This window comes from Nyctereutes procyonoides, unplaced genomic scaffold (genome assembly GCF_905146905.1).
Source record: "Nyctereutes procyonoides isolate TBG_1078 unplaced genomic scaffold, NYPRO_anot_genome, whole genome shotgun sequence".
Taxonomy (NCBI): domain Eukaryota; kingdom Metazoa; phylum Chordata; class Mammalia; order Carnivora; family Canidae; genus Nyctereutes; species Nyctereutes procyonoides.
In genome coordinates this window covers 21,277,628-21,349,261 of record NW_026575146.1, presented here as the reverse complement: position 1 = coordinate 21,349,261, position 71,634 = coordinate 21,277,628, and the positions used below count along the sequence as shown (strand labels likewise).

Here is a 71,634-nt window from a genome sequence, read left to right as displayed (position 1 = left end):
AGTGCTCATCCCGTCAAGTGCCCCCCTCAGTGCCCGTCACCCAGTCACCCCCACCCCCTCCCTTTCCACCACCCCTAGTTCATTTCCCAGAGTTAGGAGTCTCTCGTGTTCTGTCTCCCTTTCTGATATTTCCCACTCATTTTTTTCTCCTTTCTCCTTTATTCCCTTTCACTATTTTTTATATTCCCCAAATGAATGAGATCATATAATGTTTGTCCTTCTCCGATTGACTTACTTCACTCAGCATAATACCCTCCAGTTCCATCCACATTTAAGCAAATGGTGGGTATTTGTCATTTCTAATGGCTGAGGAATATTCCATTGTATACAGAGACCACATATTCTTTATCCCTTCATCTTTCGATGGACACCGAGGCTCCTTCCACAGTTTGGCTATTGTGGACATTGCTGCTAGAAACATCGGGGTGCAGGTGTCCCGGCGTTTCATTGCATCTGTATCTTTGGGGTAAATCAGTTTGGGGTAATTTGTTATGCAGCAGCAGATAACAAATAAAGAAAGGTAGAAAAGCATTTCTTCTCCCATAATCCCTGAGTCCCCAGGAAAACATGGAGGGAGGGCACACAAGTAAGGGTTAGGGTCTTAGCATTTCAGGTAGGTGTGTACATAGTATTTACACATCTGTGAAGCTTCTTCATCTTCTATTATCCTAGAAATCCCCAAAGTTGACAGTGAGAAGCAGAACCAGAATCCCTAGGTGTGATAGAGACAAACACTGACCCTCAGAGCACTCCTCACCCCCATTTTCTCACCGTGTTTTCCTTGCACTGTTGGCAGAGGCTTTGGCGTTGTCTATTACTTGGAAGATAGCAAAACCCATCAGGTGTAGAGATTTTGCTATGAACAACTCCTTTCCTTATTATGTCACGAATTTAAGGTTGTGATCTGCTTCAGAGAGACATCTAAAGAGGCTGTGGTGATGGATGGGTTTCAAGAACTATCAAAAACTTACATTTATCCTAAAGCCTTTTGTAATAATTTGATAGCAATACGTATTTTATATTCTGGGATTCTGATATATGGTTCTACTCTCAAGTACTGAAATGGCAGTATTTTTGTTGATATAATCATATCACTATTTTTAATTTTTTAATTAAAAAAATAAACTCTGAATTCTTTGCATTTCAAATATTTAAAAAAATGACATTTATCATCAAAGGACTTTTCTGCTTGCTCTTTCTGGCAATGTCCTCAGTAGACTCTCAGCTTAGTGAAAAGAATCTGCTTCTGAATCAACTTCTTTTCTGGTTGAATCTGGCATTCCAGAACATCCTGAACCCCCACTTGAAATGATCAGCAACTGTTTGGCAGTGACGGGGGCTGCTCTGTGCTTGTCAGCCCTGGTGTGGGGACAGCTCAGAGCCTCACACTCGTTTGAAGAACAGAACCCTGGGACGCCTGGGTGGCTTAGCAGTTGAGCATCTGCCTTCAGCTCAGGGCATGATCTGAGGTCTGGGATTGAGTCCCACAGCGGGATCCCTGCATGGAAACTGCTTCCTGCAGGGAGAGTGCTTCTCTCCCTCTGCCTGTGTCTCTGCCTCTCTCTTTCTCTCTCTGTGCCTCTCATGAATAAATAAATAAATCTTAAGATAAAAGAAGAAGAAGAGGAAGAAGAAGAAGAAGAAGAAGAAGAAGAAGAAGAAGAAGAAGAAGAAGAGAGCCGGAAGCAAGTCCTTGGTTCTGGCCAGCCTGCTCCATGATCCTTACAATAGCCAAACTGTGGAAGGAGCCTCAATGTCCATTGAAAGATGAATGGATAAAGAAGATGTGGTCTATGTATACAATGGAATATTCCTCAGCCATTAGAAACGACAAATACCCACCATTTGCTTCAACGTGGATAGAACTGGAGGGTATTATGCTGAGTGAAGTAAGTCAATCGGAGAAGGACAAACATTATATGGTCTCATTCATTTGGGGAATATAAAAAATAGTGAAAGGGAATAAAGGGAAAGGAGAGAAAATGAGTGAAAATATCAGTGAGGGTGACAAACATGAGATACTCGTAACTCTAGGAAATGAACAAGGGGTAGTGGAAAGGGAGGTGGGCGGGGGGTTGGGGTGACTGGGTGATGGGCACTGAGGGGGGCACTTGGCGGGATGAGCACTGGGTGTTACGCTAAATGTTGGCAAATTGAACTACATAGAAAAAAATTTAAAAAAAAATAAATAAAAAATACCCAAAACAAAGCACAGACACACACACACACACACACACAAAATGAAGATGACCTGCTCAGTTCACTTGTACTAAGGTGAACAATGGAGGACAAAGTCTACTGCTACTCTGTTCCAAAATATCAATAGCTGAAGATCATACGATTCTCTGCCTAAACCTAGGTGTCTCTTTCAGCCCCAGGAAATGGGAAGCACCGTGAAGAGCTGTGAGAGGTCCTGGTCTCGAATTAGTTCTTCTTCCAGAGGGTAGTGGGCATGGAATCATTCCATGGCAGTTCCTTGACTGTGCATCTCAGGACAAGTTACTTACCTCCCTTGATCCTTACAGAAGGAATTTTTTGTTGATTCAGTGGGACAGTGTATAGAAAGCACTTGATATTTAGTAGATTTTTTGAAACTGCTAGTTCTCTACCTTGTTGTTTTTTTTTTTTTTTTATGGCCCCAGTTTCCCTCTTCCTGATTAAGAATTTGTAAGTAGATGAGATCTAAAGCCTGCTGTGAAATTCTATTTAGGGCTTTTGGAGAGATGAAGCTGATTAATGCTTTGGGTCTGCAGATGTCTTAGAAAGAACCTCAGTCCCAGGCGAATGGAATGGGATCAGGTTCCCTGAAAGATCCCAAAGCAAGCCTGTGGGGCATAAGTCCAGGTCCCCCTTCCATCCCCCAAGTAGGGATGGGACAGACCTCTTCCTGCCATTTCTCCCTACCTTATAAATACTGTTTCAACACAAAAATGAGTCCCCTCACTCCCTTCCTAGGCATTTTTAGGTGCCTGTGTGGCATAGTCTGGGTGCAGAGTTGTGGGTGCTTATGGCAGAAGAACCCACACTCAGTTGTGGCCATGAATGGGAAATGGGCAGTATCTGTGTCATGACTCCCTTTCACTTTTATGAGTTAAGGGCAGCATCACTTCCACACGTGACATGGTACCCCTGAGGCCTGCATCCCCCTGAGACGTCTGTCCACCTTCCCCTGCAGCATCCTACTGTCTTTTCTCCTTGTTCATCCTTTTCTCCTGGAGACCAGCATTGCCCCTGCTGTGGCTCATCGTCATGCTTCTGCACTGGTGTGACGTCTCCTCCTAGGGGACATTTTTGGCATGGCGTTGTGTTCTCAGGGGCCTGGTGGCAGTGGTGGGGAGCGGGATGCAGGATGCTAACTATCCTGTCGCGAAGAGGATATTCCTACGGGTGGAAAACCTGCTTCTAACTGCACGCACAGAATGGGAGAAGATATTTATTTGCAAATGACATACCAGATAAAGGGTTAGTATCCAGGATTTATAAAGAACTTATCAAACTCAACACCTAGGAAACAATCCAATCTTGAAATGGGCAGAAGACATAAACAGAAATTTCTCCAAAGAAGACATACACATGGCCAACAAGCACATGAGAAAATGATCCACATCACTTGCCATCAGGGAAATACAAATCAAAACCACAATGAGATCCCACCTCACACCAGTGAGAATGGGGAAAATTAACAAGGCAGGAAACCACAAATATTGGAGAGGATGTGGAGAAAGGGGAACCCTCTTGCACTGTTGGTGGGAATGTGACCTGGTGCAGCCACTCTGGAAAACTGTGTGGAGGTTCCTCAAAGAGTTAAAAATAGATCTGCCCCAGACCCAGCAATTGCACTGTTGGGGATTTACCCCAAAGATTCAGATGCAATGAAACGCCGGGACACCTGCACCCCGATGTTTCTAGCAGCAATGTCCACAATAGCCAAACTTTGGAAGGAGCCTCGGTGTCCATCGAAAGATGAATGGATAAAGAAGCTGTGGTTTATGTATACAATGGAATATTCCTCAGCCATTAGAAACGACAAATACCCACCATTTGCTTCAACGTGGATGGAACTGGAGGGTATTATGCTGAGTGAAGTAAGTCAATCGGAGAAGGACAAACATCATATGGTTTCACTAATACAGGGAATATAAGAAATAGTGAAAGGGATTATGGGGAAAGGAGGGGAACTGAGTGAGAAAAATTAGAGAGGGAGACAAACCATGGAAGACTCCTAACTCTGGGAAACAAATAAAGGGTTGCGGAAGGGGAGGTGGGCAGGGGGAGGGGGTGACTGGGTGACGGGCACTGAGGAGGACACTTGATGGGATGAGCACTGGGTGTTCTTCTATATGTTAGCAAATTGAACTTAAATTTTAAAAAACGTAAAAGAGAACTGCACAGAATCAAAGCCTGTTTCCCACTAACCACACTCTTCATGCACGACCTTAACATGCTTTGAACAGACCTGGAATGCACAACCACCTGAATTGAAGGCAGGTTGCAGTGGGCTTTGTTTGGAACTTCCACTAATGTGCGTTATGTGAGTCACCATGTGATATCTTGGTGTCAGTCTGCAACTTTGATTACTGTACCTGGCGACCATTGAATCTTCTGTGTTATTGTATCCAGGTGTTCAGCTATAAAAATGCACATTATTTTATTGAAGTATCACATAAGGTTCTCTGGAGAAATTGAACAAATAGGGTATAGATCAAGCTATCCAGGAGAGGAGATTTATGAGAGGCGTTGGCTCACGTGGTCCTGGAGGCTGAGAAGTCCCACGACCTGCCGTCTGGAGACCTGGGGCCAGCGGTGGAACCCCCAGCACGAGGGCAGGAGAGGCGGAGAGGAGAAGCCCCAGTGCCACAGCCAGGCAGAGGGAGAGGGAGCATTCTCCTCTGCCTTTTGTTCTCTCCAGCCCTCATGAGGTTGGACGAGGGCTGCTCACGAGGGGGAGGCCATCTGCTTCAGCGACTCACAGATTCAAATGCAAGGCTCATGGGAGAACACTGTCCCAGACGCAGCCAGAGCCAGGTCTAGTCTGGGTGTCCACGGACTGTCAGGGTAACGCCAAACCTTAACCACATTTACTTTCCTTCTGCTTCTCCTTCATTTAGAAATGAAGGCATTAGGTTGCTTTTTTCTTTTTATTTATTTATTTATTTATTTATTTATTTATTTATTTATTTATTTATTTATATTAGGTTGCTTTTTAGAGAGGCGTGCTGTCTATGAATCCATCCGAAGATCGTAAAGGAGCAGCGTGACATATTTGTTGTGGTGGAGGCGTGTGAGTCCGGTGAACGTGGACAGATGGCTGTTCACTGAGTCCCTGTCCTCGGCAGCAAGGCCGTTTCTGTCGGGACCTCTTAAGGACAAAAGCTCAGGGGAGCCTGGGTGGCTGTTGGTTTGAGCGTCAATTCTTGGTTTCGGCTCAGGTCATGAGCTCAGGGTCTTTTTTTTTAAAATATTTTATTTATTTATTCATGACACAGACACACACACACACACACACACACACACACAGAGGCAGAGACGCAGGCAGATGGAGAAGCAGGCTCCACGCAGGGAGCCTGATGTGGGGACTCGAACCTGGGTTTCCAGGATCAGGCCCTGGGCTGAAGGTGGTGCTAAACTGCTGAGCCACTCGGGCTGCCCAATGAGCTCAGGGTCTTGAGATCGAGCCCCGAGTCAGGTTCTGTGCTGGGAGAGGAGCCTGCTTGGGATTCTCTCTCCCTCTCCCTCTGCCCCTCCTCTGTCTCTCTCCTTCTCTAAAAAATAAATAAACAAAATAAAATACTTTAAAAAAGACAAAAGCCTAAAGGTCTAACAAGAATCCTTTCTAAAAAAAAAAAAAAAAAAAGAATCCTTTCTAATGGGGAGACCTCAGAAAACAAAAAATTCAGGGATGAATGGAGACGTTTGGAGGCCCCTCACACCATATCTCCTTGACAGCTACTGGATTCTTCGTTTTAGAGCAGAAACGGCATGTTAATAAGCTGGGTCCAGACTTCTTAAGCCTGAAATAATGATTACTTCTGAGCCAAGCAAAGGATTAAATCTGTGATTATCAGGCCAGGAGGGAAGGCTGTTGTCATGGGCGTCAGGGCAGAGGGAGGGTCCGATGGGCGCCCTCCAGGTCAGGTCCCTGTGGGTCACTGCTGAGATGAGTGGTCTCTGCGGGCAGCACGTGGCCTGTGGCCTGTAGGGGCTCGTTTACTCTCTCTATGGACATCTCAGGTCTAGAGCGGGTGTGCAACCCGACTGGGCTCTGGGGAGCCTCGTGTTGGCTTCGAGCTCCCTGAAGACGTGGACCTGGGGGTCTGGAAGCTGCCCTGCCCTCCCCACCTCTGCGCAGGGGATGGGGAGTTCAGCCAGGAGGGAGGGGGCCAGGGCCTCCTGCCTGTCACCACGTGGGCAGCAGAGGCCGGGACTGGGGCTTCAGATGGATACATCCCAGTTCCCTGCCTGTTACCTGGGAAATAGCACTCGGCGGGGCTTGCCCTGCTGCGCTGCAGCTGCGATCCAGCACATTCTTCCCTGGCCTCTGGGTACAGCAAAGGAAGGAGCAAAACTGGAATGGTCCAAAGCTCACCAGCTGCTTGGAAAGGTCTTCTGGGAGAGCCAGTGTGCCCGCCGTCTGCAGGGAGCCCTGGCCACGGCTGCCGATTCCAGGTCCCCAGGAGGCCGCTCGGGCCCTGCAGCCGTGTTTGAGACCGACCTGGAAGGTGTGGTGACACGGGGTTCACTGGAGCCGGCGGCTGCGCTGCCCTCTGTGGCAGGTGTCTGGCCGAGGTGGTCAAACCATCCTTTCACTCACCGCATGTCCCTCTCTGCCCTGTCGCGTTCCCACCCGCTTCACGAAAGTGCCCGACTGGCAGGGGTGTGATGGGAGGGGAGGGAGGATGGGGAGGGAGGACGAAGAGGGAGAGGCTGCGGCTCAATGTTTGGGGCCTGGTGCCAGGTGCCCACTGTGCCCGGAGGTGCTCCTCGGCCGCAGCCGTCCTCAGACCCGTGCCCGGCTGGGGTGCTCATAAGACCTCATCCACGGTGCTCTCCTTCTCATTCCTGAATTTTCTCCACTCCCTAGGGGAGGACGCTGGGGTCCAAGAGAACGTGGGCAAGGCCTCAGGCTGACCGAGGTTGGGCGTGCGGCCCTGACAGCCCCCTGTGGGGCCTCACTCTTCCCCCTCAGCCTCCCCACACCTGGCAAGACCACGGCCCTGATTTTGGCCAATGGAAAGTAGGCACATGAGCCTGCACTTCTGCTGGCTGGGAGCTTCTGGAACCTTCCGAAAGAGGATGGACGCCTCTCCTTCCTCATTCTCTGGCCAAATGGGGGGAGGGGGGAGGGTAGAAGGAATCTGTGGCCTGGAGGAGTGGAAGGGTGGGGACACCCAGGGACCCCAGCATGACCTCAGAGAAGGTCACCGACCAGCCTGGAGCATGGCGTTACCAGCTCCCTTGGATAAGCACTGAGAAAGGAGGGTTTCTGTGCTGGGGTGGCTAACACGGCCCTGAACACATGGGGGGCCTTCGATTTCTCTTCTACGTGGGGCGGGGAGCAGTGAGGCCTGTCTTCTGGGGCCAGGCCAAGATCGCAGGACATGAAAGCTCCAGGTGCTCCGTGGCCAGGGTCTGGCCTCCTGGGTGCCGGACTAGTGTTTGTCTCCCTACCTCGAGGGAGCTTGTCCCTCTGTCTAGTTCACTCAGCTCATGAGTGAATAAATATTGTTACACCTGCTCGTGTGGGGTATTTCTGTGAGGGAGGGCCCCCCCGGGCATCGGGGTACCCGGCTCCGGTCCCCGGGTACTGGTACTCCCCCCATTTCGTTTGGCGCAGGGAGCGGGAGAGAAATCAGAACCCAGGACCAATGGGTCTCCCTGTCGGACCTCCAGCGAATACTGGGAGGGCTCGAGTCCCACGAGGGAGCGGGTGATGGCGCTGCTCCCAGCGGAGCCGGAGCGAGTCACCGTGATAGCTCGTAATTACGCGTCTCTGCGGAGCTCACACTTGGGCAGGATCACTGGGCATGAGCGTTTGCAGGATGCGCACCTGGGCCCCGAGGCTGGCACCCAGCCCGTGTCTCCACGCCCCCAGCCCCCTGGCCCGGGTCCCCCAGAGCAGGACCCACTGTTTTTAAAAAAGTAATTGATTTTTACTCAGCTTCGTGGAGGAATAGTTGACAAGTGAAAACTGTCCCTGTGACGTGCACAGCGTGACGTTGTGACAGGGTACCCGCGGGTACGGACTCCCACGCTCCAGCTCCTTAACCCTTCATCCCCGGACACACATACCTCTGTTTCTCCTGTGGGAGATCACTGAACACCTACTTCCCGAGCCAACTCAAGTGTCCAGAGCGGTACTACTAACTGTGGTCGCTGTGCTGCGCAGCAGACCCCAGGACCTGCCTGGCTGCCACCCGGGCGCCTGGACCCCCGCCCAGCCCCCGCCTGCCTGGCCCCTCCCTGGGCGCCTGGCTTCCCTCGACTCCATCCACGGTGGTCCTCTCACACAAAGCTCTCCCACTGGCCATGAGGCCTGCATGCGCATCACACACGCACTATACACCACACGTGCATCTCACACACACACACACTGTACATACATCATGCATACACTATGCATCACATGTGTGTCACATACACCACACATATCACGCTTGTAGACTACACACGTGTCACATACTTGTACACGGCATGTGCATCACACGCACCCTGCACGCATATACACGCACTATTTATCGCATGCATTTCACACACATACTTGTACACCACATGTGCATCACACACACACTGGACCATGTGTCCATCTGCAGCCTGGTTACAGATCACGGTCATTTCCTTCTGCTGCCCTTCTTACACACCCCTACCCTGTGGTCCTTCCATCTCACACATTGCGTCCCGGCTCCATGGGAAAGCCATTTGGTGCTATGTCCTGTAAACTACCCTGTCAGGGCGGTGGGCAGTTAATCTCTTCTTCCACCGTGGACGCTGACCTGGGGGGGAGGGTTCAAGCCCAGGCCTCATCCGTGGCTGGATGGATGACCTCTGGCACCTTTGGCCTCACCCTGTGGAGTGGCGGCCTGCACACACTCAGGGCATCCCTCACACCCTCTGACAAGCTTACTAGGGCTAACACTGTCCGTGTATGTGGGTCTTGTGAAGCTGGCGTGTGCCAGGTTCCTGTTGTCCTGCCAAAACCCCATTCTTGGGGCTCCCTGTTAGGACCAGGACCAGGACCAGAGGCTGGCCCCACTTCCTCCTCCCTGACTGTGGGTCAGCCGCTGGCCGGGGGAATGTCGGTCACTGCGGGCGCAGCTGGCTGCTTCAGGATGTCGGGCTCTGTGAGGGTTCTATCCGTCCATCTAAGACCATCTTTTCCTTCTTCAGAAGATTCTCAAGGCTGGCCCCAAAACACAGAAGGCTGTCCAGGAGCTGCACCCTAGACGTGGGCTGTGCTGACCCCTGGTGGCCACTCCCCATCCCCAGGACATCCCACGCAGCCTGCCATCTTAGGGTCATTGCTGGGGCCCTGCAGAAGCAAAGACAGAGGGACAGGAGAGAAAGGACAGGGGTCATGGGGGAGCCCGGGATGAGGAACTAAGAGGTTTGTTAGAATCTGGGGCTCTGGCAGCATCTCTGTCAAAGGACAGGAGAAGAGAGGGGCTTTGAGTTCCTATGAGGGGCGATGGATGGGGAGGCAAATACACAGGGGAGAGTAGGGGGAGGGGGCTGTGTGCACAGGGAGGAAGAGCGGTATGCCCGGTTGGGGTGGTGTGCATGGGGGTGGGGGACGGGGTGCCCAGTGGAGAAGGGATGGTGTGCACTGGCGGGAGGCGTGGTGTGCATGGGGGAGGAGGGCAGGGTGCACAGGGGAGAAGGGGTCATGTGCACAGGGTTGGCTCTGTGTGTCCTCAGGTGCCCTCTCTGGGGCAAGTCTGTACTCGTCCTGAATTGAGAATCGCCCTGCCCTTCCTCATGGGGGGAGGACGGAGAGTTTTTCTGCATCTGCCTCTCTGCTGCCTCGGCTCTGGATGCTCCTATAGCGAGGGCCAAGGTGGGGCCCCCTGAGCCCTGGAGCTCACAGAGGTGCAGTGCGGCCCCTGCCCTGGGGTTTCACCCTTCTCGGGCAGATGGCCCATTCTTAGCATCTTCTGAGCCGTCAGAAGCCGTGGGCCTGGCTCTGGGGAAGTCACAGAAGTGTGCACACTTGCCAAACCAACCGGTTTCCCCTGGCTTACACATGCACTCCCTCCCACCGGGACCACGGGGACACACGGCCCTCAGGAGGCTCGAGGCCCAGCCTCAGTCCTGAGGGACTCTGCACACACATGGGGCTCTCCGGAGCCACGGGCCCTAGTACCCTGAGGAGGCGTCTTTCTTTCAATCTGGATCTGAGCTAAATTCTCTGGGATCAGGGCAAAGGGCACAAAGATGGGCTCCAGGAACATTGCGGCTGCAGGAATTTAAGAATATTATCAGTTGCAGGCAAGATAAGAACTTTTTTCCCCAAAGCTAAGAAGTTTCATAAGACTCAAAAAGGAGGCCTTTTCCTGACACTGCTGACACACTCTCACTCTGCGTGGGACCATCCAGGGACCTGGGGGGCCATCTGTTCAGTAACACCCAGCCGGAGGTGTCACTGGGCCCCCCAGGCTCAAACTCTTCCTGAAAACCATCCTTCAGATGTTCACACACAGACACTGTGCACAGAACGGGCCGTACTGCTCAGATTTGCCATGCGTTGCTAATGTCCTGTTCTGTGTTCGTGACCATTTTATGCTACGGGCTTCCAGGAATCAGAAAACGTTCTCCTTGATTCTGTACTTTTTCTTTTTCCTTGATTCTGTTCTGAGTGGGACCCTAACGATGTGTCCAAGATGTACAGCGCGTCTGCAGAAAATATTTGGATAGTTTGCTGCAGGCAGGGCATCTCCACAGAGGCAGCGGAAGGGAGTGTTTGCAAGAGTTTACGGCACCCTGGCCTGGGTGAGATGCCCAAGGATCCTGGTTGAATCTGGGAAAATAAGACCACATGAAATAATACCTTTAAACCAATACCCGGCAACACAAAATTTATGGTGAAGTCATGGAATAAAACACGTTCTCAGACAAGTCCAAGAAAACAGAGGCCGTTGTGAGCTCGAGAAAGCCGTGCACTGGACGAACCCCAGTGCCCGTGTCCTTCAGCTCCTGCTCTGGCCACCCACTAGTTTGGGGTCTGCAAATCCAGCTCCTCTGTCTTGGAAGCTGCAGAGACAGCTGCGTATTCGATGATGAGAAGCGGAGAACCAGGTCCCACCCTCAGCAGAACAACCTCCTGCCTGGGGGAGCAGCCTTGTGGCCGCCCGCATGGGTCCCTTCATGCCGATGGACGGTGCCCTTTCAGGACCTGCAGAGGGTGGAGCCAGGATGGGGACAGACGCCTACCTGCTGATGAGAATGAAAGCTGTGTGCTCTATGGGGAAAGCGCTAAATGCATGATGGTCGCATCCTAATTGCTGTCCCCAGCGAAGGCAGGGGGTACCCTTACATCCAAACAAAACTGTGCCGTTCAAAGCTTTATTCCCTGCTTTGATTGAGGTTTCTCCTCAAGAGTCTTCATGTGACTAACCAGGCAAGGAGGAGCTCCCCACAGGTTTGGTCCTGCCGTTTGGGAATGACAATCATTCCAGTCATAAAGAGAGTCAAGAAAGCCTGAGGCAGGCTTGGTTTGCAGACCATGAGCAGTTGTGTTTGTGGAGCATGCAGTTGGGGTCACACCAGCTCCTGGGAGAACAAACTGCAAGGCCTGGAGTGCCTGGGGACCTGGACTCCCAGACCGGGCATGTGTGGGGACCTGCCCAGGCCCATGCTTCTGTGCAGCGGGTGGATGGGGCTGGCAGGGCCCTCTTGTGTGGAAGGTGAGTCTGGACCCCAAATGAGGGCTGGAGCTTGCAGGGGACACAGGTACCAGAAAGGTCCCCACTGAACAGCTGCAGAACACACCACCCCAAAAATGCCTCTTTGGCACAAGGATTATTTTGCAAAACAGCAGCTACGGGGAAACTCTGAAACAGAGGAGAAGTTGCCCGTTTGTAGAGGACAATTATGTTTGTAAGGGAGATCTCCATCTGTGGGGCTGTCTCCCTCCTGCATTAGGAAGAGAGGACACCCAGTCACAAGGATCTCGTCAGTGGAGAAGACAACAGCCTCACCGTGTTGGCTCCTGGCCACTGCCCACGACTGCTCGCCCCACCCCATCTTCCTCTTGTCTTTAGCTAATGATGGTGGTTAAGCCCGAGCTCTGAGCCACTCTCCCTGGGTGTCTCCCATGAACATGTGTTTGGTTTTCCCTTGTAAACCTGTCTCGAGATTTCCAGCTGAGAGCTTAGGAGGGTAAAGGAAGAAATTTCTTTCTCCCCTACACGATCCAAGGTCAAGCATCATTTTTATGAAGGAGAGCTGGAAATTCAGACCTCTCCTCCTTCCCTCTGGGCAATTGAACAAAGTCAACTTTAGCAAATCTGCATAATAAAACTGGAAGATGTATAAAGTAGATAAGTTATTCCTCCCCACCGTCTGGATTTATCAAGCATCTGCCAGAGGTGGAGAACCTGAAGAGCCATGTGAGGAAGACACAAGGTAAACTGAGGCATAGGAACCATTTTACGAGTTGATTTGAGCAACATTGATTTCAATTGGGCAGCAACAGACCAAAAGCGGTTGGCAGCCCTGCGCCCACCTGGCCTCCTTGGTGAATGAAGTTAACAATCTCTGTCTCCTCTTATCTTCCATACGTGAGGGGCTGACTGAGATTTTAGCACTAGCGCCACTCTAGGGTGCATCCGAGTTGAGTGGCTCTGGTCTCCTGGTGAGACTCATAGGATACGAGGCCAGGTCTGAAGAGCTGCTGGGCTGTTCACTGGTTTCTGCTTCTCTATGTGCATGAGACCTTGTGCTGTCCTGCCAAGGCCAGGAACTCTGGCTTCAGACCCAGAGAGAACACAGTGCACGTGAGGCCACAGCGACGGCCACAAGAGGGATACAGACACACAACTGGTATCAGATAAATTGAAGACTGTGCCCAGAGGGGCATCAGCCCAGTTTGGCCAAGTGGCTTGTCTGTCAATTTCTTGCACTTGCTAGGACACCAGCGGCTGGATCTGGGGACAGCAGGTGGATTTGCTCTGATACGGACTTTAAAGCAACCTGTTATCTAAAACCAACTACGCAAGAAAGCCTAGGGACCTCTGTCACGCAGCAATGGCCCTGGTGGGGGACTCAGCGATGGCTACCAGACTCAGGGAGCTTTGTCTTCCTTGCATTAACAGACAGAAAAATAAAATAGCAAGAAAGCAAAGGGAGGAATAAAGGCTTCACGTTGAGGATGAAGGTCCGCATCTGTGACCTTGGGAGAGCCGTGACCTCTCTAGTCAGTTTTAATTCGAGGTCTGTAGCTGGTGAGAGTTCCCAGTGTTTCAAGGAGCCCTTCTAATTGTAAGACCTGGACCCAAGGTGCAAGTCCCTGGCTTGGCTGCCCCCTGGGTGGTGAGTGGGACCTGGTGTGGCCCCTGCAGGGAGGCTCAAGGCCAGTCATGTTCTGCAAAGATGAGGCACCTTTGCCAAAACATCAGAGCAAAGCAGTTGCTGCAAAAGGCAAAAAAGCTATTTTTAAATGGCTATGATTAAAGATATGATAAGAGTGCATTTGATAAGGAAATGTAGTTATGGCTGTGGCGGTCAGCAAATGAAGATCATAAGCGGACAAGCTGGGTACTGACAAAGCTCTACGAAGCTCAGACAACTTCTGGGTTCCTAGACTGGTAACGAGCATCCAAGCCCACATAACCCAGGGCGGCTACATCACCTCCTGCTCGACAACACTTCCCACGAAGTGAACATGCTGCGTAAGCGTGCTTGGCTCGAAGTCTCTTCTTCGGCCAGGGACCTTCTAGGAAATCTCCAAGTTAGTCTGAGGTCACAAATACTCCATGTAGAGCTAGATTTGGGACAGTTGTCAAAATGTCAGAAAGTTTGAACATTTGATCAAATAGGATCACAGGTCATTATGGAAATAATGCTTAATTATCTATTGAACCCAACTGCACGTAGACATGGAAAATGCTTAATTATCTAAAGAACCAAACATATTGATAAAGGCAAATACAGAAGGCTACACCTTTATGAAGAAGACTCAGATGCTTTGTGGAGCAGACCCGTCATCCCACACACTCAAAGACCAGACGAGGATGGGAAGTCAGGACACTCTGATGACAAAGGCAATCTTTGCTTTCCAGGCAGGTTACCAGAAAAGTAAAGAAAACCATTTCACAATCTCTTATCAAAAGCAGACCAATCGTCCAAGAAAACTTTGTTCTCTTAACAAGGGAAAAACAAATTTTCATTTTGCGCCCATTTACTTTGATAGCAAGACTCATTCTTTAACGACTTAAATCCGTTGTGACCTCAACCAGCTTGGTCACATACAAAATTCCTTTTCCACGTTTCCTTTTCTACAAACCTTCTACAATGTCTTTATATCCATTCAGGGTTTGTTCCTCATTCTGGAACAGCTCGTCATTCCATCTTGGGACAGAATTACTCACTTTTCTCCTTAACAATGCCAAAAACAAACCTGTCCTTCACCCTTTCCTCACGAAAAGGCAGTCTACTTCCCTTAGACAGAGGTTTTCTTTCACTCTGATTATTTCTAGTGGCTCTTAATTATACGTAGTGATTCCACATTTTAACCCTTAATATCCTTCATTTCACTAAAAGCCAAGAAAAAATCGTGGACTCTGTTACACTGGCATTCTGGGGAATGGCAGGTTTATAAATACATCTCATAATTTCCAGAAGTATATTCTTGCTCATAGTAAATATTTCAACATTATGCAAAAATGTTTATGAATAGGCTCAAATAGCTTCCGTTCCTCTCTAAAAGTAGATAATCTGCATTTCAGTATTTCAACTTCTTTGGAAAAGATCAAGGTATTTAGTGACTGTACCATTTAATTCACTAAAATTTTAAGGTTCCAAGTTACCAAAAAGATTTAGGAAAATATTTTTAAGTAGACATACCATAAAATGTAATTATTCTTGAAAAGTATGTTCGTAGACTTTTATCTCATATCTATTTACTAGCTCTTAATGGTTATAGGTAGATTGTTCGTGAAAATTTTAATGAGACATTATGAGACATTCCGTCATCTTCAGTTATTTCTCCTGCTGACAAATTCTGGAAGAGAAGAAACTTGAGCACATTTGACTTGCAGTAAATTCAGATAGAATAAAAGTTGTACATCACATTATATTTGATTATCAATGACTCTGAAGACATGACTATTTTAATTAAAGCCATAAAACGCAAACTAGTTTTTATCTACTGAAGATTATCCTAGATCACACAAACTTGAAAACTATTTGAGTTAGTTTCTATATTTCTGAAAGAATACTTCATTTTTATAAACACTTCTTTTTCATTAAGCCTAAAGGAGGTCACACCAGACAAGGGGCTTTGCCTGAGGCCAGGACCCCTGGAAGACAGCCACGATTAACGCCCCCGCCATGCCCCCACCCCGTGTGGGTCAGTCCCCTAGGTCCTCTGGTGCACCTGTGGTTATCAGAAGCCAGTCTGTGACTCGAGACTTCAGACCACGGATATCTGCAGGCCGTAAAAAACCTCTGTAACTGTGCAGGTGACACAATGTGCTAGAAAAAAGGTGAGGCTCCGACATGAGGTCAGAGTCCGCACTCTCTGCCTTAGACTGCCGAGGCCCAGCCCTACACATGCCCTTCCTGCAGTCGGTCTCACAGACTGAAGAGCAGAATGTCTTTGACAAAACAGAAACCACGTGCAAGGAGAGCCCTGAGCAGAGAAGCAGCTTTCGGGTGGTCAGGAAATCTGCTTTTGGGGTTGGGCCTTCGTCTACCATCTAATAGCCCTCATTGCTAGCTCTCAGCTTTCATTTTCCTCCTTCACAAATGGTTTTTATTTTTATTTTAATTTTATATTTTTTTAAGATTTTATTTATTTATTCATGAGAAACACAGAGAGGGGAGAGAGAGAGGCAGAGACATAGGCAGAGGGAGAAGCAGGTTGCATGCAGGGAGCCCAACGTGGGACTCGAAACCAGGTCTCCAGGATCGTGCCCTGGGCTGAAGGCAGGCGCTAAACCTCTGAGCTACCGGGCTGCCCTTATTTTTAAAATTCATACTGTTATTCCATATTTTTCTGTTACTCTGAGCATGCCTACGGGTGTGGTGCAAACTCTACCTCTACCAACCGTTGGTCACCTGACTGTTAATATCTTTGTACTTGTTATGTTCTCCAGAGAAACAGGACTGGCTGGGGGAACTGTAAGTTCACTAAATCTATACTGCTCATGTGCTAGGTGGGGCAACACCTCTACTTCCTAGGATTGGCTGGCGTGAGAACATCATTAATCATCTATGTAAATCACCTGGCCAGGTAGCTGCTGGCAGGAAAAATTGCCCAGACTTAGCAGTGAGACAAACAAATGGTCTGGTTTCCTTTCAGCAAAATAGTGAGACTGGGTGTAAGCCATCGGGAGTGGTTCTACAGGAGTGTGTGCCTCATGGATCGATCTTTTACTGGCTCTACGATTGTACAAGTCTGCAGGGATAATAAGCTAACTTATTGAAAATGGATGCTAATGCAAATTATTTTTGTCCACAGTAAAGCAAAATGAATTTTGTTCAGTAAAGAGGCAAAGATTTCCTGTAGAAAAGATCACCCCCAATGCTACTTTCCTCTTAGATATTTTAACTGATTTCGCATCTATTAGAATATTTACTTCAGGGACAACTGGCTGGCTCCTTCAGTTAAGTGTCTGCCTTCAGCTCAGGTCATGATCTCAGCTCAGTGGGGAGCCTGCTACTCCTTCTCCCCCTTGCTGCACCCTCTGGCTTCTGCTCTCTTGATCTCTCTCTCTCTCAAAAAACAAAATCTTTAAAAAAAAAAGAAAATTTACTTCAACATTGTTGACTGTATTTCTGTATGTGTATTTGTGCTATATGTGTACACACACACATAAATATACAGTTGACCCTAGAACAGCACAGGCTCTGCATGAATCCACTTATATATATGGATTTTTTTTCAATAATTACAGTACTGTAAATATATTTTCTCCTTTTCATATTTTCTTTTCTCTAACTTACTTTGTCATAAGAAAAAGAATTATATTTTGTATAATATGTGATAGTCAACCGTCCACATGATTGGTAAACCTTCTGGTCAACAGCAGGTTATTAGTATGCTTTTTGGGTGATCAAAATTTATACCTAGATTTTCACCTGGGCTGGGGACTGGTGCCCCAACCCCCACACAATTCAAGAGCCAGCTGTATGTGTTCTGTTTTTCCAATTCTCTTTTGAACTAATTGTAACAGTCTGGCTCCCCCATTGATTAATGATGTGAATAAAATCTGTGATACGTGTCTGTTGAAAATTTGCATGAGAGTCATGATTTTATGTTTTTGGAAATCATGCTTTACCAATGCCCAGTGGATGAGCACAGACACTGCCGAGCTATAGAAGCATGCACACGGTGAGCAGCGGGGCTGTCCCCCAAACCTGAGTGGTCAGGGACTTCCAGGCAGACTCAGCAGATGTTGACATAAGGCTCCTGCCCACAAAGATACCAGGGGTGAAGGTGCTTCTGACAGGGCACCCATGCTGGGGACCTCCGCGCTGCCCACTCAGGACCCAGGCTTTGAACCTGCCACACTGAGTAAAGCACTTCTGGCACCCTCTCGTCTGAGCCTGGGGCCCCTGGTGGGCAGTGCAGCCTGGGGACATCTGGGCAGTGGGGCTGCCAGGGACACGCAGCGCTGGCTCCAACTCCTGCACCAGCCACGGCTCAGATTCTTTGCAAGGACACCCTAGCTCCCCAGCTTTGGGGTGGACACCCACATCCGTGTGGCACCCACATCTGTGTGGCACCGGGTGACATCTGGCTTGCGTCTCAAAGAAGGCGTGGCTGGGAGGGTGAGGAGTAGTCCCAGACTCATACCCCATGATGACAGGAAACCACAATGACTTACATAATCTATCACTGGGAACAGATTCTGGAAGCTGGGCCCTTTTTGGGGGTTGAAAAATCTTTCTCTCTGGGTCTCTAGAGACTGTGAAAAGGAGAGCATCCAAGAAGGTCCTGGGTGGCAGGGGTCAGCCTTCTTGTCCTCCTTGCTGTGTGGAGGGTATCTGGGTGGCTCTTGAAGCCAGAGAGTGACTGTGAGCTGCCAGGTGAGGACAGGACAGAAGGAGCCCAGACCCCTGACAACCTAGGAGCTGCCCCCAAGCTGAGAGAGGAGGGAACGTTTCTGGGGCGAGTCAGTGGAGTTCACGGTTCTCAGCGCCAAGCCTAGCCTTAGGTGATGCACGCACGGGACACCCGCAGGAAAAACCGAATGACTTGGAGGATGTCCTCTCCAACAGGAGCAACAATCGCCTCTCCTGGAGACAACTGAAATCATCAAATGCTAACTTTTATCCAACAATGAAAGTATCAGAAGGCTGGCTTCACACTAACGGTTCCGGAGATGAACGCCTGCGATGGTCCATAGATCAAATGACCAGGGCTAGTAACTGTAACGCACTTTCCATCTCGAACTTGGCCTGAGCTCTGGCATGACCCTGGCCTCTCCTCAAGTCTGTGCTGACATCATGTTGTATTAGTGTATAAATGCACAGCATCTCAATGGAGGTGTCAACAGGCTTTTGTTAAACATTATAAATTATACTATAGACATAAAAAATTGCAAGTGTTGAGAATACCAGCTGGCTCAGTTCATGTCATCTGTTATTTATCAGGAAGGATGAGGCAGTAAATGCAGCCTGATTAAGCAGACAGTGGCCTTGTCCCTACCACTGGGAGTGCCGCCCTGTGAGGACTGGCCCCAGCCTGGGAGGCCACCCCCACCCCCACTCCCTCCCAGGCCTGGCTGGACAACTCCAAAGGGCCAGCCCAGGGTCAGGGTCCCGGGTGAGCTGAGGCATTTTGGTGGGAATCCAGTATTCCTTCCTGGCTGGGCCTTCCAAGAAAATGCAGAGTGAGCCTGAGCTGAAAAGCAAACCTTGAAATCCCTCACCAGACCTTCCTGGAGAGGGACAGGGAAAGGCAAAGATCCCTGAAAATTCTATGCCTTTGGCAATGGCCGGATTTGGATGTTCTTTGGGAGCCAGTTTGTGCACATCTGGACAACTAAGGCTGTTTCCTCCCTGGATCCCTAACGCCCAGAAAGCGTGTCTGGATCCTCCCCCAGCTCCTGGCACACAGTAAATACACCCTCCAAGATGAGTAAATAGCACTCAGGGATCTAAGTATGAGAAGCTGCCAAATGTGACAAACTCTCACAGAAGCAGCTGGTGGGAGGAAGCCGTGGCACAGCCTGGCCAGCCGTCACTGGTGGACACGAGTGGGGCAGGGTCGCACAGTGCCAGAGGGTTGCAGGAAAAATCACGTTTGCAGGCAGGACTCCAGGTGAGGCAGATACAATTGCCTTCAGACCAGAGATAAACATGGGGCTTCCAATGACAGTCCCCACTGAGGTCACTGATGGGTGCAGGATGTGAGCACGTTGGGTCTGACAGGAATATAGACGGCGCACCCGGGATTGAGGATTCAAACCTTAGAAGAGAAACAGGATTTCTTGGTAGAATTTTCTCTGAGGCAAGGTTATACTGCAAGTAAGTTTATAGTATATTTTTGGTGCTTGGAAACATAGAGCAGACATTCCTCAGGCCCCACTATCGCTGACAGCTGAGTGATAAATGAAGAAAGAACTGGTATAATGAGCTCTCCCCCCACAGAGATCCTTGGGAGAATCCAAACGTGACTCTTCCGAGAAGGGAAGCCGTCCCCGCCGGCCTCACACACAGAGGTCGGGGATCAGAGTTTTCCCGGGGTCTATGTGCAGGGGAAGCCAGCTGGGTGTCGCCTGGCCCTGGGACCATGCATGCTCTCCCCGGGCGGCCGTGTCCCAGCCACAGGAATGGCCTCGTGCCAGGTGAGTGCTCCCTGAACACCCCACCCCACGGGTGAATCGGACCAGTGGTGGAAATCTGACTCGGGCTGGTCCTAATCTGCCTCCTTCTGTCCTAAGAATTTTGCTTTGGGACTGTCAGAACTGAAGCAGCCTTTGCTTAGGGATGCAATTGAAGGAAAAAATTAAAAAATGAGTTTTCTTGCTAAGGAAGTATAGCAGTAGCTAAATCCGGTAATCCGTCCCATCACAGCTGGCCCTGGGCGTGCCCATCAAAGGGCCCTCACGTTGACCTCACTGAGGTGGTGACAGTAGGGAACACAGATTCAGCTGTGATGGGCCAGCTCAGGAATCATATCCAAAGTGAACACCAGCCCTGTGTGTTGCCCTTCGCAAACCCACCTACTCTCTAGAGGCTTCTACTGGAGCTGAAGTCCCTGTAACTCCACCAGGAGGTCATCCCAGGGTGGGGAAGGGGAGCCCTGGGAGGCTGCAGTAGCCATCAATCCTGCCCCCCTGGAGCTGCCTGTGCAAAGTTAGGTCAGAAGAAGGTGGCCCACATCCTCCGTGACCAGGAGCTGGAACTAGCATGCGTGCAGGACACGATACAGTGGCCGACTTCATTTTCAATAAAAGGCGACGAGGAGACTCGGCACCAGAGCAGGCCTCCAACCTTGCTCCCTGGCCTCAAAGAACACTCGAGAACACTCAGGGAGGCGCATTAGAGATGGAGGCGTCCGGCGGGGGCCACTTCAATGGTCAAGCCAGGTCGGGCAGCTAACACTCCAAGAAGTGTGCATTTTCACACATGGTCGGCTTGTGGTGAGGGCACATTCCTGGAGGGGCCAGGCTTGCCTGCTAGAAGGGCACATGGGAGCAGGGGAGGTCCCGGCCCCCGCGGTGGGGGTGCCTTCCTCCTGCAGGTCAAGTCGCCCTAACAGTGGCGCTCTCACAAGGCTCGGGGACAGCTGTGCCAGGGCTGCTCACCCTCCCGTGCACCTCCTGTGACCTGGGACCTCCTGATACAGCTCTTGGGGAGACAGGCATTTTAGCCTTCGGTTAGGGAGAAGGCTTAGCCCCACTCCCAGGAGGAAACAGTCTACTTCCAAGTGCAGATTCCGGTCCTCCAATATCCTGAGAAAGAGGAATTAGACACTGTCCAGTCTTTCCATTGGATTCGCGTGTAAACACGCATGTGATGTCACAGCCAAGCACCAAACAGGTTGGGACAGCTTTTGTTCTGGTGGCTGCAGTAGCGCTGCCCCCTGTGTGCACGGAGTCGTCAAGGTGGCGGGTTTGGACTTTGCTGGGGAGAAGCAGGCAGGCCTCGGATGGGCGCCCCACCGTCAGGCATCCACGCTCAGAGGAGCCTCAGCCGGTCAGCTGATCGGAGCTGACTTCCCCGCATCTAGCTGGTTTCGGGGAGCCACACAGCTCCCGCTCAGCCGCTTGACCTGAGACAGTGGCAGGGGATGGCTGGGTCTGCCTCAGCATAGGTGCGGGTGGTCATCCTAAGTGCACTGGGGGTCATGAGGAAGTGAACCACGGTCTCATCTATGTCACACGGGGAGATCCTCACGGCAAGTCCTCTCCTGGGGGATTTTATAACCGGCCCTGTGCTCCCATGGCAAACAGTTCCGTGTTGTCACTGGAAAACAACATATTTTACAAAGGACTGTGAGGTTGATGGGGGGCTTTCCATGCTGCCCAAATCCCAGATAGACGTGTGGACTCGCGTATGAAAGTAAAGGTGAGGTGGTAGGAGAAACAGGTAGCTTGGCGGTATATCTGGAGTTCATCATTTGTGCGATAAACCCAGCCCTGAACTATGCTTGTTCCCTCGCTCCCCTCATTTCCTACCAGCTAGGGAGGAACAGGGCAAACACTGACACACACACACGTGCGTGCACACACACACACCCATACATGCCCATGCATGCACACATAGCCTCTCCTGGAGGCACATATGCACACACTTTCATGCAGATGTGCACACACAACACCTATGTGCACTCACACATGCACAATACACATGCATATATGTGCATGCATACACACCCATACATGTTCAAACGTACACATACCTATACACACATCTGTGTGCACACACTCATACATGCACATGCACATGCATAAACATCTGTGCATGCACACACGCATCTGTGTACACATATTCATACATGCATGCACACCCTACATATATGCACGTGTGCACACATGTAAGTACACATACACACATAAGCACACACATAGAGACATGCATACACACACCTAACTTTATTCATTGGGAGTGGGTCTGAAGGACAAGAGACAAGGTTTCAGAGACCTCTCACAAAGATGAAAGAGAAGTTATAGCTGCTTAGTTATTGAAAGCGTGTGGTAATAAGGAAGAGCTCTGGTAAGCGACACCAATCCTAACTTAGGATGCCTGAAGCACAGGGGCTTGCAAAAGTTTCAATAAATTGGCTCTTCCGGACACCAGGCCACATCAGTAAATGACTTTATAGTGAAACTCACAGAATGTTCAGTCCCTTCTGGGAAGGTTACGCACACAAGTCATGGATTCTCTTATTCTGGTAGAATCGATGTTCTAAATCCAAAAATATTTACTGCATGCAGAGTATAAACACAGGGCCAAAAGCCGGTCAGACCCCAGGCCCCCTGGCTGCAGATGGCCAGACCCCGGGTGCTCCCCAGCTTCCCCGCCTGGCCCCCTGCAGAGTACCCAAGGCTCCTCCAGATGCCAGAGCCCCCATGAGGCTGCAGGACGTGCACGGACATTTCAAGCCCCCGACCACCTTGAGTGCAGCAGAGGAAGGCTTTTCTATGGGTTTATTTTATTTTATTTTTAAATTTTTATTTATTTATGATAGTCACACACACACACACACACACAGAGAGAGAGAGAGAGAGAGAGGCAGAGACACAGGCAGAGGGAGAAGCAGGCTCCATGCACCGGGAGCCCGACGTGGGATTCGATCCCGGGTCTCCAGGATCGCGCCCTGGGCCAAAGGCAGGCGCCAAACCACTGCGCCACCCAGGGATCCCTATGGGTTTATTTTAAACTGTACATCATATTTTCTGCGGTAGACCTGGAGGACCAGAGGCTCCTCGGCATGGTGACGGCACCAGTGGGTGCTCAGTAAAGAGCTGCTGAGAAGGGATCAAACATGCAGCTCTCAGAACACAAAGGAACCGCCTTGGGGAGGCAGTGAGAGGGCTACTTGGCCCATCCAGTCTGCAGAGGGGCAAGGGAAAGATGCAGGTAAGAAACTTGTCTGAAGGCCAGGAGCGTGACCGCCCCTTAAATCCCTGCTCCCATCCCACTTCACAAAACAGAGCTCAAGCCATGGCCACCAGGGATACAGCAAATACCATGACATAGGCTGAACATAACATGTTTAAAAACCAAGATATTAGGGGTTACTTGGAAAAATCCAATTTTGCTTGTAGAACCCCCACACGGCTTATTTTCCCAAGAAAATTCGGTCCCGAGTCCAGGGGCCCACCTGCTGTCCAGTTCAGAAGGCCAGCCGCCCCAGTGGGTGCACTACCCTCTCTCGGCTGCCTAAGAACTCTCAGGAGACGTCTCTGTGCAGAGGTTCTTGGGTTCACACCAGCTGGGCACCCTCCTTGGGAACGCCCGTCATGCGGCCCCACTGGCCTAACCCAGGCCCACGCTGTAAGCACAGAATCCTTACTCACCTTGTGAGTCACAATCCCTCCCGGTTCTCAAAACACATCATCAGCCTGATTTCTCCTCCACAGAGCAAAAGTGCACTTCCCCACCCCGTCGTGGCCTGCAGTCCCGCTGCGCGTCCCTGTCACAGAGGGGCAGGTGCTGCTTCTTGACTGAACAGCATAAGTAGGGACATGGTTTAACTCCCAGACAGGTGGGCTCTGGTCCTCGGGGGGCAGAAAGCACCATCTGGTCATGCCGTCCACCCCTGAGAGCAGGCCCCAGCCGTCTGGGGAGGGGGCCCTGTCTTCTCTCCACCGCACGTCTGTCTGTGGCCAGTGCAGAGCAGGACTCGCAACAGTAGCAGAATGTGGGGAGCCCTCTGCACAGCTGGCTGCCAGGCTGCCTCCGGGGGTCCAACCACACATCTCACTTCTTTTCAGCTTAGCACAGACAGGCCAGGCTCAAGGAGCTGCTGATCCCGTGTGGGACCAGCTTGGGGATCAGCGATCACGGAGCAGCAGGGTCACAGGGGCAGGATCGCCTGCTTCCAAAGGATGGTCTGCTGGGCATGCGGGGCGGGGCAGGACGGAGAGTTAGGCTCGTGTGGAAACACAGGAAGCGTGAGTAGGGCTGCTGGCAGCTCTGGTGGTTTCTGGTGGCCTGTTTACATTTGCTTTGTAAACCACTGGCTTGGGGAGCAGGTGGGGCCTGAGAACGTTCAAGAGAAGCTAAGAGGGGACTAGGTTAATGATTAAATCAGAGGCCTAAATGTAATCTGGAGTTTTAGTTTAATGTTTAGAGGGTTTTTTTTTTTTTTTAAGATTTTATTGATTCATCAGAGACAGAGAGAGAGAGAGAGGCAGAGACATGGGCTGAGGGAGAAGCATGTTCCCTGCGGGGAGGCCGATGTGAGACTTGATCCTAGGACCCCAGGGTCACACCCTGAGCCAAAAGCAGATGCTCAACCACTGCCCCTGTTTAGAATTCTTTGTAACAAAATTTCTTTACGTAAATCCATTTTCCTTTAAAAACCTGCGTTTTTTTTTTTTAAATTAAATGCTTTTTCTAAAAATACGAGAATAGTATACAGGTGCCTCCAATACAGGACACACGCTCCCTCCTTCCACACTTCTATCGTCCAGAGAAGGGTTTGTGTTGTGACCAAGATTGCAAATCCTGAGAAACCACCAAGGAGCCAACACCCATGCAGCGCACGAGGGTTTATTAGCAAGCTCGAGCTTGGGTCCAAGTATACCCGACACAGCAGAGCAGGGACTTGAACCCTTAAGTGGGTTACAGCTGGGTTTTTTATAGGCTGGTCTAGGGGATTTCCAGAAGGGGTGGAGGAATTTCTCAAGTTCTGTTTACATTCTGATGTGGGCTTTCAAGGGCATTGAGCTCCGTTCTCATTCTAATATGGGACTTTCTACCATGGGTGTGGGCTCTGTTGTCTTTCTGATATGGGATTATCTGCTGAGGACATTCTGCAGTTTTTCCCATAAAGGTCAGCTCTTATTCACAGGGGCCTAAGATGGCTATACTTGTGCTAATGCTAAACTCTAGGTGGGATGGCCTTAATTTTTCTCGGCCTCCATAGTTTGGTGTGAGTCTGCTTGTAGACTCACTGTACGTAGGTGTGCACATGTATGTTTCTGTGTGTTTATATTCACATACACATATCCACATGTGTGTAGGCTTTTTCCTTTTTTCTTTTAACTCTTTTAATTTCTTAATTTTTTTGAAGTATAATGAACACACAGTGTTATCTTAGTTCCAAGTGTACAATATAGAGAGTTAACACTTCCATATGCGACGCAGTGCTCATCTCCATGTGTGCACCCCAACTCCCGTCACGGCCTCTCCCCCTCCCCCTCCCCCTGCCCCACAACCACCAGTGTGTCTCTGCAGTTCAGAATCTGCTTGCTTTTGTTTCTTTTTATTTGTTATTTTTTTGTTGTTGTTTCTTAAGTTCCACGAGATGACTTTTTTTTTTCGTTGAAATGAGCTTATGCTATTTTTGTTTGAAAACTAAGACTTCAGTAGAAGTCTTTATAAAATGTTCTCAGCCACGCCAGGCTCTCTCCCAGCCTACCTTTCCAAATCTTGCTGGCAGATCTTTTCCCTGAGAGTCAAGTAGTTCCCAGATAAGCAGCCCCAGGGACTTGTCATTTGCAAACAGGTTGTGTCACTTGCTGAAGCGAAGGAGGTGTTGCGAATGATTTCCCAACACACTCACAAAAAGAGCAAGCCGGGGAAATGTCCAGCACTCTCCGAGATCTAAGAAGTCCTATGCCACGATGATGACAGGGACCAAGGAGGCACAAAACTAGGTAAAATTGACACGCGTGGCGTTACTTAGTCTGGGGATGTAATTCAAGCTTTGTGGATATTTGTGTGTTGTGGGATCAAAGGCACAGAATTATCTTTGGAGATTTACCAAGGTAATTTTTAACATCCCTGCAGCATTACCTGTGCAGACAAAGTAATGGGTTGAAAACTACCTAGAACATTCAGGTGTAATCACCACTTGGCCCAAGTTGGGGAACTGAGGTCAAATGTGTGTTTGGCCCTTGGCTGCCCCAGGGACAGGTCCAGCTGTCTTAGTGGCTCCCAGGGCTCAGAGAGATGGACCCAGTTCAACCAGAGGGCATCAGACTCTGGTCCCCTGGGCTCACAAGATGCCAGGCTGGAACTTTCAGTTTCTGTGGGGATGAGGTGGGTCTGGGTCAACACCTGTGGAACCGAGCAGCTGTGTGAGTGGCACCTGCCGCCCCGTCACCTTCCTCATACGTTCTATTACGTGAGCTGCTTTATTTGGGGGACAGTGTGCACCCCCCCGAACTCATGTGATTTCTCTATTTGCTTCGTGGTTTACTATCTGTTTCCTTCAGTGGCTTTGAACTGTCGAGGGAACGGGGCCCCTGCCCACTGTCAGTGTGGTGGCCGTAGCACCCAGAACTGTCTCTGGCACAGGCCAGGCCCCAGCAAATAGCTTGACTGCCTGCAGAAGGTGGCCGGGCTGCTCAACCAGCAGAAGGGCCACTGGACAGAAAGGAATGTGGAGAACAGAATGCTTGTGTGCGTGTGCCAGAGTGTGCACTAACCCAGCGCCTCCCTCACCCCACCCCCTCCCAATATGCAAGTATCGCATGAGGACTTTCCCCTCTCTAACTCAGTCCATGTTGCAGTGCTGGCAGGGCACGTGAAGGGCATTCCCAGTGCTCACCATGGCCCGCTGGTCTCCTGTCTGGGACAAGATGAAGGGGCTTGGTCTTTCCAGGCGCCCTGGCGCAGAGGGTCTGCAGATTCCTGCCACAGATGTAGGCTGCAGTCAGGCCGCTTGTGTGGCCCAAGTGGAAAAGCATGCGAGGGACCCCAGGGACAGAGAAGAACCAGGATCTCACCATGGCTCCCAGGGCTGATGTGCCTTGGGAGCACTGTGAGTATAAAAAAATTTTGGAATATTTCAGGTCTTTCTCTGGGCCCTGATTCCACTGAGTTTGTCCTAAGGAAGGTCTGCGCTCTCTCTGATAAAGCTGAAGGGGCCTTGGTTGAGGGAGGACTGGATCCAGGAGGACTCCCACTTGCCTCCAGAGGACTGTGGCCAGGTGGGTCCTCACCCATGGGCCAGCAGGCCGGCCAGCCCCTCCGAAGCTTCATCTACTTTGAAACACTTGCTACAAGATCAACAGAATGTTTGCTGAAGCCAGGGAGAAGAGAATATAAATTGCTCTCACTTAAAAAAAAAGAAAAGGAACCAAATATATTAACCTTCAAAGTGTAAGAATGCCAAATGTGAACAATAATTTGCTCCATTCCTTACATATACGTTGCTCATCTTTACTAGATGAAAGTATAACTAATGAATGGGACAAATTTGAATTTGTGTGGTGCTGTTTTTATTAAAAAAGATATCAGGTCTAAATGTCAAGAAAATTGATATTAATTTGCTTATCTAAGTAAGTGTTTCAAAAGAGCCCATCACTGAAGAGACTTCCCTGGAATTGAGAGTGATCTTTAGCTTCTCAGCAGGAGGTTTTTGCTGATGTTAACCTGTGATCCTCTAGAACTCACACCTCTGGGAGCTTCTGATGAGCTCAGCGTCGGCAAAACAGCGGCATCTAGTGGCTGGTACTATCCCCCGCCTGCCAAACTCCTGAGTCTATCTAGAACCTTCAATCTCAGCCTTCAGCCAGACACTGGGTCTTTCACTGAATACCCAGTGAGTGGTCATGAGGATTCAAACAGATCTACAAAACCATCTTTTTTTCATCCAAGTGATAAGGTATTGATGTTAAGTGTAAGGCATGAAGCGCTTATTGGTATTTTGAGCTGTTTATACCTAGATCTTCAGCCATTTGAGGCTCCCGCTGGCCCAGGTTCACATCTCCAGTTAGACGTTGCCATTAATGCTGAAGCTGGCCAACAAGTCAAGACAACTTTTAGGTTTCTGGAATTCCCCATTCTCATCTCAGTCCCAACCACATATCTGCAGGAATGTGTCAATTAGTGGGCACACATGTCTGAGGCTGGGGCCCTCTGGTTATGAGGAAAGCATTGTGGCTGCAACTAAACTCGTCCTCATCACATGAAGAGTTTGGGCACAGTCCTGGTGGACATCTCTTAAGAAATATTTTGGGAGAGTGACATCGCTAAGATGACGAGATAGGTCGTCCCTGCCTTGGCTCCCTGTCACAAGAACAACTAACGACTGTTGGAGAACACTCCTGAGGGAATCCTAGAACCTGGAGTGAGGCTGACGCACCGTCTGCTCGTCACAGGCCAGGACAGATTGCATCAGCCAAGTAAGAGAAGCGGCCACACAGCCACATGTTGACCACATCGCCTCTTCCCTAGGCCAGCACCGCACCCCGCGGAGAAGTCTGGATCATCCAGCGGAGAAAGGGGACCTGGGATAACAACTAGCCTCCCCAGCACTGTGGGTCATTTTGTGGGCATCTCTAATCTGGTTTCATACTGTTGGGATTGCAGGGAATGTGCAGGGCTGGACCACTGGAAATCTGACCGTGGGAAGGAAGGTGCGGCTTACCACAACCAGCACTGGGATCTCAGCAGACCATGCTCGTGCGTGCAGTGCCCAAGTAGCGATCTCCACGAGGGTTTTGTTCAACTGCAAAACCAGGTCAGGGGTACGGTATGACCAGGGAACTTGGTAGGGTGCGGATCTGCGGGATTTGGAGGCTCAAATCAGGAATTCTTCCCTCTCTCAAGTCCAGTTTGCCCCTGCCCAGGCAAGGTGCTGAGTCACAGTCCCACTCACTGTGCAGAGTGCCTTCTAGCCCCATTCAAGCAGAAGGGCTGGCAACAATTCCTGGAAGCTGTGCAGGCTCGAGCCAAGAGGCGGGCAAGCAGAGCTGATAGCCCCCAGAACAAAGCCAGTACTGAATGTGAATGCTTCCTGAGCTGCACACAAGCAGGGGAATTTATACACAGCCAAGTCCCAAGGTAGCTCTCAGCCCTTGCCAGCCAGACAGCTTGTTTGGGAAATTGAGAGTAGCCTGGAGCAGCTCCTTCCCAGGCACAGGGGTTGAGACAGCCCCACCCCCTGCAAAGAGTGCCTTCTAGCCCCATCTGGCCAGAAAGACTGGCAACAACTCCTGGAAGCTGTGCAGCACAGCTGCACATGAGCTGAGAAGCAACCAGGCAGAGCTTTTTGCCCCCAGAGCAAAGCCAGTACCAAGCACAGATCCGTCCTGCTGCACATAAGCAGGGAAATTAATACATGGTCAAGTCCCAGGGTGGCTCCCAGCCCCTCCCAACTAGAGAGTTTGTTTGGGAAATTAAGAGCAGCTTTTCCTCTTCCTATCAAGGCATGGTGGGGGGGGGGGGGCAGAGCTGAGACATTGCCGCATCCACCTTGAAAAATGTCTTCCAGGCCCATTTAACCAGAAGGCTTGGTGACAACTCCTGGAAGCTGTGTGACCCAGCAGTGCTAGAGTGGAGAGAAGGGCAAGCACAACTGGTAGCTCACAGAGCAAAGCTAGTGGCCCTGTTCTTCCAGGGAACTTGGGGTGTGGGTTGGCTTGAGTTAAGACAAGAAACAAAGAACTTAACCAGCTTTAGAGCTGCTTCTCCTACTGTTCCTGGCCATCCTTGCCACTGAATTCACAGCCCAGCTCGTCACTGAGTACAGCCTTCAGCCTGTTGGACCAAACAACTTAACCAAAGTACATGGGAAACTGCATAGCCCTCAGTAATCCTACAATAGTGGCACTTGAATGGAGAGCCCAGTCAATGACTTCCCCGCTGACAAAACAAAATCAGGGGCCTCACATGACCAGGGAATTCTGGCCTGATTCAGGTCCCCAAATCATGAACTATACAGGCTCTCATCCTGCTGTCCTGCCAGGACTAATTCATAGCCCTACCTAGTACTGAATATACTACCCAGTCCTGACCATCTTGTAAACCCAACCAGAGAATCCAGCCAACTGTGGAACCCATCCTACAGCTTCTTGGATAGGGAACCAAACTAGCAGCCCTATTCAACTTTTCTCAACCAATAGCACAACTTCAAGTCTCATCCACAGAGCTGGAAATGTTGCCTTTCCAAAGATAGACCATAATATCAGGGCTCATCTGCCAAGGACATTACCAACAGACACACCCAGAAACCCAAACTGAACTGACTGGAGAACTGTCTCTGCCAAAGCAAACCTGTGACATCTAGAAGAGGAGCCCAATTACTCAAATGTATAGATACCAACATAATGAATCAAGGATCATGAAAAATCAGGTACATATGATAACATCAAAGGAAACTAATAAAGATCCAATAACTGACCCTAAAGAAATGAAGATCTATGAAGTGTAAGACAGAGAATGCAGAATAATCCTCTTAAGGAAGTTTAGTGAACTGCAAGAAAACAGACAGACAACTAAACAAAATTAGGAAAACAATGTATGAACAAAATAAAAAGTTCAATAAGGAATAGCAACCATCAAAACAAACAAACAAATGAAATCCTGGAGTCAAAAAATACAATAACTGAACTGATGAATTCAGTAGGTTTTAAAAGTAGACTCAACCATACAGAATAAGGAATGAGTGACCTGGAGGAAAGAACATTGGAAATTATTCAGTCAGAGGAGCAAATAGACAAAAAATGAAAGAATGAAGAAAGCCTATGAGTATTATAGAACACATTGAAATGAAATAATGCTCACATTAGGGAAATTCAAGGACAAGAGAAGGAGAAAGGAACAGAAAACATATTTAAAGTGACAATACCTGAGAACTTCCCAAACCTAGGGAGAGAAATGGACATCCAGATCCATGAGGTCCAGGGATACCAAATAGGTTGAACCCACTTAGGACTACACTGAGAAACACTATAATTAAACTATCAACATTCAAAGACAAGAAGAAGGAGGAGAAGAAGAGGAAGAAGAAGAAGAAGAAGAAGAAGAAGAAGAAGAAGAAGAAGAAGAAGAAAGAAGAAGAAGAAGGAAGAAGAAGAAGAAGAAGAAAAGAAGAAGAAGAAGAAGAAAAGAAGAAGAAGAAGAAGGAGGAGGAGGAGGAGGAGGAAGAGGAGAAGAATTATTATTATTTTAGGAACAGCAAAAGAAAAGAGAGAAACTACATACAAAGGAAGCCTTGTAAGACTAGAAGCAGATTTCTTAGGCCAGGAGAAAATGGGATGACATATTAAAAAATACTGAAAGAAAATAACTGTCAACCAAGAATTCTATACCTGGTGAAGTGATCCTATAGGAACGAAGGAGGAATAAAAATATTAAAGAGGTTCTCTGAATGGAAGTAATGGAATGCTAATTAACATCAGTAAAAACATAAAAAGATAGTGCAAACCTCACTGTTAATGGCAGATATATAGCCATAGTTAGATTCTGCAATATGGAAGGAGTGGTGCATAATTCACTTACAACTCTAGTTAAAAAGTAATAAAAAATGAAAGTATTAAAAAATAACCATAATAGTCTGTTATTAGTTATACAATAAAAAATGTAAATTGCAATAGCAATAAGCTAAAATGTGAAGGAGAAGAGAAATAAGAGTATAAAGTTTATGACTTTTCTTGAAGTTGAGTCATTATCATTTTAAAATAAGATGTTATAAATTTAAGATAATTTATGTCAGCTTCATGATAACCACAGGGGAAAATCCTGTAGTAATTGTACAAAAGAACATGATAAATAAATCAAGGCATACCAATATCAAAAGACATTAAAACACACCAAAAAAGCAGAATAGGAAACAAGAAACAACTGATCTATAAAGCAACCAGAAAACAGTTAACAAAATGGCAAGAGTAAGTCTTTATTTATCAGTAATTACTTTAAGGTGATTGAATTCTCCAAATAAAAGACATAGAATGGCTGAATGGATAAAGAACCAAGATCCAACAATGTTTTCAAAAAGGAATTCACTTTAGCCTTAAAGACACATATAGGGAGTAAAGGGATGGAAAATGACGTTTCAAACAAATGATAACAACACAACAAAGCAGGAGTAGCTATACCTACACTGGACAAAATAAACTTTAAACTAAAAATGTTAAAAAAGAGATAAAGAAAATTATTAAATAATTATAAAAGGGTCAATACATCAAAAAGATATAACAACTGTAAATATTTCTGCAGTCAATATTGGAGCCCCTGAATATATAAAGCCAAAAAGTAACAGAGCTTAAATAAGAAATCAACAGAAATACTATTATTATAGCTGGGGAATTTAATGCCCCCCTTCTCAACAATGGAGAGATCATACAGAGGATCAATATGAGAACAACAGATTTGAACAACACTATAGACCATATGGCCCCTAAGGACATACGCAGAGGATTCTATCCAACAATAGAATACACATTCTTCTCAGGCACATCGATCATTTTCTAGAATAAACTATCTGTTAGATCACAAAACAAGTCTTAGTAAATTGTAAATGATTGAAATTAAATCAAGTATCTTCTCTGACCACAATGTCATGAATCCAGAAATCAATAACAAAAGGAAAACTGGAAAATTTACAAACACATGAAAATTAAACAACACTCTCCTAAACAAGCAATGGATCAGAGAAGAAATTAAAGGAGAAATAAAAAGTATTTTGAGACAAACAAAAATGGAAACATTACATATTGGAACCTGTGGAGTGCAAGATCCCAAATAAACAACAAAATTTTATGCCTTAAGAAATAAGCTGAACAAAAGTTAGAAAGAAAGGAAATAATAATAAAGATTAGAGTAGAAATAAATGAAATAGAGAATAGAAAACCAGTAGAAAAGATTAACCAAAGTAAGACTTGGTTCTTTGAAATGATAAACAAAATTTACAAAGCCCCACCTAACCAAAGAAACAAGAAAAAGGACCCAAATCAACTAAATTATAAGTGGGAAATGAGACATTATAATGGATACTACAGAACTTCAAAGGATCTTAAGAGTCTATGATAAGCAACTACATGCCCACAAACTGGACAACCTAATAAAAATGGAAACTTTTTAAGAAACCTATAAACTACCAAGACTGAATAAGGAAGTTTAAAAATATGAACAGACAAATTAGGAAGGATATTGACTCATTAATCAAAAATCTCCTGGGGATCCCTGGGTGGCTCAGCGGTTTAGTACCCGGGATCGAGTCCCACGTTGGGGTCTCGGCATGGAGTCTGCTTCTCCCTCTGCCTTTGTCTCTGCCTCTCTTTCTCTCTCTCTATGTCTATCATGAATAAATAAAAAATAAAAAAAAATAAAAATAAATCTTAAAAAAAAAAAACTCCCAATAAAGAAAAGCTCAAGACCAGATGGCTTTATCAGTGAATTTTACCAAACATTCAAAGAGGAATTCACACCAATTCTTCCCAAGCTCTTCTAAGAAAATCAAAGGAGGGGGGCCATTCTCAAACTCATGAGGTCAGCATTATCCTGATACCAAATCCAAAAAAGGTCGTTACCAAAACAAAAAACAAACAACAAACAAAAAATCTTCAGGCCAATATCCTTGATGAATATCAATGCAAAAACTTTCAACAAAGTACTAGTACACGAATTCAGCAGCACATTAAATGGACCATTCACCATGAGCAAATAGGATTTTCTGTTTGGAATGTGAGGATGGATAGTTTGACATATATAAATCAAGCATTGTGATACACCACATTAATAGAATGAAAGAAAAGAATCATATAATCATTTCAATAGAAGCAGAAACATTTGACAAAATTCAGTATTTATTCTGGATAAAAACTCTTAGCAAATTAAGCATGGAAAAAAATTCAACATAATAAAGGCCATATGTGACAAGCCCATAGCTAATATCATGCTCAATGGTGAAAGGTTGAAACTTTCCCTTTAGGTCAGGAAAAAGACAACAGTGCCCACTATCACTGCTTCTATTCAACACAGTACTATAAGTCCTAGCCAGAGCAATAAGGCAAGAAAAAAGAAATAAATACATAAAAATTTAAAAGGAAGAAGTAAAATGTCTCTATTTTCAAATGACAGTATCTTATATATAGAAAATCCTAAAAGTTCAATCAAGAAACTATTAGATCTTATCAATGATTTCAGTGAGGTTGCAGGATCAACATATGAAAATCAGTAGCATTTCTATACACCAACCACAAATTTTCAGGAAAGGAAATAATTGAAATTGGTCCCACTTAAAATAGCATCAAAAATAATAAAATATTTAAGGATAAATTTAAGGAGATGAAAGATCTGTACTTTGAAAACTACAAGAGCTTGATAAAATACATCAAAGGAGACACAAATAAATGGTAAAGTATCGCATGTTCATGGACTGGAGGAATTAATATTGTTAAAATGCCAATACTACCATAAGCCATCTATAGATTTATGGCAATCTGTATCAAGATTCCAAAGGCATTTTTTACAGAAGTAGAAAAAAAACTTTTAAAATTTATATGGAATCACAAAAGACCCTCCAAAAGCCAAAGAAATCCTAAGAACAAAGCAGAAAGTATCATGCTTCCTGATTTCAAGCTATACTGTAAAACAATAGTCATTGAAAGAGTATGGTACTGGCATGAAAGCAGATGAATAGAACAATGGAACAGAAATGAGAACCCAGAAATAAACCCAAACATTAATTAACTAATATTTGACAAGGGAGCCAAGAATATTCAATGGAGAGAAGACAGTCTTTTCAAAAAATGGTGCTGGGATAATTGGATATTCACATGTAAAAGAATGAAATTGGGTCCATATTTTACTCCACTCACAAAAATTAATTCTAAATGGTTTAAAGACATAAATATAAGACCTGCCACCATGAAACCCCTAAAATAAAATAAAGAATAAAGCTCCTTGACATGAGTCTTGGCTGTGAAGTCTGGATATGACACCTACCACACAAGCAACAAAATCAAAAAATAAATGAGTGCAACTATATCAAACTAAAAAGCTCTACACAGCAAAAGAAACCATCAGCAAAGTGAAAAGAAAGCCTATGAAAGGGGGAAAATATTTGCAAACCACATATCTGATAAGGGGTTAATATCCAAAATACATAAAGAACACGTATAACTCAACAGCAAAAAACAAACAAATGAACAAAAAACAATTCAAAAATGGGCAAAGGACCTGAATAGCAATTTCTCCAAATAAGATACACCAAAAGCCAACAGGTACATGTAAAAATGCACAATCTCTCGAATCATCAGGAAAATATAAATCAAAGCCACAAGGAGATATTACCTCACACCTGTTAGAATGGCCATCATCAAAAAGACAACAGGTAACAAAAGCTGGCATGGATGTGGAGAAAAGGGGCCTTTATGCACTGTTGATAGGAATGTAAGTTGGTGCAATCACTGTGGAAAACAACATGGAGTTTCCTCAAAAAGTTAAAAATAGGGGCACTTATTTTTAGACGGCCACGGGGTGGCTCAGTGGTTGTGCATCTGCCTTTGGCTCAGGGTGTGATCCTGAAATTCTGGGATCAAGTCCCACATCGGGCTCCCTGCATGGAATCTGATTCTCCCTCTGCCTATGTCTCTGCCTCTCTCTCTCTGTGTCTCTCATGAATAAATAAATAAAATATTTTTTTAAAAAAAGTTAAAAATAGAATTACCATATGACCCAGCATTCTCACTTCTGGGTATGTATCCAAAGAAAATGAAAACACTAAACTCAAAAATATACCTGCACCCGCTTGTTCATAGCATCATTATTTATAATAGCCAAGATATGGAAACAACCTAAGTGTCCATTGATGGATGAATGGGTAGATAAGGTGTGTATATAGGTACAACGGAACATTATTTAGCCATAAAAATTGAACTCCTACCATTTGTGACAACATGGATGGACTCTGAAGGCATTATGCTAAGTGAAATAAGAAAGAGGAAGACAAAAATTGTATGATCTCCCTTATACATATAATCTTAAAAAATAAGATTTAAAAACTTAAAAACCAAATTCAAAGGAAAAAAGACTTATGGTTACCAGAAATAGAGGGTGATGGGAAAATGGAGAAAGGTGGTCAAAAGGTACAAACTTCCAGTTATAAGATAATAATTACTAGGGATGTGAGGTAAAGCATGATGACTATGGTTAACACCACTGGATTTATGTCTTGGAAATATAGGAAAGTTTTTAAATTCTAAGAGTTTTCATCACAAGAAAGTGTTTTTTTTTTCTCTTTCATTTTCTTTTTATTGTATCTTATATGAGAAGTTGGATGTTAGCTGAATCTATTGTGGTAATTATTTTCCAATAGATGTAAATCAAACCACCATGCTGCATACCTCAACTTATTTTTTTTTAAAGATTTTATTTATTCATGAGAGATACACAGAGAGGCAGAGACACAGGCAGAGGGAGAAGCAGGCTCCATGCAGGGAGCCCAACGTGGGACTCGATCCTGGGACTCCAGGATCACACCCTGGGCCAAAGGCAGGCGCTAAACCACTGAGCCACCCAGGGATCCCTATACCTCAACTTAGACAGTGATGTATGTGAATTATTTCATGAAAACCGGGTGGGGTGAGTATTTTGTTCTGTTAAAGAGCCAAGGCAGATTGTAAAATACTTTTCTTTTAAAAACTCACTATTATAACAGATAAAAGGGAAGAACTAGGAGGGAAAGTAGAAGCAGATAGGATTAAAGCAATTATTTTCCAGCGAATTCCTGACTCCCAGAAAGACAGCTAGAGGGACAGGGATGGATGTGGCTTGCAAAGACGGAGCACAATGAGGCTTCGCTGCAGAAGCACAGACAGAGCCAGAAGGGTAGCTCCCTGGGGTCGCTCCCCAGAGTCCGCAAATCCCAGAAGACGGTTCTGGTACCTTTCAACAGTGGGTAACAAAAGAAAACCTCAGTTGTGTCTTGTAAGATCACAGTGGACATCAATGGTGAATAGTTGTAGACAGGCCAGAACTGAAGTAAGCTAGAATGATGCTGAAAATAAAGAAGTCAGAATTCATTGATCTGTAAGATTGGTGTGGAAAATGTCCATGTTATGCTAAGTATTATATTTTTATAATATATAATATTATATATATATATAATATATTATATTTTTTTAAAAAACTGACGCAAGTGATATTTTCTCTGAAAGTTAAAATGTCATCTTAGCCAATTAACATTTCCATGTGATGGCTCTGTGTTAGGGATATTCCAGGACTTTCACAATGATTAGCTTCTTGAACTTTTGCAACTCTCCTTTTTCAAGAGGAAGCAGGTTTGGAGAGTGGTGTGATTTCCTTGAGACTCCCCAGCAGAGAGGTGGCAGGTTAGTGTTTGAACCCACAGGTCTCATTTGTTTCCATGTTAGTGTCTTTTACTGGCCTATGCTGTTTGCATGTCTGTATTAAGCATGACTATCCACATTTTTTCAGTACATAAAACCATTATTTTCCTAAAGATTTTATTTTCACAAGAATAAATTAAGCTGCAAGGGCTTTATCATGTTCTTCAAACAGAATAACATGCTCCCATGAGTGGCGTCACCAACACGTTATGTTCACCAACACAGTGAGGCTTTTCTTATGGGTCCAAACTAAATAAAAGTCACCGACTTCACAGAACTTAGGAAACAATCTTCAAACATAAAGTTCACTAACAATTGAAAAAAACAATTGAACAAACGATTGGATAAACCAGTGATTTGGCTTATTAGCTGTGAGATGCGGGGTAAGTTGTTTAAAGCCAGATGGGTGCTGCCCAATATGGTAGCCACTGCCAGGCAGCTATTTAAATTTAAATTAATTAAAATTAAGTGCAGTGATGAGTTGAGTTCCTCAGTAGCACTAGCAACATTTCAACTGCTCAATAGCCACATATAGCCCATGGTTGCCATGGATGGTGCAGAAAGTTCTCTTGAACAGCACTGCTGTCTTCCAAAAATCCAAAATCTGTGACCTGCTCTGAAGCTCAGCTCCCTGTCTGGTAATATCTGAGAGTTCCAATGACAATTATCACAGCTCTACTTTGGGGCAACACAAAACGATGCATGTAAAGTGCTTTGCATATTGTAAAATGTTATACTCAGGAGGTGTGGTCTTTTTTTTTTTAATTATTGCAGTGTTGTAAAATCATGCAGTCTTTGAGATACCCATATTTTGGCCCTTGGATCTCACAATCATGTTAAGTTGTTTTCAGAAGTCGAGCTATAAATATCTTGAAGCTGACATTTCTATTTTGTTCTTTAAGACGGAAGTATATCCACATTCAGCACCACTGACCATTTCTTTTAATACGAAAAGGTACCATTATACCTATATATAATGTAATTATATTATACATGTAATGTATTATATTATATGTCTATAATATGAAAATCATTGTTTCACAGTAAGGATTATATCTTCTAGAAATTAATAGGGAACAAGTGCAACTATTTACAAGCTGATAAAAGTCCTAATCTTTTGCCCTGTTAGAAAGTGGTTATCGCAGGTTACAGAAAAGGTGAATGAATAACAACCCCCATGGTGCCTCATGGTGTCAGTGATAACCAGGTTTATTAACTCACAGTGGCCCTAATGACCTGCACGCCTCTCACTTAGACGAGAGAGAGAGAGAGAGAGAGAGAGAGAGAGAGAGAGAGAGAGAGAGAATGTCACTTCCTGGGACTTCTTGGGATGGATTGCTTTTCCTGTATCCCGACTGGTTTCTTTCAGGGAGCTCTGAATCTACGTGCTCACTGATGGTTGAAACGTTTAATCAGCATAATGGAAAGAAGCCTGAAGAATGTCCTCGTGGTTTCTTTTGGATTTCTGCTTCTCTTTACAGCCTACGGAGGTCTGCAGAGTCTGCAGGTAAGTGAGAACACTTCTGAATGGACATTTGTCTCCTGGCCTCCAAGAATCTCCTTGGTCACAGAAGATGAGGAATGTAGGATTTCTCATTAACCAATTCACTCCCAAATCCTGTCAAACAGTGGTTTTTATGTGTGAGCTTGCAACGCACAGCCCCACCCATGCCATTCAGTTTGAACTCCATGGCATTCTTTCCTCCTTGGGCCTCTCTAAATGGCTGCAGCAGAGGTCACATGTGTCTACTAGATTTGCTATATTTTCCCCAGACGGTTACTTTTTTTTTTTTCTGAAGTGTAGTTGCTGTGGGGCAGATGCCCAGGGAGAGCAGATGCTCCCTACACCCTTCACACCCAGATCCTCCCCAGTCCACCTGGGCTCCTTGGGTGTAGAAGCATGTGTGACCATTGCTGAGGTCCCCTCTTTCTGGAAGACCAGAGAAGTTCGAGAACCAGACCTCCAGTCTGGCATGAAACAATCTCACCCATCCACTTTCCCTACCTTCTGTCCCAGCCCTAACTTGCCATATTTCTTTGCTTGCTGATCCAGAATATGTCAATATGGTTTCACTGGGACAGTTGTCTCCATCAGTCAGGACTGAGCTAAGCAAAAGAAGGCAATGACGTGGACAGAAGTGACCTTAGGCCTGGCTGTGTCCCCACGATGTTGGGAGCATCTGCCTGTCCCTGTCATTTCCTTCAGCTCTCATCTGACTGGCGCACATGGTCCCAGGATCCCCAAGGTCCCAGCCAGACTCGGCCCAGGACCCAGGCATGCACTTACACAGCCTTCCCCTATAGCAGCTGGGCCCTCTCACTCCTGTGGCTAGTGACCTCCTACTAGTCATTCAGATCTCCACTTGGATGTCACCCGCTTCTCCCCTTCCCTGACCCCTGGAACCAAAGTCCCTGGATGTGTTGCCCTGGTGCTGTGGCAGGCACCACATTATGCCTGTGTGAGTCCATGATGCTAGGAGGATGGCCACCACTCCATGACCATGTCCCCCTGACAGCACATAGGATGGGTAACTCTGTGAGTGAAAGTCATCGGCTCAGGCTAACCTCCAGTTTAACTCCCTTCCCAGGTTCTCCATGGGATCGACCCTGCTCCCAGGATTGAACCAAGACTACTTGTGCTCTAGTCTGGCAGGCTGCCCAGCCTCACTCCCCCAGAAGAGCTTAACGGCTCTGGCCAAAGCAGCTCAATGTTCTCTGCTGCCTCTCAGCTGAGGACAAGGCCCATGAAAACTCATCACCTCCCACCCTTCCTCAGGTTACCCTCTCATCCTCCAGATCTCACTTGGCCTTCACTCCCTCTAGACAGTCTTCATGACTCCACTGGGCTGGCCCCTGAGCTTCCCTTGCAGGACTCAGGCCTATTGCAATGGCCTGTTTGCTGGTGTTACAGACCCCTGTCAGCTCCTGTCCACCATGTACTCCCGGAGGGCAGTGGCTGTCATAATTTCATTTGTTTCACTAGAGCAGTGCACAGAGCCTATACTGGTAAGTGCTTAAGGCTACATTTGTTGAATGACTTGAGTGAATGTCCTACTTGCTTATATAAGCAGGTCTTGCATGATCCAAATTCCACATGCACACATACTTATCCTCATACATGTGTTTTGCAGGCCTGCTCCCCTAACACATGCAGATACAGGCGATTGAACGTGGCCATTTACATAGAAAAGACCTTTGCTTTTAAAATTTGATTCCCACTTTGTCTATTGAGATCTGTCTTCCTTTGCAGTGGTTTGCAGTAGAATTAGATTATAAGTGACTAACATACCTTGCCGATTTGCAGCAGCACCATGCCTAGAAGAGAAATTCCAGTGCACAGAAGTGCTGCATGGTTGTCATTAACATGGAGGAGCTGAGCTCAGTAATACGGGATTTCCTACATTTGTGTTAAGGAAACAAAAGGCTCAGGCTGAAACAACTCTCACTCCACACTTCTGGCAACAAGAATCATAAGCAGAAATTTCCAGATAACCCCCACATCATGGAAAATGAACACTCAATTTCTATCTTCTAACAAGATTTCAGAATTTTCATGGGATTAGCTGTTGTTACTTTCAGTTTCAACTAATCCACAAATACTGTTATGTACATACTTTGGGCAAGGCATGGGGAGAGATTTGGAAAAAACAGAACAATTTCCCATGTTCCAAGGGATCTTTGTCAGCTGGGGTGACATCTTGGGTCACAAGGGTGTGTGTGCTAGGCGTTAGATGAAATTCTAGCTACAGGATCAAAGCTGAGGTCTCCATGGACCACATTATCCATGGGCCCTTGGAGACCCTTTATCTGCACTTGAGCACCCTTTGGAAAGCGAGGACAAGAAGGAAGGTCAGGGCACCCCAAGGGGTGGGGCAGGAAAGGAAGAGAGAAAGAAGAGAGAAGCCTGGAGTGTTGGAGTGTCCAGCACCTGGGCCTCGCATCAGGCTTCCCCTCTTCGAAGTCTCTGGCAGCAGCTGACCCTCTGTTGGGACTGTGCTAGTTTCCACTCTCGCCACACCTGTCAGCTGGGAAGCCACAGGAAGCCTGTCGTGGCTGTCTCGGGAACCTAGTGGTGACCCAGAGCTCTTCCCCTTGGTGGTGGGCCCCTCTGACCAGGGTGGTTTTGTCCCCACAGAGCAGCCTGTACAGAGAGGAAGGCCTGGGCGTGACAGCACTCAGCACGCTGTACGGCGGGGTACTTCTGTCCTCCATGTTCCTCCCGCCGCTCCTGATTAAGAAGTTTGGCTGCAAATGGACCATCGTCGTCTCCATGTGCTGCTACGTGGCCTTCTCCCTGGGCAACTTCTATGCTAGCTGGTACGGCCCACACAGCTCACGCCCTGCTTCTGGGTCATGCCTCGGGCTCAGCTGCTCAGGTGCACATGGCTGGATGCACCCAATGACACCCCATTGCTCCCACTTCAAAATGAGCGCCATTCCCTAAAATTCCTCTCTGCTTCTGGGATAGGAAACTGTGGAGGCTTTTCCCCCATTTTTTCCCATCAAGATGTCTCTGTCCATTTTGCTGTGCCCATTTCCTCCCCTAGGTCCCAGCCTGACCCCTCCTCAGGCCTGTTCTGGGCCTTGAGCTTCCCTCTCTGCCCCAGGGCCCTTTTGTGACCACAGTGATGAAAGCTAGAAGATGTCCAGGGTGTATTTCAGGAGACTTAGCAGAATGTGACCAATGGACCCACCACCACACCCTCATCATCATAGAAAGTGGACGTGGCAGGGCTGGAACTAGACGTGCAGGGGCCCATGAGAGGGGTTCTCAGGGACCAAGCTCTAAGGGCACTGGCCCCACACTCTTATTCGAAAGAACACACCTGTCAAGCATCTCTTTGGAGGGATGCCCATTGACATCCCAGACATAAGATTATGGTGATTTCACATTCTTCTTTTTCTTATTGCCATAGAGTTTTCACCAATCAACCAATCAATGTTTCAATAAATAAATAAATCATTTTTAAAGGTATAGCTGTTAGAAATACTCAGAAACCATACAGCCTTACTTGTAATCCCAGTTTATAGGTAGTTGCTTTCAAATGCAAAGTTCACAGGCAATGAATTTCTCTCTTGCAAATGAACCTGAACCAGAAATGGTGCTGGGTTTGGTCATTTATCTGAGTCTGATGGATGGTGAATTCATCAATCTAGCCAATCCATAAACATAATAATGCTTACAGGGGACTAAGCATGGTGTTTCCTTCTGCACAGAGGTAAGCATTTTGTTTTTCAGGTACACCTTGATTCCCACCTCCATACTGCTGGGCCTTGGGGCTGCCCCTCTGTGGTCCGCCCAATGCACATACCTCACGATCATGGGAAACACAGAAGCAAAGAAGGTGGGAAAAGTTGGCAGAGACGTGGTGAACCAGTATTTTGGCATCTTCTTTCTCATATTCCAGTCATCCGGTGTTTGGGGCAACCTGATCTCATCACTGGTGTTTGGCCAGACACCCACTCAAGGTAAAAGAAAACGGTGGTCAGTGATGGCACCTGAGAAGGTCCCCCATCCCATTTACATACATCTTTATTCCACTACCAGAGCAGGTGAGCCACCTGAGGACGTGATTCTCACCTGCCTGTGGCCCAGCCTCTCCTGGTTTCCAGCTGTTCTCCAGGATGGTCTGTGTAGGTCTGAGGGTCTGTCATCCACAAGGGCCCCAACCATTCTGGTCCTGCTCTCCCAGGGCCAGGGGGAAACCCCTGAAGAGCAGAGCCCAGAGGAAACAGAGGGTCACTGCCAGTGGAACTCGGGTTCATGGAGACATCACTATCCTTTTAGACTAAGAATGAGTTTGATTGATTTATCATCCCACTGAACTGATCCACTGTCCAGAGTCTGAAACATTTCACATAAGACCAGTTGACCCTTAACCGATGTCAACATTTGACAGCTGGTGTCTTAACTCACGTCTTTCCCTGCCCTTGCCCAGACACGGATATAAGGTGTGTATCTGTTTTATGTCTGCACCCTTGGATGTCTGAGGATTTAAACCAAGGGCAGAGGAAATAAATCTCTTCAGTGCTCACAGGCAACCTTTATTCTTAGGGGGGCGGGGGGAGAAGGGGAAGGTTCTGACTCCTGACTCTCTTTTTTTCTTTTTTAGAGTCATTTATTCCATTTTTATTTTTATTCCAACTCCTCATAGTAGAAGTGAGGCCTTTGTACACTAATGCTGTTTCATCCATATGAACAGTTAGGGAACATCTATTTGTTGATGATTACTACTATTCAGCACCTTGGCCTTTCATAAAATGTCTTAGACAATACAAAATGTTACATTTATTTTTCTCATGAAATCAAATTATTGTAATTCTAATCTCTCAGAGTTAATAAATAGATTTGTAATGTGTATGAATATCTATAGGATTCCCAAACATGTGATTTATATTGGTTCTAATCGAAAGAATTTATTTTATTCTTTTCTCTACAATGCATTATTACTCATCCATAAAAAAGGAACAAAATCTTGCCATTTGCAATGACATGGCTGGAGCTAAAGAGTATTATGCTAAGTGAAACAAGCTAGAGAAAGACAAGTATCATATGATGTCACTCATGTGTGGAATTTAAGAAACAAAACAAACAAACATGGAGGTGGGAGGAAGAGAGGCAAACCAAGAAACAGACTCCCGATGTTAGAGAACAAACGGATGGTTACCAGAGGGGAGATGGGTAGGGATATGGGTTAAATAGATGATGTGGATTAAGGAGGGCACTGGTTGTGATGAGCACAAGGTAATGTGTGGAAGTGCTGAATCACTAAATTCTACACCTGAAACTAGTATCACACTGTATGTTGAATAACTTTCTCCCATACTGACTCCTGACTCTAATCAGGATTAGTCCTATCTCTGCATCGTGGTCCTCGGTCCTGCTCTTCCCTATAGAGTCCACCTTTAGGAAACTCCAAAATCCTCCCTCTCCTTTTTCTCATGTGATGCCATCACTTGCTAAGTGCATCTGAAGAAGGGAAACCATTGGGTTGATGGATACCTGGTTTTTACTCATTATTGCTATCAATAATCCAACAGAAACAGATTAAGGGTCAGTCTACAACACACCTGGCATGAAACGGAGTGAACAGATTTACTTTTAATGACATTCAGGCAAGTGAGCTTAATTCTCCGAGTGATCCCAGGACACAGACTCCGAGGAGTGAGGCATCCCCAGAGCCCTGCAAGCCTCCTTCGCCTCCCTCGACCTCTGACCTCCCTCCAAACCACCTCTCGTTCTTTGGGCTGTGGCTCTCACCAGTCGAGGGGGACTTTCAGAGTTCTATGTGATGAGATTTCTATTATGACAAATGCTCTTTCTTCCATGACATCTTCCCCCCTCTCCCCAGTGCCTCAGACATGGTCTGAGAGTCATTGACAGTGCACATTTTATTCTTTCAGCAGATAGGGAAACTAACACTCAGAAGGGGTGTGAAATGACCTACCCAAGGTCGTGGAATCTGAAAGAGAACCCAGCAGTTCTGACACCTATTCTAATGTACCTTATTTCTTCTTGATTCTTCTGGAAACATTGAGCATGTTCATTATGTCCAGAAAGTAATATAACAAGCAACTAGCATTTATTAAACATTTGACCAAGGTCTTAAAATGTGTGCTTAAGAGGAAGGGTGGAGGGGAGGGGCAAGATGGCGGAAGAGCAGGGTCCCCAAATCACCTGTCCCCACCAAATTACCTAGATAACCTTCAAACCATCCTGAAAATTTACGAATTCGGCCTGAGATGTAAAGAGAGACCAGCTGGAATGCTACAGTGAGAAGAGTTCACGCTTCTATCAAGGTAGGAAGACGGGGAAAAAGAAATAAAGGAACAAAAGGCCTCCGAGGGGGAGGGGCCCCGCGAGGAGCCGGGCTGAGGCCGGGGCGAGTGTCCCCAGGACAGGAGAGCCCCGTCCCGGAGGAGCAGGAGCTGCACCAACCTTCCCGGGCGGGCGGAAAGGGGCTCGCAGGGAGCTGGAGCAGGACCCAGGAGAGCGGGGATGCCCTCGGGCTCCCGGGGACACTAACAGACACCTGCGCCCCGGGAGAGTGCGCCGAGCTCCCTAAGGGCTGCAGCGCGCACGGCGGGGCCGGAGCAGCTCGGAGGGGCTCGGGAGCGGCTCCAGGGAGGGAGCTGCGGGGCGGGAGCGCGAATCCAACAGCGCAGGCCCCGGAGCACAGGGCGCCGGGACACAGCCCAGGATCCGGCCTCCCCCGGGACAGGCAGAGGCCGGGAGGGCCCAGGACAGCGAGGACGCTCCTGCCCCGAGCTGAGCAGATCAGCGGCCCCGCCCCGGAGCCTCCAGGCCCTGCGGACGGAGAGCCGAGAGCCCCGAGCCCCGTAGTTCCTGCGGAGGCTGAATCCAGGCTTCCAGAGTTGCCATAGCAACTGCTGCTGTTCCTCCTGGGGCCTGGCGGGGGTAAACAACCCCCGCAGAGCCCTGCAGCAGGCAGGGGCAGAGCAGCTCCCCCAAGTGCCAACACCTGAAAATCAACGCAACAGGCCCCTCCCCCAGAAGACCAGCTAGAGGGGCCAGTGATACTCCCCCGTGTTCCAATACAACTTGTTTCTGGCCACTCTGCACTGAGCAAAATGACTAGAAGGAAAACCTCAACTCAAAAGAAAGAATCAGAAACAGCCCTCTTTCCCACAGAGTTACAAAATCTGGATTACACTTCAATGTCAGAAAGCCAATTCAGAAGCACTATTCTACAGCTACTGGTGGCTCTAGAAAAAAGCATTAAGGCCTCACGAGACTTCATGACTGCAGAATTTAGATCCAATCAGGCAGAAATTAAAAATCAATTGAATGAGATGCAATCCAAACTAGAAGTCCTAACGACGAGGGTTAACGAGGTGGAAGAACGAGTGAGTGACATAGAAGACAAGTTAATGGCAAAGAGGGAAACTGAGGAAAAAAGAGATAAACAATTGAAGGACCATGAAGACAGATTAAGGCAAATAAACGACAGCCTGAGGAAGAAAAACCTACGTTTAATTGGGGTTCCCGAGGGCGCCGAAAGGGACAGAGGGCCAGAATATGTATTTGAACAAATCCTAGCTGAAAACTTTCCCAATCTGGGAAGGGAAACAGGCATTCAGATCCAGGAAATAGAGAGATCCCCCCCTAAAATCAATAAAAACCGTTCAACACCTCGACATCTAATAGTGAAGCTTGCAAATTCCAAAGATAAAGAGAAGATCCTTAAAGCAGCAAGAGACAAGAAGTCCCTGACTTTCATGGGGAGGAATATTAGGGTAACAGCAGACCTCTCCACAGAGACGTGGCAGGCCAGAAAGGGCTGGCAGGATATATTCAGGGTCCTAAATGAGAAGAACATGCAACCAAGAATACTTTATCCAGCAAGGCTCTCATTCAAAATGGAAGGAGAGATAAAGAGCTTCCAAGACAGGCAGGAACTGAAAGAATATGTGACCTCCAAACCAGCTCTGCAAGAAATTTTAAGGGGGACTCTTAAAACTCCCCTTTAAGAAGAAGTTCAAGTAACTCTGAACGTGAATGGGCTTAATGACCCCATCAAAAGGCGCAGAGTTTCAGACTGGATAAAAAAAACAGGACCCATCTATTTGCTGTCCAGAAGAGACTCATTTTAGACAGAAGGACACCTACAACCTGAAAATAAAAGGTTGGAGAACCATTTACCATTCAAATGGTTCTCAAAATATACCCTAAAAACTACAGAACACTTCTGAAAGAAATTGAGGAAGACACAAAGAGATGGAAAAACATTCCATGCTCATGGATTGGCAGAATTAATATTGTGAAAATGTCAATGTTACCCAGGGCAATTTACACGTATAATGCAATCCCTATCAAAATACCATGGACTTTCTTCAGAGACTTAGAACAAATTATTTTAAGATTTGTGTGGAATCAGAAAAGACCCCAAACAGCCAGGGGAATTTTAAAAAAAGAAAACCATATCTGGGGGCATCGCAATGCCAGATTTCAGGTTGTACTACAAAGCTGTGTTCATCAAGGCAGTGTGGTACTGGCACAAAAACAGACACATAAATCAAGTGAACAGAACAGAGAACCCAGAAGTGGACCCTGAACTTTATGCTCAACTAATATGCGATAAAGGAGGAAAGACGATCCACTGGAAGAAAGACAGTCTCTTCAATAAATGGTGCTGGGAAAATTGGACATCCACATGCAGAAGAATGAAACTGGACCACTCTCTTGCACCATACACAAAGATAAACTCAAAATAGATGAAAGATCTAAATGTGAGACAAGATTCCATCAAAATCCCAGAGGAGAACTCAGGCAACACCCTTTTTGAACTTGGCCACAGTAACCGGAGAAGGACAAACGGTGTATGTTCTCATTCATTTGGGGAATATGAATAATAGCGAAAGGGAATATAAGGGAAGGGAGAAGAAATGTGTGAGAAATATCAGAAAGGGAGACAGAACATAAAGACTTCTAACTCTGGGAAATGAACTAGGGGTGGTGGAGGGGGAGGAGGGTGGGGGGTGGGGGTGAATGGGTGACGGGCACTGGGGGGTACACTTGACGGGATGAGCACTGGGTGTTATTCTGTATGTTGGTAAATTGAACACCAATAAAAATTAATTTATAAAAAAAAAAAAAAAAAAAAAAAAAAAGAGGAAGGGTGATTTGAGGTAGCTGGTCAAACAAACCCATGTCCCATGCTCTTGACCTATGGTCACCCTTGCCTTGAGGGTGTCCAGGCTCTTGTTAGCTACATATTTCATTCCTCCCGCCCCTCATCCTGTCAGTTTCCTACATTCTCACATCATCTTTTTGCTTCCAACTGCACAGAGGCCATCCCAGAGGAGCAGCTTCTGTCCTGTGGGGCCAGCGACTGCCTGATGGCCACAGTGCCCACCAATAGCACCCAGCGTCCCTCGCAGACTCTGATCTACACCCTGCTGGGCATCTACACGGGTATGTGCTCACAGAGGGTATGGTCCCCAGGAAAGCAAACCTAACTCCTTCCTGTGTTGAAAAAGAGTTTCTTCCCAAAGTATAAATATTCCTGCAAAATGAGTTCAGCTGGGTTGTACTTAGGTATTTTTCGTACGAAATCCAATACAGCAGAACAGGGCTATCTGATGGTTGCCTATGATGATAGAATCGTTTTTCTTTTGCGAAGCCCAATACAGTGGCCAGTAGCTACATGTGCTTGCTTATATTTTTATTAACTAAATTAAAAATACTGTTCCGAAGTCACAATGGTGAGGATTGAGACTGTGCTGTGGTCTCAAGGCACAGCTCAGGCCACAGAAATGCATCTTCTGCACCCTAAGCTCCTGTGTGAGATTCCCCTCATCAACACGCAGCCCTCTGACCGTCCCCCCTCATGAAAGCAATATCAGTCCCCCCTGTGGTTCCCGGCAGCCACCCCAGACCCAGAGCACATGATACCCACCTCCTGGTTCACACAATCCAGCAGCTTAGGGGAGCGTGGTCTGGACATTTATGTGAAACAGGGACCATGCCTTTGTTCCGTGGAGAAACTCTCTTATTATTCAGATCCTGGCTTCCTTGCAGAGTTTCATGGGTCTTCTTTCTGCAAGCAAGGCCATGCTACCATAAAGACACACACATACAAGGAATGGAGAATCAGGGAAAGAGACTTCTACTCCCCAGGGTAATTTTCCATGATTTCCTCTGTCCTCAGGATGATATTCCTTGCAAAGCCATTCACTTTAGTATATTCGATGAGCGACACCAGCACATTCATGCCCCTTCGGCAGGTTCTGGGTCACGGGACAGCTCTGAACACACACACATTTTTACTTTTCCTAGCAAAAACGTGGTTTCTGTACCATGATCCACCCCTTGTAACTGCCTTGTGGCTCTCGTCCTGGGATAATGCGTGTCCTGAGGGCTTCTTGTGCCTGCCCACTGTGGGAGGCCGTGGTCCCGAGTCCCTGGGGAGCTGATACGACTCCTCCACGTGATTACGCACAACCTATGGACGGGCTGCTCTGGAAGCTGCTTCACCATTGAGGTGCCTGAGGCCCCATGAGGGCGGCTCTAATGGTCTGGTGGCACTTATGGCTCTCGAGAAAACTGCTAGTGACCACATGTGACCTTGGCACGAGCTCAGCAGACCTCCACGTGGTGTTTAATGAGCATTGTTAAAATGCAGTTGTACCGACCTGGGGAGAAGGATTGTGTTTAGCCGGGAAGAAAGTGGCTGCAGGACAGCAATAAGGCTGAGAAGTCAGCTGTCACATCTGTGGGGGGAGACCGCTGAGGGGCTATGGGGTCAGGCTTCACCAGCTCTGCCCACCACCTGGCAGAGAGCTGCTTTGTAGACCTGGCGGTCTCGGGGACGCCCGGACCACGCGCTGCAGCAGGACGGACCTTGTGTCACATGAGCTGGTGAGATGAAGCAAAGAGAAAAAATAATTCAAGTCACCTTTAGAGGCTGACAGGTCTGAGCCATCGGACTAGACATCGTGGCTGAAAGCCATTCTGAAGGGTTTCCACTGCCTTTCAGAGAAAGAAGCATCAGGCTCTTGAATGAACCTGTGGCTCCTGGAGCGCTGGGTGTCATTCGCGTTGCCAGAGAGGAGGAACCAGGGACAGATACGCAGCTATCACGAGACCAGTAAGGAATGAGATGGTTTCTTGGTAAAGATGAAAAGGAGTGAATAAACACTAGCCCTCCATCCAAATAACAAAGGGGCATACGGCACAGAAAGAGGTGTGGTCACACCTCCTGGACTGTGAAGGCGCAGGGTCCCCTCTACGGGGACGTGAATCTTTGCCTTGAATAAAATGTGTTTGCATCGTCAGCCCATCCATGTGGGTCAAAGCACACCCACCGTGAAAGGGAAAGCCCCCCCTGCATCCCTCCCCACCCTCCCGGGCCCCCAGTCGCCCCCCGTGGCCTGCAGTTCCTGGACACAGAGCAGCATGTGTGACAGCGTCCCCCTCCGCCTTCCCCCTGAAAACAGCACAGCCCTGCACCCCAACTCCCCAGGTGCTCCCCATGGGTCCCCCTTAGCATTTAGAGCTGCTTCGTCTCCCATCTTCGAATGTGCAGCATCCCCTCACGTTCTGGACGCCCCGCAATGCATGCACCCAGTTCCCACCGCAGGACGTTAGGGGAAACACATTTGGAATAAACACAAAGCTTAGCAAGGGATAACCTTTTGGGACTCGAAATCCTGAGAAGGGAGCCCGGCTGTTGCTGGAAGTTACCTGAGGGTAAGGACAAGGGAACAGCCTCGGTTGAGGGTGCCGAGGACCTCAGGGTCTCGCAGGGTTTGTGCTGCAGGCCAGAGGCTCTGGTCAGGCTCGGCAGCCTCATTTCATGACTTAAACGAGGATATTTGAAATCGATGCCCCAAAGGGGAGAAGGAAGTAAATCAGTGCCACATAGCCAGGACTTCCCGGCTCCTGCGAGCACCCCAGCACCCCACCTCTGTCCTCCCTGCAGGGAGCGGTGTCCTGGCGGTCCTGCTCATAGCCTTATTTCTCGAGCCCATCAAAGATGCTCAACAGAAAAGCGAAGGAGAGAAGAAATCATCTTTCTGGTCCACCCTGCTGTCGACCTTCAAGCTCCTTCGAGACAAGCGCCTGCGCCTACTGGTGCTGCTGCCGATGTACAGCGGATTTGAGCAAGCCTTCCTCGCTGGCGACTACACCAGGGTACGTACGAGAGCACCCAACACCTGCGTTTGCGTGTCGCGGGGGCTGCTGGGGGCGCGCCAGGCCCTTTCCAGCCGTGGGAGAGCAGAGTTTATGGTTCAGCATCTCAGCTTCCAGGCTACTTCCACCCCCTGGAACCTGGCCTTGTCTGGAGGGCCCACCTCCTGGTCGAGATGTGTCCTTAGGGAAAGGGCCTGAGCTGTGCGGCATCATGTGTAATACTTCTTTGTGTTATGCCTGCCTGCACCTCACCCTATGCCCTTATTTTAGGGAAAAACGTGAAACCCATGAGTTACACCGAGTGACACTGGGATTCCTTCTCATGCTAGTTTTCAAATTGTGCATTTCAATCTGGAAATGGATGTGGCTCTGGGGCACTGTGGCCCTGTCTTTCTCTAGATGCCCGCCTGCCCACTTCGTGCATAGGGAAGGCCTCATGGGGGCAGGCCGGCAGAGGGACACCTGTCTCCCGGGGCTGGCACATCAGGAACACAGGGCCACCATTCACCACTGTCCCTCGTCGCCGAGGCGTGCTCACCAAGATTCTGTTTCCACAGCTCCCTGCCCGTGTGCTGTCCTTTCCTGAAGACCCTCCTAGGGTGCCATAGGAGGGACGCCGTAAACTAGGCTGTTAGAGAGCAGAGATCCCCTTTCCAGAAAGTGCTACGTAGGACCTGGGGCAGCCAAGGGGCCACAGAGCCAGGACAAGTCCACTCCTCCAGGATTGTCTTTCCTTGACCAGGAAACGTCTCCCACTCCGTGCCTACTGCAGCTCCCTCCCCGGTAGACGTGCCACACTAGCAAGATGCCCAGTTAAATTCAAATTTCAGGTCGCCACCGACATCTTTTAGGACATGTACGCTCCGTGCAGGATTCGTGGGTCCTAGATTCTCTCCGGCAGCCCCTGCTCCCAGGACAGTCTTGCTGGAGGGTCTTGGAGTTCCAAAGACCAATGACAAAAATGACAAAACAGCCCTTTCGCATTTGGCCACATCCCGTCCACGTGGAGTGGAGGCCCCTGCCGTCCCAGAGCAGTGGGGCTTCCTGTCCAGCCTGCCCATCTGTGTGTCTGTCCTGATTCTTCCCGGGGACGGGAGCGGCCGGTGTGGGCGTGAGGGCACTGGGTCCATGCAGAGGTCCGTGCCCTCTGTACCCTGCAGTCCCACGCAGGAGAACTCCTTTCTTCTTCTCTCTGCAGAGATTCCCTTCATTTTCTTCACATCTGCTTCTTTTCTATTAGGATTTTATTTTATTTGTAGAGCTCTTTCCAGTTCACAGCAAGGTTGACAGAAGGTGTCAGGAGCCCCATATGGCTCAGCCCCACACATGCACAGTCTCCCCCATTATAACGTCCCTCCCCAGAGGGGGCGTCGGTTCCAGCCGGTGAACCTGCCACGACATGTCATCATCACCCCTATGAGGGGTCACTATGGGTGCTGTGCGGCCCTGGGGGTTTGGACAGAAGTATCAGGACACACATCCACTGTTGTGGGATCACGCAGAGTGGCTGCCCCAAGCATCCTCTGTGCTCCACCTGTTCCATTCATCCCTCCCACCTTCTGCTAACCGTCTGGTGTGCAGAACGGGAAATGACCAGCCCCACAAGGAATTGCTCAGATTAGCCCCTAATTCCTAAGGAGAGCAACATAGGCAAAGGATGCGCAGGGACGCTTCTGTGCAGGTGTCCCTGGGGGTTCCTGCCCAGCATGAGCGTCTCCTCCTCGGCCAGGTGCCGTGAGGCCACCATGAAGGTCTGGGCCCGTCCAACACGTCAGCTGTCCCACAGCAGACCGCGTGTTAGTGTCAACCGTAACCCCCCATCCAGACCAACCCCCGGGTCCCAAGCCTCCAGGTAACGCCCCCTGTGCTTCCTCCCACAGTCCTACACCACCTGTGCCCTGGGCATCCATTTCGTCGGCTACGTGATGATCTGCTTCTCCGCCACCAACTCGCTGTGCTCCGTGCTCTACGGGAGGCTGTCCCAGTACACGGGCAGAAAGGCCCTCTATGGGCTGGGTAGGCGACCCGTGGCCAGACTCGGGCGGGAATGGGGACCAACGGGCAGGAGGAAGGCCATGCTCTGCTCAGGAGCGAGTGCATGGGGGCTGAGCCCCCGTGCATCGCGGGGAGGCTTCCTGTAGGAGGTGACCCGCCCTCCTGCCTTCTACATTTTTTTATTTAAATTCAACTTGCCAACATATAGTAGAACACCCAGTGCTCATCCCATCAAGTACACGCATCTGTCTCTGTTGGGAAGAAGGAAGAAGCAGAGACAGGGTGAATAATGAGAAACGAGGGCATTGGCAACACAGTTACCCGGCCCCCCAGTCAGGGTCTGAGGTGTCTGCGGCGACGACACGGTGAGAAGGAGAGCGATGAGCTGACCAGGGGCCGTGTCACCCATGAAGGTTTTCCCATCTTGTCCCTACAATCGCCCTGTGGCGTGGCCACTGCCCGCTTCACAGATACGGAAACCCAGGAACAGAGGAGTGTTGTGACAGGCCAGAGGCACACAGTGAAGGCCGCAGGCACCTCCCCTCTTCCCTGTCAGCAGCTTCTGGAACACCCGGAGCTGTTCTTGGGCTACACTGCAGTAATAGAGGCCTCGGTGTCCACGGGAATCAGGCCAGAACTCATGAGCCACCGGGGTAGCATCAGGGGGGTGAGCTGGGTGCCTCTGCCCGCCCCTCCGTGCACCTCCGCACCTGCTGGGGAGCCTCAGGGAGAGACTGGGGTGCTGCAACCCCCCTCCTTCTGTTACTCTGGGGTCTCTTCAGCCAAGGCACCATGACACTCCCTGCGGGGAGCAGGGTTCATCACCCCAAGCCTGGCCTGGATGGTGGGGGCCCAGGGGTCTACAGAGGCTCACCCCCTGCCAGGCTGGAGTATTTCCAGGAGACACTGTTTACCTGTTGAAGCAAACAAAGAGGCTCCTTCACCATCGGGGGTCCCAGCCTCCTGGGGCTGCGCTCATATCCTGGTTTCTGCCCCCCGTGTGCACAGGTGCGGTGACCCACCTGTCTTGCATCGTGGCCCTCTTGCTGTGGAAACCTCACCCCGACCAGCTGGCCGTGTTCTTCGTGTTTTCTGGCCTCTGGGGCGTGGCTGATGCCGTCTGGCAGACACAAAACAACGGTGAGTGTCCTGTCCCCGAGTCCCCTCTTGGGGGTCCCTACCTAGGTCAGCCGTGGGGACACGTGGTGGGCAGAGGGCCTGCCGTCCCGGGGCCACGTGGGGAAGTGTTGTGCCACCTGGTGATACTAGAGCAGGAGGCAAGAGGGGGATGGGGCTCTAGGTGCCAGCTTGGATTTGAGAGTTTCTTCAGTCCCATGATGCAAAAGGAGGGAATCACCTGCGGATACAACTTCCTTTCCTAAGAATGTCAGGTCCCTCGTGGCTTTCTGTTTGCGGAGCATCCCTGAGCAGGGACGTGGCCATGTGTTGCGCACTGGAACCATGGGGCTGGAGAGGCCTTTGAGGCACCCCCGGCCCGATGGGGACAGAGGTGTGGAACCTCCGCGTGGAAAAGCGAGCAGGTGCCTGTAACTGCAGCCGACTGGAGGCAGTGGGATGGGGCGTGCGGTGCCCTGGGAACTGAGCTGGGGGTGGTTGGGGCTTCGTCTGGGGTCAGGCCTGAGTCAGACCCTGGCTGGCTGTACTCGGGCGGGGCTGCTGTGTAGGAGGCCGGCAGCTGCGGGGGCACCCAGGGGAGGCTGGGGTGCCGGGAGGGAGGCTGCAAGGCTGATCCCACGGTGCAGAGTCCGTGTCCAGTGCGGTCCACTCCCTGGTTCACAGAGCTATCTTCTCGCTGTTCCTCCTGGGGCAGGAGGGACATGGAGCTTATAAGGACACAAATCCAATTGAGGAGGACTCTTCCTCAAGACTAGATTGCCCCCAGAGACCCCATCGCCTCACGCCGTCACCTTGGGGTTAGGGTTCACCCTATGAATTTGGTGGACATAACTAATCTGGCCACAGCAGCTGGACATGCTGGGGGCACAGGCTGGGCTAGGTGCTGGGTGAGGTGGTGAGACTGGGGGCCTGACGGGGGCCCAGGCTGCCCAGGGAAGGCTCTGGCTCTGCTCAACATCGGTGCAAGCAACAGAAAGGTGCAAGCAGGAAGTGACAAGGTCAGCCCACCGGGTTATGGGGGGACAAAGGGCTGCTGCACTAACTGTCCCCCTCATCCCTCGTCCTCATGTCCTGAGAGAAGATGAGACAGACCTGCATCGAGGCAGCCACAGCACAGAGCAGGAGAGGAGATGCAGGTGGAGGCAGAGCTCTGAGCAGGAAGCCGAGGGGCCGGTGGGTAGGTGGGACATGTGGCTGCAGGCACAGTGTCCCCAGGATGGGAGTACAAAGGGCAGATGAGCAAAGGCAGAGAGACGACACTCAGCGCTGAGGCGTGGTTGTTGGTAGGGTTCACTGCTCTCCATGATTGCATTTGGGTTCAGAGTTAGGGACCATGCTAAGAATGGGGGAGGATGGCAAGCGGCCAGGGAAGGAGAAGGTAAGGGAGCTGAATGAGGACATGAGGACAAGGAATGAGGGGGACAGGATGACAGAGGGGTCCCCATTGGCCAGAGGAAGGCTGCCCTTTATATGCAGACCAAGAGAGGGGAGTGGGGGTGAAGAGCCACGGGGGCCTTGTCACCATGGGGAGAGGAGTCAGCAGAGTTCCCACGGAGTGCCAGCCAGTGACAACGTGACAGACGGCGTGACTGCGGTCACTGCATGCCTGGTGCCATGAGTCCTGGGGATTGTGCTCCCGAACTGAGCCCGCCAGCCGGGCGGCCGGTTAGGCAGTCTCTGGGGCAAACCAGGAGGGCAGAGCGTGCATGAGCATGTGTAGAGCCCGAGACCCAGCCACCCACAAAACAGAGCACAGGAGGCTGTGACAGGGCACCAGCCAGCCTTACGGGGTGCCACGTGACACGGAGGCCACCAGGGGTCAAACCACGAGTGGTGTCTACGGGCCGCAAGGCACTCCAGGGACACGCAGTGGGAGAGACGAAGCAGAGGCAGGCAGGTGACAGCACAGGGGTCAGGGGGCCTGGCCCTGACAGCAGGGACGCACACACAATGCTGGGCTGCTGCACCTAAGGGTTCAGGGTAGGGTGCTGTCCACGGAGCAGCACCGTCCCACTAAGCCAGGGGCCACCATGGTTACCATGCAGCACAGAACAGCAGGGGTGGCCTGGGTTAGGGACGAGGGGCCTAAGCCTAGGAGCAGAGGCCCAGTGGGAGGCCAAGAGGCTAGGTGGGGATCAGAGCAGGAGCTTGGCTGCCCCCAGGGAGGCCTGCTGTGGGAGGCAGCAGTAGCCAAGCCACTGGGGTGTGTGGGGGGGGCACCTGTGTCTGCTGTGGGTCCTGCTCTCTGAGGTGAGATGAGCCATCGCAGGGGGGTGTCAGAGGCACCAGTAGAAGAGAGGCAGGAAGCAGGGGTGTCGGTGGCACGCATACCAGAGGTGACTGATGGCTTCCATTTGGCAGGGGAGAGTGAAAATGACAACCCTGAGTCCCCAGAGGCCCATCTGTCTGGGACAGGAGGGGGGGCTGGGGGCCCCAGGGTTTGGCTCCAAAGAGAGCCTTGTCCCCAGGGGACATGCCACCCAGCCCCACTCTGGGAAACACATGTGGGCTAAAAACTGGGTCAACCCAGGCCAACCCGCAGGCAACATCAGGGCAGGAGGCCTGGCTGCTGACCCACACCCAGACCCCAGGGGTCCGGGCTTTGCAGCCTCCCCACCGCCTCAGTCGTGCAGGTGGCTCTCATAAACCTCTGAGGCGTGTGCAAACATGTGTGCGATCAGGTCCGTGATCGCAAGTGGTTGGAGCAAGGTCAGCACCTGGCAGGGCTGGGCTCGAAGTGTCGCTCCAGTAGAAGTGCTTGACCCCATGGAGGATTGGTAAAGACAAACGGACGTGAGCTCTGTAGATGGTCCCCAACTGTAAACCAGGGACAGGTCCCATCATGCAGGCAGCATCATAAGAGAATTTCTTTCAACCTCCACATGCAGGTGTGAGACACCCGGTGTGTCCCGAGCACCACACATGCACATGCCAGCTTGCCCCCGACAGCCGTAGCCGACACCTCTGAGCCCCTGGGAATTTTTTAAGTATTTACACATTACAAGTCAGGTAGGGGGCTGGGTAAGTGGCCGCATAATACCTGGTGCAGCAATCCCCTGGATGTTTCAGGCCACTGCAGCGAAAAGACTTGGCTTTCTCCCTCGCTGAGACACAGGAGTGATGGCTGTCACTCTCCTTGTCTTGCCAAGGACAGAAGAGCCCGTCAGGATTGTGCAGACGAGGTTAGGTGAGGTCCAGTGAACCCCCCCGGGACCGTTCTGCACCGTGCATGGCCTGAACACACGGAATCAGGGGTGCTAAGTTAACATGGATTATCTCTGTCTTTTTGTAAAGACAAAAAGTAAATTTTTTTTTTCAAGGAAAACTCAGTTGTTGGGGAAAAGTGATCTTTGCATTATTTGAGAATTTCTTTTGCAGTCCGAGCTCGCGGTCATCCTACCCCAACATTGAGCTGCGTTTCAATCACGGCATCCCCCGCAGGTAAACTGCGCCAGGCTCCCTTCGAGCTTGCCACCGGCCGTGTGGCGCACCCACGGGGGCTTTGTATTTACGGAGGCTGCAAATGTTGGGGTAGCTGTTGCCACCTTGCCCCCCAAGAGCAGCCCTCCCCCATTTTTGTTTTTTTTAGATAGCACAAGTTGGCTTCCTTGTCTTGTTCTCCCTGAACATGTGTCTCTTTGAGAGAATACGCGAGGTGAGCCACGTCCTTTCCTAGCCAGTGAGGCTGAACACAACTCAGGCAATTGGACCCTTCTCCCCGCCATCACCTCTCAATTGAAAACCTGGCTTGGAAGTGAACACGGTGCCACCCAAGCCACCCCGGCCCTCCTTCCTGCTGCGGGTTGTGCAACCGCTGCTCCACGATCCCCCGGGGCTCCCGCAGGCTTCGAGGCCACCGATCTGGGCCACTTGCTCTGGTCTGTTCATTCGCTCTGACAGTTCGGGGAAGCCGGGCGCCGTTGCCATGGCAACTGCGTTTGAGATTCAGAATGTCTGGTCTAAAAATACTCTTTTGCCCTGCTAGCTGCCAAAGGGACTGTTCCGGGTTGATAAACACAGAAAACCTGCCTCTCTTACGCGCCCGGTTCACATAACCTGTCCTTCCCAAGCAAACGAGACGGCCTGATGACATGTTCACACCCTCATGCAAGGACAGGAGTCAGCCTCTGGTCACTCCCACCGGTGCCTTCTTTATTGTGTGTGTGTGTGTGTGTGTGTGTGTGTGTGTGTTTAGCTTTTATTTATTTGTTTGAGAGAGAGTGAGTGAGCAAGAGAGAGCACAAGCAGGGGGAGGGACAGAGGGGGAGGGAGAAGCAGATGCCCCCACTAAGCAGGGAGCCTGATGCCGGGCTCGACCCCAGGACCCTGGGATCATGACCTGAGCCAAAGGCAGAGGCTTAACCTACTGAGCCACTCAGGAGCCTAAGGCTTCTTTTCTTTTTAAATAAACTTATTTTGGAGTAATTTGAGTTTACAGAAAAGTTACAAAGACAGTATAGAAAGTTCCCATATACCATTGACTTAGTTTCCTCTGATGTCAATATCTTACAAAACAGTGGTACATTTGGCGAACTAAGAAATTAATGTTGGCTCTTGACTCAACTAAACTTTTGACTTTATTTGGCTTTCTCCAGTTTTCCCATTTTGTGTGTCCCAGGGTCCCACCCAGAATCCCACCCAGAATCCCACCCAGGGTCCCACCCAGAATCCCACCCAGGATCCCACCCAGTATCCCATCCAGGGTCCCATCTGGTCCCTATTACATTGAGTGGCCACATCTCCTTGGTCTGATCTGTGACCGTTTCTCTTATTTTTTGTTGTTCCTGACCTTGACAGTTCTGGAGAATACTGGTCAGGCATTTTAGAGACTGTCCCTGATTTGAGGTTGTCTGATGTTTCTCATGATTAGGCTGGAGTTATGAGTTTTCGGTAGGAAGACCCCAGAGTGAAGTGGGATCTCATCTTCTCTTCTTATCACATCAATCACTGACTTGATGATCGATTCCTGGTCAGCCTGGCATCTCCAGTACAGAGTGCTGCTCTTCCCTTTCTACTGCCAATTTTGGGGAGCCAGTCATCATGTCTAGCCAACAATCAAGGGAGAGATAATTAATCTCCATCTGCTGAAGGAGGAGTCTGTATATCAATTATGTATAATTCCTTCATAAGGAATATTTGTCCCTTCCCCCCAGTTTATTTAGTTATTTATTTAACCATTTGTCTTCATCGCTATGGGCTCATGTATTCATCACATCCTTTAGGTTACAGTCCGGTTCTACGTTACTTTCTTTGCTATTCTAATCATTCCAGTTTTGGTCATTGGGATCTTTCTGTTGGCACCTCTGTCCTTCTGACATACCCATCTATTACTGGTTTGACATACCCATCTATTACCCAGCTTGCTGGCATTACAAACTATTCCAGATCCTTCTCCTGGGCCAGCAGTACCATCAGCCATTTCTCCAAGGACCCTGGGTTCATTTTATTGGATAACAGTGTTAGAAAATAAGGTTTGAGTGCTGGGCATGCTCATATCATCTGAGATGCATCTGAGAGGACGAGGCTTCCAGGGGACAAAGCAGGGAGACCCACATGCACACACGTCTGACTCTTTTATTATTTATTTATTTATTTATTTATTTATTTATTTATTTATTTATTTATGAGAGACACAGAGAGAAGTAGAGACACAGTCAGAGGGAGAAACAGGCTCCATGCAGGGAGCCCGCTGTGGGACTCGATCCCAGGACCCCGGGATCACGCCCTGAGCTGAAGGCAGATGCTTAACCTCTGAGCCACCCAGGGATCCCTGTGTGTCTGTATTTCTGTATCTGCCTGTCTGTAGGTAAGTTGAGCGAAGATAGGTCCACACTGGGGTCCCCGACTCGTCTCCAGCACCACAGATTCATTCTAGCCCTCCCTTTGCTGATCTGTGACTTCCTTCTCTGACAAGGAGAAACCCGGCTCCTACTGTGCACATCACATTGCTTATTTGTTCAAGCCTAGTCTACATGTGAGGTGACTTCAGAATTGTTGAAATATTGTTTTACCTCCTTTCCTTTTCTCCTTAAGAGTATTTATTTTCTCTCCATTTTTCCCACCATATCCTTAAGCAACTGTTGGAATTTGACACAATTAATGTGTTGCTTTTTTTTAAAGATTTTATTTATTTATTCATGATACACACACACACACACAGGCAGAGACACACAGGCAGAAGGAGGAGCAGGCTCCATGCAGGGAGTCTGACATGGGACTCGATCCTGGGACTCCAGGATCACGCCCCGGGTGGAAGGCAGGCATTTAAACCGCTGAGCCACCCAGGCTGTCCAATGTGTTGCTTTCTTTGTGTTAGGATTAAAATCGGATCCAGATTGTAATTTCCTGAAAAGGCCGACTCGGTAATTTATAATCATCACAATCTAAACTTAATCTTGAAATCTAAAGACATCAACCTATAGACCATTAACCACACATTAGCTTAAAGTTAGTGTTGCCATATTACTAGAAGTTATTACTAGAATATTCATGAAATTGGGGTGCGTTTGCTCTGCTATTGCACCTGCTAAGAGCACTGCTGTGCCTGTTGGCCACAGAACATAGAAACACCCACTGCTCATAGCCATAGTGTCTCAAACATGGATTTTCCTCACTAGCATCTCATTTATGGATCCAGTTTTAAGTGTCATCCTCTAAAGAAAGACAAGAGATCTTTATTTAGTCAGTTAATTTTTATTTAAATTCCAGTTGGGGGCAGCCCCGTTGGCTCAGCGGTTTAGTGCTGCCTTCAGCTCAGGGCATGATCCTGGAGACCTGGGACCGAGTCCCATGTCGGGCTCCCTGCATGGAGCCTGCTTCTCCCTCTGCCTGTGTCTGTCTCTCTCTGTGTCTCTCATGAATAAATAAATAAAATCTTTTTAAAAAATAATAAATTCCAGTTAGTTAACATACAGTGTTACATTAACTTCAGGTGTACAATATAGTGATTCAACACTTCCATACAACATCCGATGACCATCACAAGTGCACTCCTTAATCCCCATCCCCTATTTAACCCTACCTCCCACCCTTGTCCCCTCTGGTAACCATCAGTGTGTTCTCTGTAGTTAAGAGTCAGCTTCTTAGTTTCTCTCTCTCTCTCTTTCTGTCTCTTATTTTCCTCTTTGCTTGTTTGTTTGGTTTCTAAAATTTCACATATGAGTGAAATCATATAGTATTTATCTTTCTCTGACTTATTTCAATTGACGTTATCTTTTCTAGCTCCATCCACAGCATTGCAAATGGCAAGATTTTGGGGTGCCTGGGTGGCTCAGTTGGTTAAGCAACCAACTCTTGATTTTGTCTCATATCATGATCTCAGGATTGTGAAATCAAGCCCCGCATGGGGCTCTGCACTAGGTATAGATCCTGCTTGAGATTTTCTCTCTCTTTCTCTGGCCCTCTTATGATTAAAAAAATGCCGAGATTTCATTCTTTTTTATGACTGAATAATATTCCATTGTATATAAACACCACCTCTTCTTCATTCATTCACCAGTCAGTGGACAGTTGGGTTCCTTCCATAATTTGGCTATTTTAAATAATGGTGCTATAAACATAGGGATGTATGTACCCCCCTTTGAATTAGTACTTTGTATTCTTTGAATAAATACCCAGTAATGCAATTGCTGAATCTTAGGGTAGTTCTATTTTTAACTTTTTGAGGAACCTCCATATTGTTTTCCAGAGCAGCTGCACCAGTCTGCATTCCCACCAACAGTGCACAAGGGTTCCCCTTTCTCCACATCCTCACCAACACCTGTTGTTTTATGTTGTTGATTTTAGCCATTCTAACAGGCGTGAGATGGTATCTCATCATGGTTTTGATTTGCAGTTCCTGATGATGGACGTCTTTTCATTTACCTGTTGGCTATCTGTAGAAAGACAAGACATCTTTAAAATAATCTTAGGAGTTACTAAATCCCAGATCTTGTTATTAGACTTACAATGTCGGTGGACTTTTATTAAGGTGGGCACTTCACAGACTCAGATCACATGGACACTTTCTTCTGAGCCTTCCAAATGGTCTCTCATTTTCCCAAGCACACGAATGTGGTTTATGATGTATATCTGATATTACATATTTCTGATGGCCTCACCCTCCTGAGGTCCTCCCATGGTAGGCAGACAGCTGAGTAACCAAGTGCCAAGAACCTTCTGAGTGTTGAAATTTTTTTTTCTTTTTAAGATTTTATTTTTTCATTAGAATACACAGAGAGGAGGGGAGAGAGAGAGAGCAGAGACACAGGCAGAGGGAGAAGCAGGTTCCACGCAGGGAGCCTGACGCGGGACTCGATCCCGGGTCCCCAGGATCACGCCCTGGGCTGAAGGCAGTGCTAAACCGCTGAGCCACCCAGGCTGCCCAGTGTTGAAATTTCTAAGCAGGGTTGCAAGAGATCTTGCTGTTGGCCTCAAACCTTCCCCCCAGTGCTGGAGAGACTCTTCTACCCTACATCCCTCCCCTATGAAATTCAGGGAGGAGGCAAGGGGTAAAGGGCAAAAACAGGATGCAAGCTGGTAAAGGAATGTGTGAGAAAGTTCCATGTGGGCTCTCCCTCCCACAGCTGCCCATCCTGCAGGAAGGGCATTCCTAGCAAAACCCCTACATCTTTTCAGACTTCAGCCTCCCCCAGGAATAACAAGCTCTGGTCATGGCTCAGATGATGGCTGGTCCCCCTGAGGCTGGGGGCAGACAGAGGGCTCGCTGTCCATCTTTCCCGGTGCTACAGGAGTGATATCTTGGTTTACTCATTGTCTCATTCACGGGCAAACCTGGCACCTTTGCCTGCTTCGTTCTGCTCTGATTGCACATCCTGTGTTACCTCGACTCTCTCCCAGGGTGGGCTTTGGGTAATATAATTAGAAGGAAAGAATAAGCAGCTCTCTTCATGGTAGCTCCACAGGACATTGGCTTGGGGTTTTACCTATTGGTGCTACATTCATGAAGTCATTGTCCATCCACTGGTCCATGTGGTCATTCAATAGTTTCTTTTGCTGACACTTTGAGAGCACTGGAATTATTCTTGATAAGAATGGGACGCTTCGTGGGATGTCATCACGGAGAAATTAAATCATCACTTTTGATGATCATAGGATGTTGTATGGAAGTGTTGAATCACTATATTGTATACCTGAAATTAATATAACACTGTATGTTAACTAATTGAAGAATCACTGGCTGGAGGGGAGGGTCACTGGAGAAGCCTGGCAAGGGCACTTCACACAGGGCCTGCCACATGTGAAGGCACAAAGCACAGAAGTGGGTCAATGGGGCCATATTGAGGGGTATGCTCAACAATGACAGGCTATGAGCTGGAGTGACAAGGTCAGGTCACAGAGGCACCTGCCCTCATGATGAGATGCTTGTTCTTCTACCCCATAGCCAGGCCAGATCACTGAAGACTTCTCCGTGTGGGAGTGACGTGACATATTTACATTTTACAAAGATTGTCCTAGCAGAAATGCGGGAGTAACATGGAGCAGAGTAAGATAAGAAAGGAGGAAATGGGTCAGTCTGGAGCTGTTGAGAGACAAGGCAGTGAACAGTCCAGATGGGACATATGGGTCACACTGAGAGGGAATCCAAATGTTCGGAGCCCAAGTCCAGTGAATGGGCCATGGGCTTCTTGAGAGCAGACATCGTGCCTTGTTCATGTCTGCAGAGCTCAGTGCTGTGACTGCCATGTAGTAGGTGTAGACAGCCACTGAGTGTTGGTAGAGGGATGAAGAGGACCTGAATCCAGCTTGTGTGACATGTGGGAAAGAGCTGGCTTTGTTTCTAGGCTGAAGAGGAGGTAAGAGAGTCAGGCTGAAGGTTCAGCTCTGGAGAGGGGCTCCATGATGGAGTGAAGTCCCCCAAGGGGACGGAAGCAGAGTGAAGCCTCTGTGCAGGGCCCTTTCTGGGCTATGGTGGATGGAGCACACAAGGAGAGGTGTTCTTGGTGAAGAGGCAAGTCCGTTGGCTGGAAGGGAAGGTATGGTGGCTGGGGCAGCTCAGGAGAAGAGAGCAGGATGGGCCAGCACGGGGCACCAGCTGGGATGCTCAGCACGGTCCTGGGAATCAACACTTCTCTGCTGAATGCTTTCAGCTTCCTGGCTGTTAGCTCCCCTACACATGGGTCACCTCACTCAAGCCAGCAGACGGGGAGCTTGCAGTTATATCAAACATTTTACCATCTTACAAACTGGAACAGAAACCATTTACTTTCCTCTAGAAGCATTTATCAGACTGAACTAGCCTGCTAGGGCTGTCAACAGAGTACAACTAGATGGGCGACTGACACAGCAGACATTCTTGTTCCTCGGAGCTCTGGAGGCGGGAGGTCCAAGATGTGGACAGGCTGGCCTCTGCTGAGGCCTCGCGTCTGAGTGTGTAGACAGCTGTCTTCTCCCTGTGTCCCCACATGGTCATCCTTCTATGCATATCTGTGCTGTGATCCCCTCTTCCTATAAGGACACCAGTCTTGGGATGAGAGCCCTCTCTAATGACCTCATTTACCTTAATCACCTCTTTAAAGGCCCCGTCTCCAAACATAGTCACATTCTGAGGTCCGGCGGTTAGGATTGCTTGTGTTTGTCTTTGCTTTTGGTGTCCAGTGAGGAGCCATGCCTCATCTGACACAGGTCGATCCTCTAAGCTCTACTTTACTTTTCCACACACTCATGCACCAAGTGATCGGCAGGCCTGAGCTCTCGCCAGTGCTAACATTGCTTGAACTCTGTTTCTTTTATGTATGATGGTTCTTTGCTGCTAAAGAATGTCTCCAGACTTCCATAAACATGAAATAATTCTGCTTTTTTAAGAAGGACATGTTTCTGATTTTGTCAAGAAAATTGGGGAGCGGGAAAGCTGCATTGTTTTCATCAATAATTGAAAAAAAATCCTTTGAGGTTTTGTAGCAACATGTTCATGCCGTGTCTCCTCTGCAGTTCTTTATGGTGTCCTGTTCGAGAAGAACAAGGAGGCTGCCTTTGCGAATTACCGCCTGTGGGAAGCGCTTGGGTTCGTCATTGCGTTTGGATACAGCACATTTTTGTGCGTCTACATCAAACTCTACATCCTCCTGGGCGTCCTGAGTCTGACCATGCTGGCGTACGGGATTGTTGAGTACCTGGAGGCCAAGAACCAGGGCAGGCCAGTTGTTGCAGAACAGACAAAGCCAACAGAGGAGGCAGAAACAGAGACAGTCATGTGACGGTGACACACGCTGCAGCACAGGAACTCTGTGTCGGCAAGACAGCTCTACCTGAAGTGCCTCAGAGTTTATAGCTGCTTCCTCACAATGGTGTCAGCAATATTTAGCCATCCCGAAAACACAGCAGAGTTGCCTACCAAATTTTTTTCTATTCTAGCACGTTTTCAGTTCACCACGTCACCAGTGGAGATCGTGAGTGTGCAGGAAGGAATCCATAATCTCCGGCACAAAGGCAGAAAGTGGAGTGCATAATCAGCCAATGGGAACTGGCTTAGGTAGAACCAACAACTTCCACCTGTTCATGTTGTATTCATCGTGCTTGTTGTTTGTAAGAATCAGAAGGACGTAAAAATAACAAGTCTGACAGTACAATTTTATAATTGGGTAAACTGACATCCAGGCAAGTCAGCTGGCTCCCTCCCAGAGTCATTGAGCGACAAAGCCAGGCCAGAGTTTATGTCCCTTGAAATTTATAAACTACGAGTTTCTAAATAAATGCAACTATATTATCAACATTTCTCCCATTCAGATACTTTTATCCCAAATACTCCCCTCACTCACACACACCACAGTCATCAGATAAGGGAGCCAGCATGCTGTAGACTACAATCTGCAGGGCTGACGAGATGATAAGCCTGGACCAAGGGCGCATTTGTTACCTGTTACATGCACACCTTCTGATCAGAATCTACATCTACCAATAGTCTATTCCCACCCTCCTCGTCTTTAACCTGCTGCTAACGCTGGCCTCTGCCTCCTTCGGAAACATCTTCCTTTCCCCGGAGCTCAGCACCCTCTGGCACCTCTCTGGTGTCCCCGGGCTGTGTATCCCTTTCCCTCTTCACCGCATGGTGCCCACCTTTCATCCTCAGTCCTTGGTCTTCACCAAAGCTTCTCCTTTTAAGTCCTATGAACGTGGCCCTTCTGCACATTTCTGCACCTCCTACTTACCTATGGACAGCCCCCCTCTGACTCCAGCCTGCACCCCAGCCTGACACTCCTCCAGGCCTCTCAGCAAAGTTCTATCAGGTCAAACTTCTCTTTAAAACCTTTCGTGACCTGCTCCCATCAACGAGGTGAGCTTTGTCCAGTCCCAGGTCCACAGGAGGATGCTGGGCTCCTCTCCAGGGCACTTTGCTCCAGACCTTTGCTCACAGGCTGCCTCCACCTTGACAACCTTCCTGCCCCCCACACCAATGTACTCAGCTTATGTGGGCTGTCCTCACAAGCCGATGCAACTTACATTCTGTTGTACTTATTTTTTGTACGAGCATCTCCCTCAATTGAACCTTGACCTTTGCAGTGTCGGGATACAATACCAGCAGGTACTTAGTGAATGTTCCATTCATGGTGAAGAAAGTCTGTCAATAATTCAAAGAATTCTTCACCCATTCCTTGGTCTATGAAATTCCAACCAGACCCTGGCCCCCTCACCCCTTCCCTCATTCAATACTAGTTGAACCCATTATGCTGGTGATGTGGTGGGGACTCAGACACGGCCCTCAGTTTTCAGCCTACTGAGGAGATACGCCAAATGAATAAAACTTTCAGGTGCTGTGAATTAATGTGTACGTGTCCTCTCCAATGTCACTCACCCTCAACTAGATCTCCTCTCAAGTCCCCAGCTTCTCCTCCCTGTCTCCCAGGCCCAGCTGGCCCTCAGCGGCCTTCTCTCCCCGGTCTGTTGGTCCAGGGGCAGGCCCTGTGGTTCCCCACCAACTGGTTCACCCACTCTTCCACTGTCTCTGTGTACCCATCACCTACTTCGCATCTTCCTAATCTCTCCTCTGCTCTGAACTGAGGAACTGCGCCTTGTGTCTCCATGTGAATCATTTCTGCTCTCCTAGGATCAAACAAAATTCCATAACTACTTGAGGCCTTCAGTGATTTTGACAAAAGTGAGTTTTTATGTTCTCTGAATCTCGTGTTGTGGTTTTCCCCTTTTCTGCCACTTACTGCAGGCTGCCTTGCATTGCATTTGCCTGTAAGGTACCTGACCATCTCCAAACAAGGAGTATGGATTATTTCACAAAAAGTCAAAATTCAATAGGTATTTGCATAGAAGGCCCTCGGTGAGGGGTAGATGACAAGCCTGGTCCCTCCAACTCGAGGTTTAGGATTTTGTACATAAACAATGTGTGTCTTCTGGATGCACATCAGGTTAAGATAGGCTGATTTGGAACTGATTTTGTTACTCTCTCAGCTCAGAGCCTTTGAAAGTGAGGCAATCTCACTTCCTTAAGAATCCCTCATGTCTTCCAGAGAAGTCCTTGAAGAGTATCCTGGAGATAATGGGCCAGATTTTCCTAACCCCACCAGGCATCTGCTGAGACACAGATGACACTGAGGAGTGTGCCCAGTTCAAAGATCTGGGAAAGGACCCTCAGGCTGAGAGCAGAGCCAGGAAGTATAAGCAAAGCCTCACAGAAACCTCTAGGGACACCTGTCCAAGCCAGCATCCAGCATCAGAGCCCAGACACAGGGGGATGCAAGTAATCCTGATATTTTATGTTATTTTATCTTATTTTGCTTTGTTTATAAATTTTTTTTTTGGAAGGCTGAGGAGGTGTCCTTGGTAACTGGTGACATTGACTATTTCCTGACCCAAGGGCAGCATGCTGTTGAGTGTCTAAGGGAGGGGGATGGGCTGACCTGACATAAAGGGCAAAGGTTGGACTCTCAGTACCGGTGCTGGGGATGCTCGACCCTCCCTCCCTGAGGAGCCTGCCTGATGTGTTTAGACACTCAGAGATGAGAATGTGAGCAGAGGGCCTGATCTTGGACTTTAGACCCAAAGACCACCCTCGCCTCAATACTGCGGGACAGGGAAACAGTGCAGTATCTTCCAGTGTCCCCGCAACAAGGATATTGCTGCCTTGAAAAATTTCGCTCAAGGCTAAGGGGGTCACCAGAGTTGGGGTCACATGCCTGAGCACATGATCCCATTTGCTATGATTGATGCTCACTGGAAAGTGTGCCAGACAACTCTGCTGCCAGGAGCCCAAGGCCCCTTGAGTGACAGGCAGCCTGTAAGTCAACCCTGATGCACACACGGGCTGCGGTCACTTGGGGAGCATTTGGCTGGTGCTAGTGGAGGTTCTCGATGGGCAGCACTTGCCCATGTGCCCAACCAGCTGCTCGGCTGGGTGTCCTGGGTGTCCTGGCTCTCCCTGGAAGATCGTATATGGCATGCAGGTCTTCTCTTTTCCCTTCATGCTTTGAATTTCTTGATGGGAAGAGTTTGTGAATGTTCCCAGAACCCTGGTGCAGGGCTTGGACAGAGAATCCCCCATAGCTCTGGTCTCCTCTGCCTGGTCAGTGGGTGAAGGATGACAGACAGTGCCCATGGTCACACCAGTACTTCTGGCCTCACCTGTGCTATTGCGAAGCCGGAATTGTAGCAGAAAGTTAATGATTTAATCTTGCTGTTAGCATTCCTTCTATACAATGAGAATCATCCCATTTCATAAGGAATCATTAAGACAAAGTGTTGTTGTGAAACACCATGAAGTGCTGTGTGCGATGCGGTGTCCATCCCTTGGATGAAGGTTAAAAAGACAGCACTTCCCAAGCATCTCTGGCCTTCATGGAGTTATTACAAACCTTGATTGGGTTTGATCCAACAATCCTAACTCTCTTGACCCAACTCCAGGGCTCAGCAACAAACACATACTTCTGTTACTTGTTCAGAGTAATTAATAGGGGCAAGGCTTAAAAAATCTATAATGTATGGATGTGTGTTACAATATATTATAAAAAAAAACTTCCTGAAAATTGGAGAGATAGCTGAAAGAAAAATGCTAACTGTAGAAATAACATGTTAAAACCACCTAATAAAGAGTAATGTGTCAGAAATTTAGGCTTATGGCTACTGGAGAGTCCCCTCAATTTGCTAAAATGAGCCCAAGTCTACTGGCAGCCAAGGCAAAAAAAAAAAAAAAAAAACACAGATTATATAATCATCATTCTTGGATGAAAGAAGATTTGTCAGGGTTTTCAAAGAGAATCAGTTTCTAGGTCCTAACATGTAAAGGGATATACATGCGTGTCCCTGAATGAGGAACATAGGCACAGCCAACGGCTGATAGACGTCCGGGGTGGGGGGTGTTTTATGGCAGTTTACTCACCGGGACCCTTGACAGAGGTGGGGCGTATAATGAAAATGGGATCCTGTGCACACGTGGGGGAGGGGATCTAGGAGGCCCTGAGGGGGTGGGGGGGATGCTCGGGGATGGCTGGGTCACTCTGCTGCCTTCTACAGGACACTAGAACCTACTCCAGAGCCAGGGCCAAAGGCCTTCGAGGTTCTCCCCTCATCCTCACCCTGGCTGGTGAGGGCCTCCAGCCTGGGCTTTCACATCTTGTGACAGCAGCACTGTGTCTGTCTGTCTGTGTGTCTTTTCTCCTCTTCTGAGAAAGACACCAGGCATATTGAGTGGGGGCCCACCCTACCCAGCCTCACTTTGTCTTAACTACACCCACAATGATCCTGTTTCCAAAAAAGCTCATATTCTGAGGTTTTGGGAAGGACACGAATTTGCAGAGGATGCTATTCACCCCAGTACAGAATTCACAAGAGAGAGGAGTAACATGATGTGCCTCAGTTTTTTAAAAATATATTTATTTATTTATTCATGAGAGACAACATAGAGAGGGGCAGAGGGAGAAACAGTCTTCCTGCAGGGATCCTGATCCAGGACTTGATCCCAGGACCCCGGTATCAGGACCTGGGCCCCAAGGCAGATGCTCAACCTCCAGCCACCCAGGTGTCCCGATACACCTTAATTTTAAAAGGCTCACTCTGGCTGTTGGCAAAGGAGACCTAGTCAATACAAGAGTAAGAAAAAGAATTGTTATACTGTGTCTTGGCAAATTGAATGCCAATAAAAATATATATATACCAAAAAAAAAAAGACAAAGAATTAAAAGCCATTGAACTAGGAAGTTGTTGAATCTTTTGAGCAAGAAAGGACAGCAGTTGGTAGCAGGGAGGCTCCCAGGGCTGTGAGTGGAAAAGGTGTGGAGGGCTCAGATGGGGGATGTGCTTGCAAGGCAGGGTCTATGAGATATGCTGAGGCAGAAGGAAAGGTCTCCAAGTTTTGATCACCGAAGAACCAGAAAGGCCAAGTGGCCACTTACTTACACTGAGGAGCCTGTCAGAGGAGCAGGTTCCTGGAGCAGAAATCAAGAGCCTGGTGTTGGTATGTGAGGTCTGATGTTCTCAGACATCCAGGTGGCTCTAGTAAGTGTCAGTGGGACATCTGGGGCTGGAATCTGGGGGTGTCTAGGGAGGGAGAGAAACTGAGATGTCAGCACCATAGAGAGGCTGTTAAAATCATGGCTTGGAAGGAGACTGACGGGGTGAGGGGGCCTGAAAAGCAAAGCCCTGCACCTTCTGGTTTTAGAGGTCAGGGCAAAGGGGAAGAGCTGGGAAGAAAGTGACCAGTGGGACAAATAAGCACCCCTGAGAGAGTGACATAGCAGAGCCCATTAGTGACAGTGTCCCAACAACAGGTCAGCTTTGGTGTCCACTGCTGGGGGATGTGATCAGATGATGGTGGGAAACAGATCGCTGCCTTGGCAAAACAATGTCACCTGTGTCTGTGGCCAGAGCAGCTCAGATGAAGGCCTGAACCAAGTGACTCAGTCAGAGGAGAGAAGTGAAGATGGGTGGGGGGATCTCCAGTCCTTTCCTGAGACTCTCTCCAGAAACACAGCAGCAGCTAGAGACTGATGTGGGGGCCGAGGATTGTTACGCAGCTGAAATGTTGGGCATTAAGTTTATTCTAGTTCAAATTCCTTAGGTGATAATGATGAGAAACACAGGAATAATCACCAAGGTTAAAGACTCATCTGAGTCACAGAGCCGATTAGTTAAAGAAATGGGGCAGAACTTGATTTCTTAACTCCCAGTTGTTTTTCTACTAAAAAGGGTAGCTGTTGAGGGACTCTAGATGTTATTCTTCAATAAGATAGATGCACTTAATTTTTGCAGAACTTTCTGTTGAATTTTAAAATAAAGACATGAAATGTACAATTATACAAGTACAACTTGATAAAATTTCACAAACTGGATACAACCATATAACCAACACCCACAGCAGGAAACAGAACACCTGCCGCATGGAGCCCCATGGGGATCAATTCTATCACTTCCTCTAAGGGCAACAACTTCCAAACCATGGATTCTTTGTTATACCTAACTATATGTATTTCTCTCTTGATT

At 48.3% G+C, this 71,634-nt stretch overlaps 1 protein-coding gene across 5 annotated transcripts; it reads left to right on the top strand.

The window, feature by feature from the left end:
- Nucleotides 1-25,885: 25,885 nt before the first annotated feature.
- On the top strand, nucleotides 25,886-65,921 carry UNC93A (unc-93 homolog A). 5 transcript variants are annotated; one of them, XM_055312026.1, is made up of 9 exons: nucleotides 25,886-25,997; nucleotides 38,794-38,931; nucleotides 41,560-41,741; nucleotides 42,664-42,893; nucleotides 48,235-48,360; nucleotides 50,870-51,081; nucleotides 52,962-53,097; nucleotides 54,085-54,216; nucleotides 65,143-65,921. In XM_055312026.1, the coding sequence occupies exons 2-9, from the start codon at nucleotides 38,845-38,847 to the stop codon at nucleotides 65,406-65,408; spliced, it is 1,371 nt and encodes a 456-aa protein (XP_055168001.1). In that variant the 5' UTR covers nucleotides 25,886-25,997; nucleotides 38,794-38,844; the 3' UTR covers nucleotides 65,409-65,921. The 5 variants fall into 5 exon arrangements, with proteins under 5 accessions (XP_055168001.1, XP_055168004.1, XP_055168002.1 ...); XM_055312027.1 differs by lacking the exon at nucleotides 25,886-25,997 and adding an exon at nucleotides 28,682-28,810; XM_055312028.1 differs by lacking the exon at nucleotides 25,886-25,997 and adding an exon at nucleotides 37,325-37,406.
- Nucleotides 65,922-71,634: the final 5,713 nt, after the last annotated feature.

What these genes read in the sequence shown, in the direction of transcription:
- UNC93A (XM_055312026.1), top strand. Translation starts at nt 38,845, where the DNA reads ATGGAAAGAAGCCTGAAGAATGTCCTCGTGGTTTCTTTTGGATTTCTG. An exon ending in AAAGGCCCTCTATGGGCTGG is followed by an intron (nt 53,098 to 54,084) that starts GTAGGCGACCCG and finishes CCGTGTGCACAG; the next exon opens with GTGCGGTGACCCACCTGTCT. An exon ending in CTGGCAGACACAAAACAACG is followed by an intron (nt 54,217 to 65,142) that starts GTGAGTGTCCTG and finishes TCTCCTCTGCAG; the next exon opens with TTCTTTATGGTGTCCTGTTC.